Source organism: Equus asinus, chromosome 20 (assembly GCF_041296235.1).
Source record: "Equus asinus isolate D_3611 breed Donkey chromosome 20, EquAss-T2T_v2, whole genome shotgun sequence".
Classification (NCBI taxonomy): Eukaryota; Metazoa; Chordata; class Mammalia; order Perissodactyla; family Equidae; genus Equus; species Equus asinus.
In genome coordinates, this window is record NC_091809.1 from 23,745,255 (window position 1) to 23,805,242 (window position 59,988).

A 59,988-nucleotide genomic window follows, 5' to 3' on the forward strand; every position below is an offset into this window, starting at 1 on the left:
AGGATGAATTAGTCAAGCAAGTTATGCTCCCAGGACATTGGTGACGTCAATTAATAAAAGGCATGAACTGCAGGAGAAGCAACAGGTTTATTTGGAGCCCTGGGAATTGCCATGTTAGAAGCACAGATTTGAGTCGAAGCTCAAATTTCAGTAGAAACTGAAGCGGACAAAGGAGGCAGCAGCGGGTTATAAAGGCAAACCCACAAGCTTCCATCAGGCGTCTGGAACAATTAATGACCAGTGCTGGCAGGGAGCGAGTGGACACGCCAGTAGGTGAATGATCCTTAAGTTGTTCCTAAGCAGCGTGTTCATTTCTGGAAGAGAAATTGTTCCAGGATGTGGCTTGTGTGGTCAGGTGAAGTTCAAAGGTTCGGTCCCCACCTGCCTGTGCACCTGCATAAGCCTCGCTTAACGGCCTCCCAGCTCCATTTTTGAAGTCTTGACTTATCTCACTCCATTTAGGTATCCTCATCTATGTTTTTCCCTTTTGAGTGATATATTTTGGCAGAAAGTATCGTGCCTCTCCTCTTTGTTGTCGTATGTTTAGGAGTCTCCCTCTTTGCCCGGAAGGCTCATTCTTGGGAAGTCAGGTCTCATGTAGGGGGAAAGTGAGGTCTCTCATGGGAGTAACTTAATCAAAGGTCTAGACCACATTAGAGCAAGAAGTAGGCGGCCAGGTAATGAGGTTTAGGCATCATGTTCTAGTCTGCAGATGTCGATAATGGTCTTGTTCTCAATGTTCCTCACTGGATAGGTCTTTTGAATAGTCTCAAGTCTCTGAGCAACCATGACTTTGATGTTTTGGGAAGCCATGCAACAGTGAGAAGTAATCACCATGAACAGTTTAAAAATGACAGAAAGACAGGCCAACCCGGTGGCCATTGGTTAAGCTTGCACGCTCTGCTGTGTTGGCCCAGGGTTCGGATCCTGGGTGCGGAAATGGCACTGCTAGTCAGGTCACATTGTGGCGGTGTCCCACATGCTACAACTAGAAGAACCCACAACTAAGATATACAACTATGTACGGGGGCATTTGGGAGATAAAGAAGAAAAAAAAAAACGACAAAAAGAGAACAAATTAGGATTATAATAAAAGAATTTGTAGCCTAGACCCAAGGATAGCCCCCAGCCCAGAAGGAAGCCGCCTAAGAATGTCAGGAAAGTGGAAATCAACCAGCTTGGAGTAAAATCAGAGTGGCCCATCAGAGATTTAGCGAGTTGGACAAGCTTCAGTGTCTCTAATTCAATGGGTTGAGAATTATTCATGAAGGTGCAACGGGAGGTGTCGGCAGGAGCACAGACTCCTCCTTGGGCAGCAAGGAGAGAGTCCAGGGCTGTCCTCCTGTCCAGGACCGCTCAAGCTAGAGCACCTGAGGGCTCTGTGCTGCTCTTGTTGATTTGCCATAGAGGGTGCAGCTGCACTGACAGTTCTGGTAAGCTTCCTCATCATCAGGTCCAGTTGGAATGGAATATGCCAACTTCCAACCAAGAAAAGAGTCCCCTAAGGAAATAACGTCCAATATGTCCTGAATAAGCAGCAGGAAGGTCATAGTTTTGACTGAGACCACAAGTATTATCCTTGGATTCAGAGGGACCTTCATCAGGATGGTCCTCTGTGATGGAGAGGGCCCTTTGCTTTTGGGTTTTCTGGGTGGAATCAGTTTGTCGAGAGATCACTTTAAGTCTAGTCAAAGCAGTGGTTAATCGGCCTAGGAGACAGGTACCACCCATTTGCCAGCTCTGTAGCCAGGCATATGCCTATGGTTTTCTATCATATCCACATATCAAAATACATCCTGAAGGGGCAAAGAACACCAGGCAAGGGACAAATATTCAAGGATTCATCTGCAGGCAAAGAAGGTGGCACCAGTGTGAGCTAACGATCTGTCTTGTTTGTGCATATGGGAATAGAATCATTCTCTAAACTGTCTACAACATCATCAGTCCTCTGGAAGAAGGCCCTGCAGAGAGGAGTTGCCCGTCATCATTGATTAATCAGGAGTAACTATGGCCTCTCTGACGACATTTGTGGTAGAGCCACGTGTACGTATGTGGGACTTCGTGGATGGGCATGGGTGGAGCATTTTTAGAGGCATTTGAGCATTCCTTGAAAGAGTTAGAGAAAAGCAGGGACAATTTTCCGGCTTAAGGAAAAAAGTTGTACTGTGTAGGTGAAAGTAGAAGGCTGGGTTGTCCACACCCAAGCTCCAAACCGGTGAAACCCTGGGCTGCTGGAGCAGAGCACACGAACTTAGCCACCCAGCCTCGGGGCCAGCCCCCAGGAGACATTTTTAATTTAAGATTTCCAGTGCGGGGAGACATGCAGTCAGGTGAAGGTGCCTTTATGAGAAACATGAATCCAGGAGTCAATACCCTGTAGTTTCCTGCACAAGGAGTAGTTGACAGTACCTGGTATGGCCCTTTGCATCATGCTTGTAGGACATTCTTGTGAAGTTGTCTTACAGGAAACAGTCTCCTGGCTGAAGCCTGTGGTGATGTCCATCTTTGTCTCCCAGGAGCGCCCTGTGAAAGGATTGCTCTCCTAGTGCAATACTATCCTTAAGAGCATTCTGAGCTCCTTGCAGTAGGTCAGAATGGTTCCTGTAAGGTGGACAAACTCGTACAGCCCTTGATCTAATCTCATAGGTCATCCTGTAGTTATTTCAAATGGGGAAAGCTTATGCTTCCAAAAGCTGTAGATGTAAGGTTCCGTAATACCAAGGGCAAGGCTTTCAGCCACGGGAGATGAAAAGATTCTAGGAGTTTGGACCATTCAGTTTTTAGGATCCCATTAGTTCTTTCACTGAGACCAGAGGATTGAAGATGATAGGCACAATGAAAATGTTGTAGAACGGGTCAGATTTTACGTATGGATTGCAGGGTTTGACCTGTAAAATGAGGTCGTTGATTGCTGTGAGGCTCTGAGGGGACACCCCAGGTAGGTACAATATTTTCTAGGAGAATTTTACCCACAGTGTGACCTGGTGCCCTGCAGCATGGGAACGCTTCAGTCCAGTGGAAAACACGCAGACCATTCCTAAAGCATATTCACACCCTGGAGATGCTGATGGTCGGATGAAGTCCAACTGCCATGTTTGAAGGGCCCAGAAGGTCAAGGAAATGGCCCATGGCACTGTGGATGGGCTCTCCAGGGTTCTGTTTGGGACATATGTGGATCTTTGATAAACCCTTGAAGCCAATTTGTGTATTGGTTCCCTAATATTGTGTTCCCCAAAGCACCATCTTATCAGTATCCCAAGGGATTAAATCATGAACAAAGCTTAGAATAGATTCCTGGAGGTGATCAGAAAGGACAGGACGGCCACTAGGACCAGACCATATTTTTCTTCCCTAGAAACATGCAACCTCCTTCTGTCCATTTCCTCTTTTCTTGTCTAGTAGCCACATGAGGGCTTCCATGGATTCATCTTTTAAATATCTGACAAAATGAATGATAATTTTGGTTTTAGGGCAAATCCAAAGAGAAGTTTGAAATCTTGAAGAGGCACACTTTTTTGCAGCTGAATCAGCAAAATGATTACCTTTACTTTCCTCCACGTTTGCCTTAGAATGCCCAGGAAGCTTTGTTACTCCTGAAGACCTTTTTCTCCGAATGGCATCCACAAGATTGAACACAAAGGAGCTATTTTTTATCTATTGACCTGTAGACGTTAGGAATCCTCTTTTTTTCCAAAGCATGATGAAATCATGAGCTGCTCCAAAGGCACATCTGCTGTCCGCATAGATACTGGCAGTTTTCCCTTTGGCTGGATAACAGGCTCGGGCTAGGGCCATAAGTTCAGCCTGTTGCGCAGAGGAAGCTGTTGGTGAAGCACCACCTTCTACTGTTCTATTGAAGACACAGTTGCATATCCTACCTTATATTTGATATTTTCATCTTTTAGAGAAGACTCATCAGGAAAGCAAACTACATCAGCATTTTCAAGTGAGCGTTCTTATAAATCCAGCCTGGGGAAGAATAATTGGTTTGTCAAAGTCAGAAACTCATGAGATGTTTCATCAAAAGGCAAAGGGAGGAAAGTGGCAGGACTGAGGGAATGGCAATTAGTAAGAGTGACATTTGGTGAAGATAGAAGAAATAGCTCATAGGGGGTTAGTCTGCTGGCAGAGAGGCGCTGAGTATCATGAGTTACAAACGGCTTCCATTGAGTGGGGTACATAAATAGAGGAGGGTCGGTGACATTTAGGCACTGGTGCCATTAGTCCCATTCAAGGTAGAGTGCTTGAGTCACCTGGCTAGTAGCACACCTGGTGGCATTTGGGGTGCAGCCCCTCTAGGGTTGACTTCCCTCTAGGGCTGCACTGGGCCCCCATCCGGGGTTGCAGTCATGGGTGAGGGCTGTGTGGTTCCAACAGCTTTCCAGGGTTGCCTCTCTGGGGTGGAGGAGAAGCCCATGGCCCAGATGGCACAAAGGCACAGAGGAAGGCCAGCAGTGAGCAGCCACATTTTATACTTTAGTCTCTGCCCACGGCTGCCCTGTGTGAAGATTATGGGGCTGTTGCGAGTCAGGAGCTCATGGGTGGCCTCCTCCAAAGTCGGGTAGGGCCACATGTTGTGACCATATTGCCATGCTGTCATCTCCTAGTGTTGCTGCTGTTAACCGACCTGAGTGCCTCTTCTCCCTTTCAGAGACCCACATGGTTAATTCAGTGGGTCTGGATACAATTATTGCCACTTCCTGTGGGGAGGGATGGTTAGGAGAAATGAGCCTCCACTAAAGCCACTAAACACTGGACTTTCAGCTGGTATTCGCAGACCAAGTGGGGAAGTGTGGCTCAGCAGCAGCATAGTGGTTGTGTGTTCTTCTAATGGGCCAGGACTCTATGTGACCAGGGGGCCATAGCTAACCACCTGTCCCTGATTGAGTTGCCAATGAATATTGGAAGGCAAGATGACTGACATTTTTGGGCCAGCCCAGTGGCAGGGTGGTTAAGTGTGCATGCTCCGCTTCAATGGCCTGAGGTTCTCTGTTTCAGATCCTGGGCGTGAACCTACACACTGCTCATGAAGCCGTACTGTGGTGGCATCCCACATAAAATAGAGGAAGATGGGCACAGATGTTAGCTGAGGGCCATCTTCCTGACCAAAAATCAAAAAAAAGATGCTTGACATTTTCAATGTGTAAGGGGACTCAAAATGGTTTGGACATAATATTGTCCCATAAGATGAAGGCATCAGATTCCCCCATGATAATCCAATGCAGCAGGCTGGGGGAGCCCAGCTGGTGTGAGGAGAACGATGTCCATATGGCCTAGAGTTTAAAGTGGTGAGTGCCCCTGGCAGCACGGAAGCCCATTTAGGATTCCGTTTACCTCCTGGAAACTTAAGGAGCCAGGATTTTCCAAGACCTCGGTGGCGTTCAGTAATGCCAGAGGCCTGCGGCTGGCATGGGAGATGAAAGTTCCAGTGGATGCCCTGTTGGAGAGCCCAGTGTTGGGTTACATGGGCCATAAAATGAGATCTTTTATGTAAGTGGGGCATTAAAATCCCCTACTATTATCGCGTTGTTGTCAATCTCTCCCTTGAGGTCTGCTAATGGGTGCTGTATATATCTGAGTGTTACCGTGTGGGTGCACATAGATTATTAACTGTTATGTCTTCCTGATGGGTTAGCCCCTTTATCAGTATCTAATGTCCATCTCTGTTGTTACTGTTTTGGTTTGGAGTCTATTTGTCTGATGTCAGTATGGCCACACCCCCTTTCTTTTGGCTGCCATTTGCCTGGAGGCTCCTCTTCTGCCCCTTCACTTTGAGCCCGTGTTTGTCTTTAGAGCTGAGCTGAGTGTCCTGGAGGCAGCGGAGAGTTGGGTCATGTCTTTTACTCCACGTGGCCACTCTGGGCCTTTTGACTGGTGATGTCAATCCATTTACATTTAGGCTGATTATTGATCTGGGAGGACTTACCGGTGCCATTCTGCCTTTTGTTTTCTAATTGGTCTATATCTCCATTTTTTCTTTTCCCTTGTGTTTCTGTCCGCCATTTTACTTTGTGGTTTCCAATGATGTTTTTCTCAGTTTCCTCTTTTTTAATGCTTTGTTCCTCTGCTCTAAATTTTTGTTTTCTAGTTACCATGAGATTTGTATAAAACATGTCATAGACAAAATAGCCCTTTTTCTGCTGATAGTTTACCTTCATTTGCCTATACTGTTTCCATGCTTTTCCTGCTTCCCTTTTATGTTTTCTTGTCACAAATTATCCCAATTTGTGTTGTGAGTTCATTACAAAATTGAAGTAGCTATAGACATGTTTACTTATTTTTAAAATTTTAACCTTTTTGCCATAATTAAGTGTTTAACACCCTATTCTGAAATACCTGTGCAATTTTCTGGTTTGTCTGTCTATTTACCACCTTACTCAAAGTTTTGAGTGATTTTGCTTTTTCACTTCAGGTGGAAGAGCACCCTTCAACATTTCTTGTAAGGCAGGTCTAGAGGTGGTGGACTCCCGTAGGTTTTGTCTGTCTGGGAAAGTCTTTCTTTCTCCCTCATAACTGAAGGATAACTTGGCTGGACAGAGTATTCTTGGCTGGAAGTTTTTATCTTTCAATATTTTGAATATGTCATTGCACTCTCTCCTGGCCTGCAGAGTTTCTGCTGAGAAATCTTCTGATGGTCTAATTGGGATACCTTTGTAGGTTACTGGCTTTTTTCCCTGGCTGGCTTTTAAATTCTATATCACTGACTTCTGACAGTTTTAATAGAATGTGTCTTGGAGAAGGTCTTTTTGCATTGAGATAATTAGGGAGTCTCAGCCTTGTGGACTTGTATGTCTTCTTCATTCCACAGATTTGGGAAGTTCTCGGCTATTCATTTCTTAAATAAGCTCTCTGCTCCATTCTCCCCCTCTTCTCCTTCTGGAATTCCCCCCACCCTTATGTTGCCTTTTCTAATGGAGTCAGTTATCATAGAGTTTCTTCATTTTGAAAAAATCTTAGTTCTCTCTCCTGTCTCACATGAATCATTTCTAGATTTCTACCTTTGATTTTTTTTTTTTTTTTAGGAAGATTAGCCCAGAGCTAACATCTGGCACCAATCCTCCACTTTTTGCTGAGAAAGACTGGCCCTGAGTTAATATCCATGCCCATCTTCCTCTATTTTATATGTGGGACGCCTACCACAACATGGCTTGCCAAGTACTGCCATATCTGCACCCAGGATCCAAACTGGCGAACCCCAGGCTGCAGAGAAGCGGAACGTGCGAACTCAACCGCTGCGCCACTGGGCCAGCTGTCATTCTTTCTTTAGAGTTTCAATCTCTTTGGTAAAGTACTCCTCATCATTAATTATATTCCTCAGCTCATTGAACTGTCTCTCTGAGTTTTCTTGTAGCTCATTGAGTTTCCTCATGACGGCTATTGTGAATTCTCTATCAGATAGATCACAACCTTCTGGGAATTTCTTTAGTGTCTGGAGAATTGTCATTTTCTTTTCGTGACACCATGTTATGATTTGTCATGATTCTTTATGAGTTGTTCCTCTGCCAGCACATTTGAAGTGAACAGCTTTCTTATTGAGGGACAGCTTTGTTTACCTTGATTCTAACAGTTCAACAGACAGGTATTTAGAGGAGTGTCTTTGTTTTCCAAAAGGGGCCCTATAGCACAGGAAAAAAACATGAATTTGGGGGAGTTTCCTAAGACTAGAGGCACGAATGTTTTTGAATCTCAGACTAGTCCACACATTGGCAAATTCATCCCTAAAAGTTTCTGTGTTCCTAGAGGTGGCTGGCTCCAGTCACTTCTCCTCCCAGCAAGTTGTAATTCTCTATATTCACCTGTCTCTCATTTTGGAAGCATTGGTTGCCATGTCATCTCAAGTCACTGATGGATCTAGGAAGAGGTGCTGCTTTTCAGGTTCGTCAGTTTTTTCTTGTGAAGAGGAGAATGATCACTCTGACTCTTCATATCAGGACACAAATCATCCATTCACTTCTGTTGCTCTGTATTTTCCCTTGGGACACTACACCATTTTCACTTACTGATTCTATTGCTAAAGCCATGTGGGTGGTTTCAAAGTTTTTCTTTTCTCACCAGTGCATCTAAAAACATTATCATATAGGGATCTCTGCATTTGGATTTCTTATTCTCCTCTTGTAAGAATTGCCTACACTGACCTCCTGTGCATTATGAGAAAGACATTTTCCATGAGTTGCCTTCTGTTTCATCACTGCCATTTTGGGGGCAGGATTAATATGCTACCTTCAGACCAGACGTCAGGACTATGTTGCCACATGCATTAAGTTAATACAAAAGTTTATTACTCCAAAATACTTTGTACAGAGAGTAGGGCAAGGGGAAGCTTGTTCATGTGGCTTGTGCAAAGGACCACAGGCTGGCCATTTAACATGTGTAGGTTTAGAGGCTTCAGGATTTACAGGTCTGAGCCTCCCATCTGCAGGCACAAAAAGCAAAGGGGCACGTGTCAACCTTCATCACTTGTTCACCATTGTGATCCTACAGGGTGAGCAGGCGTCTACAGCTGATTGAGAGTCAAATGTCGAAAATGAGGTCAGTGTCTTTATTAGTGTTTACCCCTGAGGTTGGTTGAGTGATGCCACTATTCAAATAAATTTGATCTGAATATTAATTAAAAAGTTATGTGAAAAGTGCAAAATACTATGTTTGAGACAACAAAGCCTCGAAAAACCATTTGAATCGAGTCATCCAAATGTGTGGAGGGATCCAGAAACATGTAAGTAGGGTTCCTGTTCAAACATTTAAGTGATATTATTATTTTAATGTGTTGTCTCATTTGTTGTGTTATTGGTGACACCCTCCTACCCCCATACTACAGGCAGCCCTCTTAGAGGAAGCGAGCTCTCCCTGGATGGGTAATAAATACTTCAAAGCCAACTAGTCAGCAGCTACCACGGCTGCCAGGGGGTTTTCCTTCAGGGAAAACATCTCAAACACGAGCTGTCTCCTACACAAATTTTGAGTGTTTCGGACATTTCTTGATTGGCAGGAAGGATGTTTGATGAACGACTTCATGTGCTACCGGGTCACTACCAGTGACTCCCATGACAATGAACACGTGAGTGCAAATAGTAGGAAAACAGCACATCTGTATGTGATGAGCCACAGGGGTTTTGAAGGAGCTACCCCAAATGAACTATCGACACGCAGGGCACACAGACCACAGGCGATGTGAGGGGAAGACTTGGCAGTGGGATATGACAGTGGTGGCCAGGGAGCACTGTTACAATAAATCAGAGACCTGTAGGAGTGACCATTCTGGCAGGAATGTCCAGCAGGGAAAGGCCTCTATCTATCAGGTGCCAGTGAGCCTGACGATAACAACAAAGCAATGAGCCCCGAAGACTGGGATTGAGTCTAATCACTGCCTCCAACAGCAGGAAGGCCCACTGAGAAGAAAGCAAATTGGCCTGAGGCGGCCATGAGACCATCCTAGGAGGTGAGTAGCCTGCGGGAAAATGTCCACTGAACAACTTATTCGAGAGCCCAGTATTTCCTCTTTGCAGAATTGAGCTGATAATATCAATAAATTTAGAGCATCTTGGCCAGTGCTTGCATTTTGGCTTCAGCAGGCTAATGTACGATGGCATGAGTAATTTGTCCATATCAAGTTCTACCACGGTCTGAGCACAGCAAGGAGCCCCGGGGAAGGGGGGACAGGCCTACCAAGTCTACTTGCCATCAGCTGTACGGACCCCTTCCTCATCCTGGAAAGTATGTCCATTGATGATATCACCAGTGACTTGCTTTTTCACATCAGGTTCACTGGTCCATCACTGGGTTAACCATGGCAGAGGAGGGAAATCACTTGAATTTGGCCTAGATTCTTAAGTTAGAGGTCTGTAAGTGGTTTCACATTATGTGGGACCATAAAGTCAAGGTTAATGCCATCTGGTCTGAGGCGTTGATATTTGTCTCAGAAATTTAAGTCAATTTATCACCCTGAGCAATAAAAATCAGCCTCTGCAGGCTGAGGTTTCATATGGGCAGAGTAAGGAGTGGCCAGATTTGCAGTTGGATATCTGCGAGGCAAGATATTCCCAGAATTCCATAAGACATAGAGGGCAACCTTGGATAAGGAGTTGGTGCTATTGGTGGGACCAACAGCTAGATCATGGGTAATGGCCCAGGATCTGTAAAAATGTACAGACAGGTTGGTTTCTGGGCCAAGAAAGTCTGTACTGCTAACATGACTACTGTTTGCTCACTCTGAGGCTTCAGTCCATTCTCTGATCAAGGATGGCCTGTCTGATGTAGCGACAGAAGGCAGCATCTCTGCAGTGGACTCTGTCGGGTGGGGTGGTGCACACTGTCCATAAAGTTTATGAACACCCTGGTCACCCATGTGCTCCTAAGTGACTGTCCAAGTGGCCAGTGTGTCTAAAATGGAAATGATCTCCTCAGAATTGATTACATCAGAGAACGGAACACTCCTGACTGCTCATGGGATATTCCAGAGGAGCAATGTTTGGCTTCATGCTGTAAATACCCATCTCTTCAATAAGGCGGCTTTTCACTAGAAAGCCTGGGGGGTCCTGCATTCAGGACCCAAGGCAAAATGGGAAGCTGGCTTGGAGCATCATCCACTGAGGCCCTGGAAGGGACTCCATTTGCATAAAGACTCTGTCAGTTGCCAGCAGTGGCTTCTCTAATTGTGTGCAGCACCTTGTGAAAAGAATAGTTCTGGTACAAGAATGCCTTGGGTAATTTATGTCCACCATGAGGGTTTAGAGACTCTTGGAAGCTCAATGAGAGGTGGCTAAGGCATCTTTGAGAAGGACTGTGGGGAGGGGGACACTAATGGAATGTTATTTCAAACAGTCCAGAGCCTTTTGTTTCCCAATTCAACGTAAGTCAATTTCTAAGTGTCGTGTGAATAAGCAAGCAAGCAGATCTGAAAAATTTGAGAAGGCTGTGTCACTGTGGCTGCCAGAATGTGCTCATGGCATGGTTTCTACCACTGCTTCTGCCACCCTCTCAGCTCACAGGCCCCTCCTGTTGCCTCAGAGAAAATGTACAGAGTGCGACATGTGTGGATTTCTAAAGATTTTTCCAAGTGAGCTGGCACAGAGTAGGCTTGAGTGGGAAATGAAGAGCTGGAGATGGTCTACGGATGGCAGTGACATCTGATGATGCTGCACGTGAATAAGGGTGTCCCAGGCAGCTTCTGCTTGGGGTGCACTTTTATGTTTTAGACCATGGTATTTCCAAATCAATGAACCTGATTTACACCCAAAGACAGAGTCTGGGAGGCCTTTCGCGTCACTCCTGTTAGGAGTATGAGCTGAGGGCAGGTGCAACCCTAGGGCGTGTTTTCTCAATGAAGAGAGGGTTGCAAAACAGGCCTGTTGAGGACTGAGTCCTTGTTGTCAGTCCTGCAACCTTCCTAAGAAGGACCCCACAGTGGTGGAAAGATCTGAGCACATTAAAATGCAGATTCAGGAGACCGTGACATTCTTCTATCATGTGAAAGCAATTATACTATTCATTTTCTAGTAACTATACATAATACATATGTAAAGATACATAAAATACTTCAGGTGGTCTCATGAGTTTTCACAAATGTATGGGAATACTGCCACCAAAAGATGAAAAACAACCCATCACCTCAAAAGAACAATCCCGTGGTGTCCATTGGAATGAAACCCCTCCAATTCATAAGGTTACACTAAAAAAAGGGAAAACATTCCATTCCCCTTGCTGTTTTAAACCTTGAAGCTGTTACTGCTTCTCCCCAAGTTTCCACATCATGTGCTGCACATCTAAGCATATGGAAAGGAAACCTGTGATCAGCTACCTGGGCTCCACACTGCATGGCTTGTGAGGGACGCTGAAACGGTACCAGCAAGAGCACAGTCTCAGAGAAGGAAAGGCTTCAGAGTGGCACAGTGGACCTATTTACCCGGCTGGGTTTGCATTGTCTCACAATATCCCTAAACTCAAAGGCCTCAGCTGAGTCTAAAGGACATATTGAAAATGCTATGTAGGATACCAAGAAGAGAATTTATCTATTTAAATGAGGCACTTCATAGTAAACAGTGTCCAATACACCATAGGAAATACATCGGTGTTTTGACTGTAAGTAGGAAAGGCAAAGCTGTTCCAGAGGACCAGGAGCTGGCTGCATCCACTGCAAGGCCAAGTCTTACCCTGCTGAAGAGAAAAGTGTCCGACAGCTTGTTCATTAAAAGTACAGTTTCCAAGATGAAACTAACAGTATTTTGTGACCACAGAGGTAAAAAAGATAAAGGATAAAAGCCCAAATCCTAAAAATGACTCTTTTCCTTGTTCTTACTAAAATGACTGACTGCAACTTCTTAAAATTTAACTTTCCTTCACTCTATTGTTTTTGCCTTCGAGAAAACAATGATTCGGTTCACAAAGCAAAAAGTTTACAAAAGATAGAATTAAGTTTACCTCCTCACATCACTGAAGACAGAAAATAACGTGCCTCCTTGAATAGCAGTCCAACCCACAAACACAGGCCAGAATCTTGTAAGAAGTCCTTTGAGCACTGTTACCGCTACACCTCAAGGTCCTTTAGGTCTGTGGTCATTCTTACTAGAATTCCTGACACTCCTCTCTGACTGCAGGCGCAATCCTGCAGGTCAGTGGAAGAGGGCACTGAAAAAAGCCCTGATGGTTAACTTTTGGCTTAAAAATGAATGAGGAATTATTTTCATGACGATAACTGTGACTGTCAAAGAATAAGAAATAGTTTGCCTGGAGAAGAAATCACTGAATTGGTCTCCACAGGATAAAATTGACTTAAACCATACAATGATTAAATGAAGAACACTGTAAAGTATATCTGAAGATCCATGATCAAAAATGGATATTAATAGTCTGTAACAATGAAATCCACACTAATATTTATTAACATAGGATGGACTGGAACAGTTCATAAAATACATCAATGAAACAACTACAGAAGTGCTCATTTCCCAAACAGACGGACATAGTCTTATTGACGTACACTCAAGGGTTACTGAGAACACATCGACGGAATGCATTCAAACTACAAGTAACAGGAAATACACAGTCTTCCCAATGTGAGAAAGGTGACTGTTCTCACACGGAAGAACTGGGTGAAGGCAGCAGCTGCACCAGAAGCAAAGAAACAAACTCGCAGGTGCTTCTTTTTACATCGCATTGGAGATGCCACGGTCAAGCAGGAAAATGTGCTCACTAGCACTATCAACAGCAAAGCTGTTTCCTATACACATCAGACCATATTCAATTATCACCTACAGAAAAGGGGAATCAGACAACACTCCCACCACAAAGGTCTGAATTGGCTTCCTGGTGGACACAAGAGGCCTTACAGAAAGACCCTAACTCGAATGGATCTTTGATGTGAAACTGGTGGAAAATGCATCTCTACCAAAATGGAAATCAACTAGTTCTTGCTGGTTTTCAAGATACTCTTGACAAGAAGGGCAAAGAATCCAGAAAAAGGGATGGAAGGTGGTGTCCTTGAAGCTCCTATGGAACTGTCTCCCACCCTGTGTGATGGCTCGAAAATCTGCCTAAGGCCTTGTGTGCTTCTGCCTTCCAGATCTCATGCAAGTGAGGCCATTGGGGAATTCCAACAAGGAGCCAGCAATGGGACGGATTGTTAACGATCTAGCTCTTCAGATTACCCTCACTGACATGATGCACTACAGGGGTGATGTGTCCAGCTCTAGATTTTGTTGCCCTGCCACAGGCCTCTACTTAATTCAAAGTCTATTCACCCAATACCAGTCAGAAGGAAGGAGAAACTGCAAAGGCCCAAATAGGAAAACAAGAATTCACAGGAAGTACATTCTTGGATAAACTTGCCACACATAAATTCTTTTCCAACTGTTTAATAGTGCAGAACATAAAAACAGGCTCCTCCACCCACCACCCCCAAAAAGGAGCTTTCTCTGAAACATGTACAATATGTACAATGGATGAGGCACGTGCAGGAACTGTAATACAAGGCCAGTAAGAAAATCACGACAAATACAAACCGCCACTTTTCAATAGCCCCCTAACACAGAACAATTAAAACATTATTTAAAAAACTAAAGATAAAATATTATTAACTGACGTAACGGAAAAGCACGACCTATGAATCTTATTTACTATTTATGAAGGATGACTAGCAGAATCATCTCACCTCAATATTCATTTCTGAAGTAATTAATAGAAATCCACAGCCAATGTGGCACTTTAAGAAAGGCTTGATAGATACAATCTATTTATTTTATAACAACTCTTTCATGTTGAACGTTTTCCACAACCTTATATACAAATTAATTTCCATGAAGCTTTCTCACATGACTTACATTTACATTTCTTTTTGGTGGGAGTTTCACATAGAAGGATGTAGGCCAACTGAAGTCTTTCTCATGCTGTTTACATTCAAGACGTTTTTATCAAGTGAGTCCTTTCATGCCTTCAGGAAGAACTGGGATGACAAAAGTCTTTCCAAATTGTTTATGTCTACATGGTTTATCCTCTCCTGTGCATTTGTGCATATCCTCAAAAGCTTGTATGAGAAGTAAAGCCTGTCTCACGTTCCTGACATTCATGAGGCTTCCTCTCCACTGTGACTTCTTTCATGGACCCGAAGAGAACTGGAAGCAGTGAAGACTTTATTGCATATTTTACATTCAGAGGGCTTCTCTCCAGTGTGAGTTCTTTCATGTATTTGAAGAGAACTGGAAGAAGTGAATGCTTTACTGCATTTTTTACATTCATAGAGCTTTGCTCCTGTGTGATTTCTTTCATGTTTTGAAAGAGAAGCAGTATAACCAAAGGCTTTACCACATCTTTTACATTCAAAGGGCTTCTCTCCAATATGAATTCTTCCACGTATTTGAAAAGAACTGGAAGAACTGAATGCTTTACCACATTTCTTACATTCATAGGGTTTCCCTTCAGTATGAGTTCTTTTATGTATTGAAAGATGACTGGTAGCAGTGAACGCTTTACCACATTGTTCACATTCGTAGGGTTTCTCTCCACTGTGACTTCTTTCATGGACTCGAAGATAACTGGAACAAGTGAATGCTTTACTGCATTTTTCACATTTGTAGGGTTTCTCTCCAGTATGAATTCTTTCATGTATTTGAAGATAACTGGAAGAAGTGAATGCTTTAGGGCATTTTTCACATTTGTAGTGTTTCCCTCCAGTGTCAGTTCTTTCATGTGTTGAGAGACAATTGGTAGAAATGAAGGCTTTACCAGATATTTTACATTTAAAGGGCTTCTCTCCAGTGTGAGTTCCTTCAGGTATTCAAAGAGAACTGGAAGAAGTGAATGTTTTATCGCATTTCTTACATTTGTAGGGTTTCTCTCCAGTATGAATTCTTCCATGTCTTTGAGCAAAACTGGAATAAGTGAATGATTTACTGCACTTTTTACATTTGTAAGGTTTCCCTCCAGTGTGAGTTCTTCTGAGTGTTGAGAGACAAATGGTAGAAATGAAGGCTTTACCACAGATTTTACATTTAAAGGGCTTCTCTCCAGCGTGAGTTCTTACGTGGATTTGAAGATAAGTGGAGGAAGTGAACGCTTTACCGCATTTCTTACATTCATAGGGTTTCTCTCCAGTATGAATTCTTCCATGTATTTGAAGAGAACTGGAAGAAGCAAACGTGTTACCACATTTTTTACATTCATAGGGTTTCTCTCCAGTATGAGTTCTTGCATGTGTTTGAAGTAAAGTGAGGTAAGTGAAGGCTTTCCCACATTCCTTACATTTATGTGGCTTCTCTCCATATTTTTGATAGTCATATGTTTTATGTTCAGTGTGACGTGTAATGTGCGTTTTCAGCAATGAATGATGCGTGAAGGCTCTTCCACATGCACTGCATCCCCATGGTTTAGCTTCTGTAGTTTTCTTGGTCATTCTGAGATTTGGAAGAAGGCTGACGTTTCCTCCACACTGACTACCCTCTTCACTTTCCCAGAGTCTCCCTACCACATGCCTTCTGTACAAATGAGAAGCACATTGTTAGTCATTTCTCTATTAAGGATTTTACGTTTATTATGATTTATAGGGAATGTTCATGTTTTCTTCCTTCTGTGAATTCTCTGAAATGAAATATACTGAATTTTCTGCAAGAGGACTTCACCCTTGCTATTATCCAAACAGTGATATTCATTCACAGGGTTCACTAATACTATTTCTAAGTGAACTATTTTGCAAAAAGTGAACCTCTACATCACATTTCAGAAAGTATACTTGGTGAAAATTTCCTAAGAATACCTAAATTTGAAGCAAGCGTTGTTTTCTCTTTGTAAAAAAAAATTTCTTAACGTACAAGGAATCGTACATGACACAGAGATTTCTACTGTGTCACTCACTGTAGTTTTGTCTGCTGGTCTTTGCACTGATCTTTAACATCATGATCTTCCCATGTTATTACTGAAATGCAGACACAGAAAGTTTATTCCAAATATTAGAAATTATAGAAAAAGTTGTAGATTCTAAGTATTTGATAATCTATGGCCATGTCTACTGTATTTAGTGACCTGCTCTTTCCACCTTCTACATCTCACAACATTCTTTTTGTATTTTGTGAGGAAGATTAGCCCTCAGCTAACATCTGCCATCAATCTTCCTCTTTTTGCTGAGGAAGACTGGCCCTCAGGTGACATCTGAGCCCATCTCCCTCTACTTTGTAAGTGGGATGCCTACCTCAGCATGACTTGCCAAGCAGTGGCATGTTCACACCCGGGATCCGAACTGGCGAACCCCAGGCCACCAAAGCGGAAAGTGCGAACTTAACCACCTCACCATCAGGCCTGGGCCTTAGAACACTCTTCATGGGCAAGCAGCACTTGTTCTCTCATTGATGCAGTGAAGGAATGTCCTCACTCTTATCTACTGAGGCCAGGTGCCTGAAGGTTTCCCACATCACATCTCTGTAGAGTCTCTTCTGTGAAGGATCCAGTAAAGCCCACTCCTCTGGGGTGAAGTTCACAGCCACGTCCTCAATGGCCACTGAGTCCTGAAACACCACAAATGTGTATAGGGCAGGATGCATAAGGCTGATAGCACTGGGGATCTATACTCCAATTCTAGGAAGGTAACATGGGATTCTGTTATCTCCAAACATTTATTCTATGTTGTGATCATCACAAACTCGCTTTTTTTCTGTACACATGCTCATCAATTTAACAATATTATGAACACATGGAAATATTTACACAGTTTTACTGTGATGACATTACATCCTGTTTCTCTCTAATAACAAGTTCCAGAACGGGTTGGGAAATGACAGAAATGCTATACAAATGAAATAAATATTATCATTTGTGGACCAATGATCCCTCGTAAGAAAAGTTCTTTCATCATCTTCCATATTACCCACCGGTTACGGCACTCCATGAGGCAGAGGGTGAAATCTATGGGATGTTTCAGTGAATAAAAACACAGTGAACAACTGGAAGCTTTTTGGTCTGCTCCCATGAGCAAACTGAGAGTTTAGGAGTCCAGTGAAAATCACACTTTGACCAAGCTCAGCTGCCCACCCTGTCCTAAACTATGCCAGGCCATTACAGGTAATCAGACGCAGCTGGCTGAAAGGAAATATTCTTCTGGTGAAACACTGCTTTTAACTTGTGAAATATTGATCATGGACTCAGTTCTACCTTTGTCATGCTGTATGCTTTGACGGGGCTGGAATTACTATGAACTGAGAGCTCAGGCACAAGGAAGAAGCCATGAAAATTGGAGGAAGGGATGAGTCCATAGGTGGAGAACAGGGGAGTTTCAGGGAAGTGAAACTACCCTCTACGACACAGAGATGATGGGGACACGTCATTAGACATTAGCCAAAACCCACACAGTGTGTAACACACAGAGTCAATGCTAATGTGCACCGTGCACTGTAATGCGTCCATATGGGCTTGGAAATTGTAATAAGTGTACACAAGTAATACCAAATGTAAAAGAGTGCCACCTGTGTGGATGCAGAGACAAGGGTTATGTGGGAACTGTAAATTCTAATCAATTTTTCCGTAAACTTAAAACCTCTCTCTTTTTAGAACATGATGAAGACAGACTCATGACAATTCACCCCTTTTTTACTGAAACAAGACAGCTCTCATTCAACTGACTTCAACTTATTCTTTTTTCAAGATGGGCCCTGAGCTAACATCTGTTGCCAATCTGCTTTTGTTATTCTTCGTCTGCCAAAAGCCCCCAATACATGGTTGTATATTCTAGTCGTAGATCCTTCTAGTTGTGCCATGACTTCAACTGATCTCAGGAAGCCAGTCTGTGCTCTAGGAGCCTGAGACCAAAGGGGAGGGGAAACTTACATCGAATGCCTTGTTGGGGAGCACAGCACTGGATCCTCTGAGAAGCGCCATGGTCACTATCAGTAGTGGCAGAACCCCAAGGTGGATGACGAGCGTCCGGCTATTGTAGACCTATTAGTGTACAGACGAGTGTGAATCTGACTTCTATTTTGGGGATCTCTGAGTCAAGAGGTTTCCAGAGTTCTTTTCCCACAAAGGGGCAAGACAACTGGTTGCTTTATAGAGTTCAAGTGCCTGGGCTTAAGTTGGTTTGAACCAATCCCTTTGCTCTGACAAAGTCAGACTGGGGTGTTGTCACTATAACCCAGAGGGTCAGGGTCTTTGTTACAATAGACCCTCTGTTGCAGCGGCAGAGTGACTTAGGGGCTCTGGGGAGCCCTCTGGAATCTTGCTTCCTACTGCCTGCATTTTCCTGTCCCTTTTTTCTCTCTGAAATAATTGCTCTTGAAGGAGTGACCATCGGATGGGCTCAGCTCAGTGACAGGGTACAATCATCCTCATAACTGCACACTCCCCCTAATGTCAAGGCAACTCCAGCCTCAGTCTCACCTTCACTCTCAACACACACACAGAGGCCACCCAAGACACTGACAGAACATCACATTAAGGAGGGCCTGATTCCCAGACTCCTGCACTCAGAGGACAAGAATTTCCCAAACTGCCAACCTGGAGTCCTCTGCAGTTAGAACCCAGGTTTGGTGGGGTCAACAGTGCAACACAGGGCAGCACAGCACCCAGGAGGAGCTGCCCAGCAAGCAGCCCACAGTGCAGGAGCCTCCAGGCTTTCTCATCAGCCTGTCCAGGGAAGAAGGCTCAGGGGAAAGGGAGGGTGAGGCATAAGTGTTCAGTCATCAAACATCATCAGTACCAAACCCTCCCATTCATCACAAGAACAAACTTGAGGGACAAAAATAGGCATTCGCCCTGGCTTGTTTTTATATAAAGAAACACTAACAGCATGGTGAAGCAGTGATCAAAACTGGTCATGTAGGGAGGCTGGTGTCTGAGCAGAGGAGTGGGGCAGAACTGCAGGCAGGGAGTCTCCTTAAGTGTTTCCTCTCTTACGAATTTTTTAAACCTTCCCACGCACTATTTATTTAAAATGAGGGGAGACACAGGCTGGCCCAGTGCTACAGTGGTTAAGTCCACGTGCTCTGCTTCAGAGGCCTGGGCTTGACCAGTTTGGATCCTGGTCGAGGACCTACGCACCTTTTACCACGCCAGGCTGAGGCAGGCATCCCACATATAAAATAGAGGAAGATGAGCACAATCTTAGCCCAGGGCACATCTTCCTCAAAAACATAAAATAACATAAGGAGAGATTTATATACGTCATATTTTCCCACGTTTGACCACCATTTTTAAATGACTTTTAGTTTTAACATTTCTACATAGGAAACCATTCCAAGATTTAATCCTTTAAACACCAATGGACATAAAACTGTAAACCATAAAAATTTACCAATCTCTTTCTACCAAAAAAGACAAGGGGCACTTTGCTTTGTGCCTCCACTATATTTACCCCGAGAATATTTTTAGGAAGGAGTAGCATATTATAATACCTTAGGGATCTGCAATGAAGCCCTGAGTAAACTAGGAATTCCAAAGATTTACACAAGCTTGGACCTGATTCCTCAGATCAATGAAAATAGAAATTCAACTGCCTTTTCCCTACATCTATTGAAACAGAATTCAGGGCTGGCCCAGTGGCATAATGGTTAAGTTCACTTTGCTCTGCTTCAGTGCCCTGGGGTTCGCATGTTTGGATTGCAGGTGTGGACCTACCACTGCTCATCAAGCCATGCTGTGGCAGCATCCCACATAAAATGGAGGAAGATGGGCAGAGACGGTAGCTCAGGGAAAATCTTCCACTTTCACACACACACAAACAATAAGAAAATGAATGCAATTCATTTGCCTCAGGAATAGTACAGCCTTTTAAATGTCACAGTTCTCTAGGGACAAGGACACACAAAACTGACCTAAACATGGAAAATGCAGCTGAGAATTGAAATACACCCATCTCACATCTTGACGTTCTCTTGTCTAAATGGAAAAAAACTGTTGATTTCCACAATTTTCTTGTCTTGCTAACATAACACCTCTGAAATTACATTTTCAAACCCCAAGCGCAACTGGAAACTAGAATCAGAGGACTGCAATCTTCAACTGATAAAGGAATCCAAGGACAGAAACGGGAATATTCCAACCAGCTCATAGACGCAGCCTGCTGGCCTGCAGCCCAGAAGGAAACCTACACTCAGAAAGTGACCATATTCCCAGACTTGAGGTGTACACTCTGCCAGTTGAGACAGATCCCCTGGAGAGGGTCAGGCCCTGGAGAAGGAGAGTGGGGACCCCTGAGCGGTCACAGGAATGCACTCTGGGAGCCCCACACACGCTCCCTCTCCTCTGAGCATGGAGGCACTGCCTCCACCAGGTCCCACTCTCACATGTGAGGAAACTCTCCGCTGGGTTCAGTTTAAGCTTCTGACCCACATGAACTCCAAATTCATGAACCCTTTGTCCACAGGACGGAACACCTGATCTTCACAGCCTTTTTCACCCTCCACAGAGTACACTCTCAGTGCACCTAAGTGTTGATGCAAAACTCAAACGATGTCTAAAATATCTGGGCCTAAGGAACCACAACCACCACCTCAGAAAGGGTGTCACTGCCCACCCCATGAGCATGTGCACTGCCAGCTTTCCAGGGCTCTGCAGCTCGTCTCAGGAGAAAGGCTCCTTCCATGGGGGTGTGAGCAGTAGGAAACCTGCAGGGGGAGGCCCCCGGAAGGAAAAACAACTGGGCCTTCAAGGCCTTCCCTCTGCAGGCCCAAGGGGCCTTAGCTTGGGTCTTGGACTGGGGGCCTCTGCTCCCCACTGGAGATGCTCTGGAACCTCAGTGTTATTTTAAATCACACAAACCCAGTGTTGGAATAATCCAGCAAAATCACTTAAACGCAGTCCTTCCACAGAAAATAAGGGAGAATATTATATGGTATTTCTACCACTTCAACTAGAAAAGCACAAATGTCTATTCCTTTAAGAAAAAATGTGAATTACTACTGTTACTGAGCGAGGGCTCGCCACCTGATGCGCACAGAAGCTGAGACCATGGCACACCAGGCTTTGAAAGAAGAAACAGTTGACTGTACCATCTATTGACCAGGAGACAGGAGGACAGGCTGTCAACTCGGTCTCCCTCATCCAAAGCGTGGGCTGAGGCTTAAGGGAGCAGGGAGAGCCAGCTGGGATGCAAAGACCCGGCAGGGTGAGGTCTGACTGGCAGATCAAAACTTTCTCTCCCGCACAGGCTCCTGGCTGGCCGCCTCCTGTGACAAAGAGCTTTAACATCCTGCTCTTAAGATGGAGTTAGTGACGGGAGGTTAGCAGGAAAAGCACACTGAACAAGGGTCAAGTTGTCATGCAGATTTAACTCATTGCCTTCTCCATGGATACAGAGTTTCTAGAGATGCAGAGTCATCCTGCCCTTCCTGGCACACAGAGGGAGGCACCCTTACAAAGGGACGTTTCTCTTAGAATGTAAACTTCCCTTACAAAGGGGTAACTTCTACTAGCTTTTCAGAGCTTTGCCTGTGTCTGCTGCTTTTTGATAATCATCAGCTCAAAATAGCCCTTATACCAAAGACGCACGATTTGGCATGACAACTCTGTTCCTGGGCCGGTGGTGACATTATTTCCATGACAAGAAATCACACTTGAACACTTGCGGTTTGCATGTCTCAGCCCTGGAATCTCCTTTGGAAGCATCCAAAAGTAAGGAACGCACCTCAGAAACTAACGAGAGAAACTCAAGGGAAGGGAGAGTGAAACAAGTATTCTTAACAAATGGAATATAATAAAGCAACATTATATTTTTTCTGAAATTCACCTCTTTGTTGCCTGTCTGGAACTCCTTTATACTGTCTTTCAAGCTCTACTGACTAGATATATTTACCCTTCTTGAAAAACGAACACTTAAATCAGTGAATAATGTTTTCTCGTTCACAAACCTTGGGGTGTGTGACAATACCAATGGGACAGATCACCCAGCACATGTTTCCAAGGGGAACCCCCACCCAAAGGACTTGCCATAGGATGTCTGGGCCCGGATGATCCCCGGGAGAGGCACCAGGATTTCCTGCAGTGTAGTTCCTAGTGCTTATTCTCTGCTTTCCTCTCATGTAAAATATCCACAGACAAATATGATCTTGAAAATAGAGCCCTCCAGGGCTCTGGGAGATAATGATAAACATTTAAAATATTGAGTCTGTTTGAAACGCGCCATGGAGGACAAAGTGTTGATGAGGATCCTGTGAAGGAAAGAGGGGAAGTGGCTTTGGGAGTGCTGGGAGGCATCTGAAAATGTACGGATTTACTGTCAGTCCCAGGAAGAGGCAGCCTGTGACTGTAGATTGAGACGGTGCTCCCCAAACATTTGGAAAACTCAGGAGAAAACGGGTCCCCTCCGAGGAGAAATGAGGCCCTGGGGACCCCACAGACCGCAGCCCCTCCGCGCACGGACCCCGGAGACCGAGGCCCGACTGTCCTGCGGGCCCCGCACCGTCTGGGACACGCGGGGCTGCGGCCGCACAGCGGCCCAGAGACGCTCCGGCCCAAGTCGCCGCGCGCAGGGACCACAGGGCGCCCGGGGCCCGGCTGCCGGCCCCGCCCCCACGCTGAGGCCGGAGGGGCCTGAGGGCAGAGAGGTTCCGCCGGGGACTCGGGGCCGCAGACCCCGGGGGGGCCCGCAGACCCCGGGGAGCCCGCGGGAGGCCGGGCCCGCCCCGCCGCTTCCCACCAGCGCCTCCTCCCGCATTTGTCAATTTGCCCAAGCTTTTGGCAGAACCCACTTTTGGTATCAGTGATTTTCTCTGTGGTTATTCTATTCCTCATTTCATTGATTTCAGCTCCATCTTTCTTCTCTCATTTTCTCCTTGCTATGGGTTTGGTACCTCATGTTTTAGAGTCTGTTTAGGTGAAAGGTTAGGTTATGGATTCGAGATCTCTCCTTGCCAGTATAGGCACTGATAGCTATAAATTGTGTTCTCTGTTGTGTTTGAGATGCAGCCCTTTCAGCATGACATCATGTTCCTCAATACCTCTAGTGACATTTTCTGTTTTCAGGTCCATTTGGCAGATATTTTTATTAGCTCTCCAGCTGTCTTGTCGGGGCTGGTTACAGATGTATCTTTCCCAAACTTCTATATTCAATCTATTGGTATCTTTCAATCTAAAGTGTGTTTCTGACACATAGCACATGTTTAGATGACAGTTTGTTAAATCTGAGGTGAGAATCTCTTCCTCCTGTAGGATAATGTAATCCATTCACATGTAGTACTGTTGACATGGTTACAATTACATCCACCATTTTACTTTTAGTTTTCTACAATTCTCACGTTGTTTTAGTTTCTCTACTCCTCCTTTATAGCTTTTCTATTCCATTAAGTGAATATTTCCTAAAGTAGCATTTTAATTTGTAAATGTTTTTCACTGTATTTTTGAAGTTTTTTGGGGGTACCACTATTTAACATCTACTTAATTTACAAGAATGAGCTTCACATTTAAACAACCTTGATTCCACTGATTCATGGAAATGTTACTCATATATAGCTCTATGACCTTTTCCCATTTTGTGGTATTGTTATGCAGATTACATCTATTAATAATAGAACCCAATAATATATCCCTTACCATCTGTAGTAACCTTGTTAGCTCAATACAGCTTTGCATCCAGTCTTTTCTGCATTTAATGGTAAACATTATGCATATATTACATTTCTGCGTATTATACTCCCAACAGCACTTCACATACATAGTATCTTATACAATTCCTTTGATATCAATTAAGAATGGAGAAAATTGGCAGATTCTTTTCAGACTTACATCCTTCCTTACACTGGTGTCTTAGTTTCTCTATATTGATAGGAATTGCCACCCGGCATCACTTGCTTTCAGCCTAAAGACCTCCTTCACTCATTCTTGCATGGCAGTTGGCTATCAATACATTCTCAGTTTTGTTTATCTGGAAATGTCTTTATTTCAATTTCCTTTTTTACCAGGTAGTTTTATTTTTTTAATGTTTTTTTCTTCTCCTCAAAGCCCCCCAGTACATAGTTGTGTTTTAATTGGGGGTCTTTCTAGTTGTGGGACACTGCCTCAGCATGGCTTGATGAGCAGTGCCATGTCGGCACCCAGGAGCTGAACCAGTGAAACCCCGGGCCACCAAAGCAGAGTGTGTGACCTCAACCACTCAGCCACAGGGCCAGCCCCTTTCCAAGGTAGTTTTGCTGATTATAGGATTCTTGGTTGACAGGTTTGTTCTTTGGGCACTTTGAATATGCTATGCCTTTGCCTTCTGACCTCACTTTTTCTGCTGAGACACCAGCTGTTAATTTTACTGGGGCTTCCTTGTCTGAATTGGATCATTTTTTCAACGGCTGTTTTCTCACGGCGTCTGGTTTCTAATTTCCTGTATCTGTGCATTTACTTTAATTGTGTTGCAAATCAGACATTCTAAGTAATATATGGTAGTAACTCCAGGTACTGATCCCTCTCCTTCTGGGAGTTTTTACTATAATTGACTTATTTATTTGTTTCTGACTAGCTGGATTTCAGTCTATGTCACTCATACAGGGTGGAATCTCTGATACAGCTCCTAGAATGGGACATGGCTTTGAGAAAGCCTGCTCTCCTGGGACAGTGATATTGGGAGGGCCATCTTTCTCTTTCATGAACCACAGCCAGTGGGTAAACTTCAATAATTACTGGCTGCTTGTTCTACTGTTTTCACCAATGTCCTGGGGCATAATCTGCTCAATCAATAAATTCAATAAAATTCTGGCTTCTTTACAGAAATATTTTCTGAAGTCACTAGGTGGTATTGTTCTGAGCCTTGGAAGCCTCCTCTCAGCAGTTTAATTCCCTGGGGTTTTTTCTTTTTTGAGAAAATCGTTGGCCTAGACTCAAAATTGTGTCTTGAACAATGATACCAGTCTACTGCTAATTGCCTTTCCTCACTTTCTTGATAGTGTCCTTTGCCTTGAACTTCTCATGATCTTGGGCCAACCACATCAACTGTTTGGAACGTGATTGAGAACGTTGTGTTCTGTGGCTCACCTCACCTGCGTGTTCAGGAAACAACTCTATGACAGGACCCTGGAGCTCCTTTGAGGACAATGGGAAGCCTCTCTCTGAGTGACAATCCCATTTTAGGAACAGAGGGCTCAGTGCAGTAAAGAGACAGCAGCCAGAGGTGCTCTCAATTGTGTCTACTGGTCCCTCACAAATGACTTATGTCACACTCACCTCATGAGATGGAAGAAGAGCAATCAGCACACAAGTATTGCCAGCTCACCACTCCAAGGGCATCAGCTCAGTTCCATGTGTAGGGACTGAAACAATGGTGTCCCTACTTTTCAAGCACACTTCCCCAGCACTTATTTACCCTCTCAGCAAGATAGCCCTGTGAGTGGGGGCTGAGTTGACGGGGGGCCATGTCTTCTAGACTGCAGGGGTCTGGAGCAGAGTCTCCACCAATGTGAGCTGGAGGAGATAGGAAGGCAGTGCTCTTTGTCTCAACACCACAGACTCTCATGTTTCTTTCAAAACTTCAAAGATTTTCCTGAATAAATGTTCATTTCATCTTTGCTTTCAGGACCATTTCCAGTGCCTTTAAATGTTTATTAAAGTAATTTTCACCAGTCTTACTGGGGAGTAGGTCAGCAGAGCTCCTCTCACAGTTATGCCACCCTAATACATTAGAGTGAAGCCCATTCCTCTCAGTACTCACCAGTGTGAAATAGGATGGAAGCAGCTCCAATATCACTTGTCATTGTATATGGGAACAGGACAGAAAATTTATTTTTTATGGTTTGCAAAACTGTATTGAATACTTCATAAAAACTGACGTTTAGAGAATTACATTAAAAAAATGTTTTCCCTTTTAAAATGAACCATGCATTCAACTTATAAAGTGTTAAAAGTAAAATACAGTGTTAGTCAGAGCTCACCAGGGAAACAGAACCAATATGATGTGAACAAGTAAGTGTGTGTCTGTTTATACATATATATCACTTGTTCTTTTCTTGTTTTAAGAAAGTGACTCATGCAAATACGTGGGGCTGGCCCCATGACCAAGTGGTTAAGTTCACGCACTCTGTACAGAGGCCCAGGGTTTCACTGGTTCAGATCCTGGGCATGGACATGGCACCACTCATCAGGCCACGTTGAGGCGGCATCCCACGTGTCATAACTAGAGGGACCCACAACTAAAATCTACAACTATGTACTGGGGGGATTTGGGGAGAAAAAGCAGAAAGAAAAAAAAAAAGAAAGAAAAGAGATTGGCAACAGTTGTTAGCTCAGGTGCCAATCTTAAAAAAAAAAAAAAGTGACTCATGCGAACATAAAGACTTCGTTAAATCAAAAATCTGTAGTCTAGATGAGTAAGCTGGGAACCCAGGAGAACTGTAGTTCCAGTACAAATGCAGCTTACTTACAGAATTCCTCCCTGTTCTCAGAAGGGCAGTCTGTGCTCTATTAGGAATTAGAATTGATTGGATGAGGCGCATCCCCATGGGGGCCGATTCACTCAAACTCCACCCATTGAAATGTAATCTCTTGAAAGAAATCCCCGCAGAGATGCATCCAGTGGAATGTTTGAACCAGTATCTGGGCACTGTGGTGGAGCTGAGTTGACACAGAGCTAGTGGCTTGTACTTTTCCTATATTCTAGTGTCTGCCTGGCTTTGATAATCAGGGAGATGCTGGCCTCTAAAATGAGTTTCGAAGTATTTTCCCCACTTCCAGTTTTGGAAGAGTTTAACAAGGATTGGTGCGAATTCTCTGAACGTGGTGGTGTTTGGTAGTGGCATTGGGATTGGCAATGATTAACTATTTCGAGGTAGTTTACATGTTTCTAGGAATTTATCCATTGTTTCTAAGTTATCTGTTTCCATACAAACGTACATAATAGTCCTTTTTTATCCTTCTTATTCTTGAGGCGCCATTGTAATATGTCCTCCTTCATTTCTGATTTTATGTACCTGAATCTTCTCTCTTCATTGCTAGGGTTTGTTATTTTTATTTTTTTTAATTGAAACTGTTTGGGCTTTAATACTTCTTATTCCCTACCTTTAGCTAATTTTGGTTTTACCTTCTTGTTCCTTAAGGTATAAATGTACGTTGTTAACTTGCTATCTTTTTCTTCATACAGGTGTTTTTCACTACTAACTTCCCTTTACTACTCCCTATGCCTCATCCTACAAGTTTTCTTAAATTGTATTTTCACATTTGTTTGTCTCAAGATATTTTGAAAATTTCATTTATCTTGCTTCAGCAACACTTATATTAAATTCCCCTTCGATTTTGTCTTTGACTCAATGGTTTGTCCAAGAATGTTACTTAATTTCCACGTTTTTGAATTTTCACGATAAGATCTGAGATAAACAGGCCTTTAGTGTGAGGTTTCATGATTTCTTAAATACAAGTCAGACTATGTTTCGTGGTGGCTGCAGCTGGAGGGGTCAGGGGCTTCATGGTCTGCAGTGTCCTTGCACTTATCTCCCTGGTCTGTTGGGTTTCCCTAGAAACTCATTCTTAAGTAGAATCTGTGTCTTGCAGCTCTGTTTTCATCCAGTGTTTGTATCCTGGGGCCCTACCGATATGGTGTCAGGGATTTCAAAGGGAAATTGTCCTCTCATGTGATGATGAAACCTGCAATGTTTGGTGGTAAAGAATCCCTGGACCGTGAACTTTACAACAGGATCTGAGCACTTATATTTCCTCTGCTTTTGGCAGAGAGGAACCTGAGGTGACTGCAGGTGTCTATTTGAACTTTATACACTGAGTTAAGACGTGGGTACATTAGTTTTATCTGACGGATGGTCTACTTTACAGACAGCAATATGCTTTTCATGTATATCAAAATGTTTTTCCTCATTTCCTGGATGAAGCAGGAGGCAATTTTTTCTGATCTTCACTATGAAGACCACATTGGGCTGCTGAAGGAAACATTCATGAATGTGGGGGGCCCCTAAGACTGGCCCCTCCCTAGAGTTTTTAACTCTCAAGATAATCCATACTGTGGGGCTGGCCCCGTGGCCGAGTGGTTAAGTTCGCGCGCTCCGCTGCAGGCGGCCCAGTGTTTCGTCGGTTCGAATCCTGGGCGCGGACATGGCACTGCTCGTCAGACCACGCTGAGGCAGCGTCCCACATGCCACAACTAGAGGAACCCACAACGAAGAATACACAACTATGTACCGGGGGGCTTTGGGGAGAAAAAGGAAAAAATAAAATCTTTAAAAAAAAAAAAAAAAAAAAAGATAATCCATACTGTGTGTCTAGCAATTCATCTCTTGTTATGTTGATGTATTCCTAGAAAGCTGCTTGCTCCAGTCACTCCGCCTCCTGGTACATGGGAATTATCTGTATTCACCTTCTCTCATTTAGGGGGCATTGTTGCCATGTAAACTCAAATCTCTCATGGATCGAAGAAGAGGTGTTCCCTTTAAGAGTGTTTAGTATTTTTCTTCTGAAGATGAGAGCGATCACTCAGACATCTTTACACATCAGAACAGAAACCATTCACACACATCTGTCGCTCTGTATTTTGCACAGATCAATTGAACAGAATTGAAAGCCCAGAAATAAAACCACCCATCTATGGACAGCTACTCTTTGAGAAAGGACCTGAGGGCCTACAATGGAGAAAAGAAATTCTCTTCAACAAATGGTGCTGGAAAACTGGACAGCCACATATAAAAGAATGAAAATTGACCATGCGTTTTCACCATTCACAAAAATAAAATCAAAATGGATCAAAGACCTAAGGCTGAGACCTGAAACCATAAGGCGTCTAGAAGAAAATGTAGGCAGTACACTCTTTGACATCAGTATTAAAAGGATCTTTTCGGACACCATTTCTTCTCAGAGAAGGGAAACAACAGAAAGAATGAACAAATGGGACTGCATCAGACTAAAGAGCTTCTTCAAGGCTAGGAAAACAGGATTGAAACAAAAAACAACCCACTAACTGGGAAGAAGTATTTGCAAGTCATTTCCTATAAAGAACTCACACAACTCAACAACAAAAAATCAAACAACCCGATCCAAAAATGGGCAGGGGACATGAACAGACATTTCTCCAAAGCAGATATACGGATGGCCAATAGACACATGAAAAGATGCTCATCATCACTATCATGAGGGAAATGCAAATCAAAACTACACTAAGATATCACCTTACACCTGTTAGAATGGCAAGAATAAACAAAACAAAAAGTGACAAATGTTGGAGAGGTTCTGGAGAAAAAGGAACCCTCATACATTGCTGGTGGGAATGCAAACTGGTGCAGCCACTAGGGAAAACAGTATGGAAGTTTCTCAAAAAATTAAAAATAGAACTACCATATGTCCCAGCCATCCCACTACTGGGTATCTATCCAAGAATTTGAAATCACCAATTCCAAAAGTCCCAGGCACCCCAATGATCATTGCAGCGTTATTCACAACAGCCAAGACGTGGAAGCAACCTAAGTGCCCATCAACAGATGACTGGATAGAGAAGATAGGGTGTATATATACAATGGAATACTACTCAGCCATAAAAAAAGGATAAAATCATCCCATTCACAACAACATGCATGGATCTTGAGGGAATTATGTTAAGTGAAATAAGCCAGATAGAGAAGGACAATCTCTGTATGACTCCACTCATAGGTGGAAGTTAAACATACAGACAAAGAGAACTGATTGGTGCTTACCAGGGGAAAGGGGGTTTGGGGGGAGGGCACAAAGGGTGAAGTGGTGCACGTACGGCATGACTGACAACACTTTACAACTGAAATTTAACAAGGTTGTAATAATCTTAATAAAAAGTTAAAATAAAATGTACAATATAGACAATGAATTAGGCATATCCAGGAGCTGTAAACACAAGGCCAGTAAGAAAATCACCACATACAAACTGTCATTTTTTCAATACCCCCGTAACACAGAACAATTAAAACATTATAAAAAAACTAAAAATACAAAATTATTAACTGATTTAAGGGAAAAGCACTACCTATGAATCTTATTTACCATTTATGAAGGCTGACTAGCATAATCATCTCACCTCAATATTCATTTCTGAAGTAATTAATACAAATCCACAGTCCAATGCTGCACTTTAAGAAACAGGCTTGATAAATACAATATGTTTACTACTTTTATAACAACTCTTCATGTTGAAAGTTTATTTCCATGAAGCTTTCTCATATGACTTACATTTACATTTCTTGCTGGTGGGAGTTTCACAGAGAAGGATGTAGGCCAACTGAAGGCTTTCTCATGCTGTTCACATTCAAGATGTTTTTATCAAGTGAGTCCTTTCATGCCTTCAAGAAGAACTGAGATAACAAAAGTGTTTCCCAAATTGTTTATATCTACCTGGTTTCTCCTCTAGTGTGCATTTGTGCATAGCCTCAAAAGGTTGCATGAGAAGTAAAGCCTGTCTCACTTTCCTGACATTCATGAGGCTTTCTCTCCACTGTGACTTCTTTCATGGACTCGAAGAGAACTGGAAGCAGTGAAGACTTTACTGCATATTTTACATTCATAGGGTTTTTCTCCAGTGTGAGTTCTTTCATGTACTCGAAGAGAACTGGAAGAATTGAATGCTTTAGGGCAGTTTTTACATTCATAAGGTTTCTCTCCAGTGTGAGTTCTTTCATGCTCTCGAAGACAACAGGAAACACTGAATGCTTTACTGCATTTTTTACATTCATAAGGTTTCTCTCCAGTGTGGGTTCTTTCGTGAACTCGAAGAGAACAGGAAGAAGTGAATGCTTTACCACATTTTTTACATTCATAGGGTTTCTCTCCTGTATGAGTTCTTTCATGTTTTGAAAGAAGACCGGAAAAAGTGAATGCTTTACTGCATTTTTTACATTCAAAGGGTTTCTCTCCAGTGTGAATTCTTTCATGTTTTTTAAGATGACCGGAAGAAGTGAACGCTTTACGGCACTTTTTACATTCATAGGGTCTCTCTCCGGTATGAATCCTTCCATGTATTTGAAGGTAACTGGAGGAAGTGAATGCTTTACCACATTTTTCACATTCATAGGGTTTCTCTCCAGTGTGACTTCTTGCATGTACTGAGAGACAATTGGTAGAAATGAAGGCTTTACCACATATGTTACACTTAAAGGGCTTCTCTCCAGTGTGAATTCTTTCATGGATTCGAAGATAACTGGAAGAAGTGAATGCTTTACCGCACTGCTTACATTCGTAGGGTTTCTCTCCTGTATGAGTTCTTCCATGTCTTGAAAGAATACCAGAAGAAGTGAATGCTTTACTGCATTTTTTACATACAAAGGGTTTCTCTCCAGTGTGATTCCTTTCATGTTTTTTAAGTTGACTGGAAGAAGTGAATGCTTTACTGCATTGTTTACATTCATAGGGTTTCTCTCCAGTATGAGTTCTTTCATGTGTTTGAAGTAAAGTGAGATAAGTGAAGGCGTTCCCACATTCCTTACATTTATATGGCTTCTCTCCATATTTTTGATACTCACGTGTTTTATGTTCAGTGTGACATCTAATGTGCATTTTCAGCAATGAATGATGTGTGAAGGCTCTTCCACATGCACTGCATCCCCATGGTTTAGCTCCTGTAGTTTTCTTGTTCAGACTGAGATTTGCAAGAAGGCTGACGTTTTCTCCACATTGACTACCCTCTTCGCTTTCACAGAGTCTCCCTACCACATGCTTTCTGTACAAACAAGAAGCACATTGTTAATGATTTCTCTATTAATGGTTTTATATTTCTTATGTTTATTATGATTTACAGGAAATGTTTGTTTTCTTCCTTCTGTGAATTCTCTGAAATAAATATACTGAATTTTCTGCTATTATCCAAACAGCAATATTCATAGATACGATTCATTATTACTATTAATAAGTGAAATATATTGCAAAAAGTGAACCACTGCATCACATTTCAGAAAGTGTACTTGACGAAAATCTTTGAAGAATACCTAAATGTGAAGCAAGGGCTATTTCTTTTGTTTGCTCTTTTTAAAAAGACTGTCTTGACATACAAGGATTCTCACATGAGACAGAGCTTTCTACTGTGTCACTCACCGGAGTTTTCTCCCCAGGTCTTTGTGCTGATCTTCAATATCATGATCTTCCCATGTTATTCCTGAAATGCAGACAAAGAACGTTTATTCCAATTATTAGAAACTATGGAAAAAATTTAGATTGTAAGTATGTGATAATCTATGACCATTTCTACTTTATTTACTAACAACCTCACCTTTCCACATTCTAATCCTTAGAACACTGTTGTTTTTTTTCTTTTTGGGGAAGATTAGCCCTGAGCTAACTGCTGCTGCCAATCCTCCTCTTTTTGCTGGGGGAGACTGGCCCTGAGCTAATATCCGTGCCCATCTTCCTCTACTTTATATGTGGGACGCCTGCCACAGCATGGCTTGACAAGCGGTGCCATGTCTGCACCCAACATCTGAACCAGTGAGCCCTGGGCCACTAAAGCAGAATGTGTGAATGTAACCGCCATGCCAACAGGCCAGCCCCTTAGAACACTCTTGATGTTCAGGCAGCAGTTGTTCTCACATTGATGCAATGAAGAAATGTACTCATTCTTACCTACTGAGGCCAGGATCCTGAAGGTTTCCCACATCACATCTCTGTAGAGTTTCTTCTGTGAAGGATCCAGTAAAGCCCACTCCTCTGGGGTGAAGTTCACAGCCACATCCTCAGTGGTCACTGAGTCCTGAAACACCACAAATGCGTGTCGAGTAGCATACATGAGCCTGACAGCACTGGGGATCTATACACCAATTCTAGGAAGGTTACCTGGGATTCTATTATCTCCAAATATTTATTCTATGTGTGATCATCACAAACTCGCTTTCTTCTGTACACAGTCTCATCAATTTAACAATATTATGAACACATGGAAATATTTACACAGTTTTACTGTGATGACATTACATCCGACTTCTCTCTAATAACAAGTTCCAGAACAAGTTGGGAAATGGCAGAGGCAGAGAGTGAAATCTACGGGATGTTTCAGTGAATAAAAACATAGTGAACAACTGCAAGCTTTTTGTTCTGGTCCCATCACCAAAGTGAGAGTCCAGGAGGCCTAAGAAATCACACTTTGACCAAGCCCAGCTGCCCACACTGTCCTAAACTACTCCAGGCCATTACAGGTAATCAGATGCAGCTGGCTGAATGGAACTCCTCTTGTGGTGAAACGCTGCTTTTAACTTGTGTAGTATCTATCATAGACTCGGTTCTACCTTTCTCACTCTGGATGATTTGATGGAATTATTATGAACTGAGAGCTCAGGCACAAGGAAGAAGCCATGAAAACTTAGACCAGAAGATCCCTACACTCATTGGCCTCAAAGCTACTTGCCACCATTTTTAGAACACACTCTCAGATAATAATATGCCATAAGAGCTCTTTCTAGTCAAATGTCAATGGTGTGCCCTGAGCTTTGCTCCCCTTGAGGGGTAGGTTAAGAGCTGCAGATTGGGGCTGGCCCCGTGGCTTAGTGGTTAAGTTCGCCCACTCCACTTTGGACACTGCACCACTCATTAGGTGATGCTGAGGCAGCGGCCCACATAGCAAAACCAGAGGTACTCACAACTACAATATACGACTATGTACTGGGGGGCGTGGGGGAAAAAAGAAGAAGATTGTCAACAATTGTTAGAGCTGGTGCCAATCTTTAAAAACAACAACAAAAAAGAGCTGCAGATGGCAAGCGAGCTCCTTGAAGTCCACAATGGTTTGATGTTAAATTTGCCCATGATTATAAAATACATGAAGGATTTGACAGTGGTTTCCTCCAAAAGAACATAAAATTTCCTTTCTTCAACGTCAAGAGGAAGTGTTTCCTGACCACCCACTCTGGATGATGCCCTGCTGACTTATGATCCTGTGCCAAAGGAGCTTAGAAGGTGTCATTCTTGATCTCACAAGAAGAAAATGAACAAACTTGAGTCGAACAACCCTTCTTAGATCCAGGAGAGCCTTGAGGTCACAGGACAAATGAAGTCTCCAAACTTGGGAAAGACAAAAGAAGAGATGGCATTTTGCAATATGCCCCACATGTTCTGTTCTTAATACGGCCTGTACTAAAAAAACAAATCTATTTCCCCAAAGTCTAATGCAAGGGCAAAAATAACAAGAAAGACAGAACCCAATTTCCATGAAGCCGAGGACAGCCTCTATAAGAGAAGGTTTAAAATCCAGATAACGGGAAAACCTGAAGGAAAAGAAAAGCAGAGCGAGACAGAGGAAAACGTGAAGTAATAATGACCAAAATACCATAAAATTAATGATAGCCAGAACACTGTCCATCCAGGACACTCACGGAACACTAAACACGATAAAGTACAAAGTGCACACCCGAGGGTATCACCCTGAAACTAGAGACACATCACAGACAGAGAATGTACTGAAAAATCCCAGGGAAGAAACACAACTTCGACAGAAAGAAACAAAGATTGGAGTTAAATCAGACTTCTTCTCAAAAACCATGCAACAAGAACAGAGGAGACTGAAAGATTTAAAGTGTTGAAAATAAAACCCACTTTCCCAGAATTCAGTCAAGCAAAATTATCCTTCAGTACCAGGAAGAAATAAGGACTTTCTGAGACAAAATTTGAGGAAATTCGTACCGAGTACACATACTTTGAAGGAAACTGTTCAAAAGTTTACAAGAAAGAATGTAAATGATAAAGGTAGGGGATTAGAAGAAGAAAAAATGAGGGCAAGTATCTTTTATGTTTCTTATAATTAATACAACAGATGACACTTTGTTTAAACACAGGGAAAGGAAACTTGGGGACAGCGTGTTAAGAGGTACTTGTACGCAGTCAAGTGGCACACTGTTACTTGGCAGAAGGATGGCTTAGTTGTAAATGTAGGCTAAAAATTTAAGGGAAACCACTAAAATGTGTTTTTTAAAAAGTGTGTAACAGATATGCTAAGAGAGGAGAAAAAAAGAATTAAATTGCTCAATTTTAGCCAGAGAAGGTGGCAAAAAGACAAAAACAAGGGTAAAAATGGAGAAAGTAAAAATTTTCGTAAATATTAATCCAACTGAATCAATAAAAACTTTAATCATCAACAGTCTCATTACAGCTGAAAGACACAGTAATAGATTTCAAAAAATACCATCATAGGGGCAGCCCTGAGGCTAAGTGGTTAAGTTCGTGCACTCCGCTTTGGTGGTCCAGGGCTCGGATCCTGGGCGCAGACATGGCACCACTCATCAGGCCATGTTGAGGCAGCATCTCCCATGCCACAACTAGAAGATATAACTATATACTGTGGGGATTTGGGGAGAAAAAGCAAAAAAGAAAAAAAGACCGGCAAGGGTTGTTAGCTCAGGTGGCAATCTAGAAAGGAAAAAAAAAAATAAAGACTGGCAACAGATGTTAGCTCAGGCGCCAATCTTTAAAAAAAAAACAAAAATAGATCATTATATGTTGTCTACAAGAAACCCACTCTAAGTATAAAGTCAGAGATAGATGAAGGGTAAAGGGATGGAGAAAAACAGACCATGCCAACACGAATCGAAAGGAAGCGGCCAGAGGAACAGGCATCATAGACAATGCAGATTTCAAACTGAGGAAGATGCAGAGATAGAGGGGCAGCAGGTACGGATAAAGGGGCCTATTCTCTGAGAAGGCACAGCAACGCTGCATGTGTACCTGCCTAACAACAGAGGGGCAACACACCTCAGGGAGGAACTGATGGAATGCAGGAGAGATACACAGATCCAGTACCACAGCTGTAGAAATCAACACCCCCCCATCAGGAATTAGAAATTTCAGTAGGCAGGAAGTGAGGAAGGACAGAGGTGTGATGAACAGCACTGCAAAACTGCTGGGTTTCACTGTAATCTGCGGAATACTCACAGAACAGCAGAATATACATTCTTCTCAGGTTCACATGGAACATTCACCAAAACAAACCACACCCTGGGACATAAAGCACACCTTAACAAATTTGAAAGAACAGAAATCATACAAAATAGGCTCTCACACCACATAGGCATTCCTCTAGGAGGCAATACCAGCAATAGTTGGAAAACCCCTTCATATGTGGTGATTCAAAAATACACTTCAAATAATACAGAATATCAAACTAGAAGTCTCAAGAAAAATGAAAAATTATTTTGAACTAAAAGAATGAAAACACAACATAGCAAAGATTCTTGGATGTAGCGAAAGGAGTATATGGGGGAAATTCATGCCATGAAACAAATACACTGGAAAGATCAAAGATCTCTAATCACTAATTCAAGCATGTACCTTAGCAAAGAATAAAAAGAGGAAGTTAAACCCACAGCAAAAATAATAAAAATCAGAAAGGAAATGAATGTCATTGTGGGAAATCAATGGACAAAACGAAAAGAAAAAAGCTGTTTGTTTCACAAGACCAATAAAATTGAGAAATATGCACTTAAGATACCAAAGAGAAGAGGGAAGACAGAAATTACTAATATCAGAAAGGAAAGGAGGAGAAATGAATATAAAAATGAGATTTGAGAAAATGCAACATCCATTTATGATAAACTAGTAATAGAGGGAAACTTCCACTTCTTGAGAAAGAACATCTTCACAAATCCTGTAGCTGAATTCATGGTGCTTGTTCCATATGATATGACTGTCTCTACGCAACAACTGGAAGAACTCACAATGACAGAAACGACTCCTGGGATTAATGAGAGCACAGCAAGCTTGCAAGATGTGTGAGTCAACTGCTTTCCTTCCAGAACCACACGAATAGAGTCAACTGATGTTTGACAAAGAAGAAAAGGAGATTCAAATGAAAAAGAAAGTATTTTAAAAAACAGTGGTAGAAATGATGGATACCCACGTGCAAATACACACGCACAAAACACAGACATAGGCCTTACACGTTTTAGGAAAATTAAGTCAAAACACATCACACATCTGAATGTAAAATGCCAAAGGAATAAACTCCTACAAGAGAACACTGAAGAAAATCTGGATGACCTTGTGTTTGTTGATGAATTTTCACATTGAAAACCAAAAGGCATGGTCCACAAAAGATAACATCAGAAATTTTACTTAATTAAAATGAAAAATTCCTCCTCTGAGAAAGATGGTGTAAAGAGAAGATCAACGCAATTCAGAGTAAGAGAAAATCTCTGTAAAACACTGTTGGATAAATGACAGGTATCTGAAATATGCAAAGAATTCTTAAACCTTAATAGAGGAAAAACATGCAATTAAAAATGGGTGAAAGATCTGCAGACAGCTCACTGAAGAAGAGATCTAGATGGGAAATAAGCAAACTGACACATGATCCCCATCAAATGTCATTAGGAAATTGCAAAGAAAACAACAATGGGGATCACTAAACACTTATTAAATGGGTAAAAGTCAAAATGTTCAGAACAGCAAATATCGGTGAAGATGGAAAGCGAAGGGAATCCTAGTTCATCGTGGGTGGAAACGGGATTGGGAACACCCACACTGGAAGACAGGAACCTCCTTTCAGAATAAGATACACTGTCACTACATAGAGTAAGAGCCAGCAATCATGCTCCGTGTTATTTTCCCAAATGAGCTGAAAAACCTTATGTTTGCACAAAACCTACATAAGAATGTGTTCCTTTTGTTTCTTTGGTATTTTTTTGAGGAAGATTAGCCCTGAGCTAACTACTGCCAATCCTCCTCTTTTTGTTCAGGGTGACAGAGCCTGAGCTAACATCCGTGCCCATCTTCCTGTACTTTATATGTGGGACGCCTGCCACAGCATGGCTTGTTAAGCGGTGCCTTGTCAACACCCAGGATCTGAACTGGCAAACGCCGGCCTGCTGAGCAGCAGAACATACACACTTAATCGCTGTGCCACCGGGCCAGCCCATAAGAATGTTTATAAGCACTTTATTCATAATTGGCAAGAGTTAGAATTTTGAACAAGGTGTCCTTCAAGTATCGAACAGTCAACAACAAAACACCATCCAATGATAAAAAGAAATGAGGTATCAAGCCATGGAAACACATGGAGGGACCTTAAAACTTATTCCTAAGTGAAGAAGCCAATGTGACAAAGGGTCTGTAGTGTATGATTCCAAGCACATGACATTCTGGAAATGAGAAAAGTATCAGACATTAGAAACCTCTTTACTTGTGAAGGATTTGGAGGTTGCAGGGACGGATGAGTCAACAGGTGGAGCACAGGGGAGTTTCAGGGAAGCAAAACTAGACACCATGATACAGAAATGATGGGGACACGTCATTACACATTTGCCAAACCCCACACAGTGTATAACAGACAGGGTCAATGCTAGTGTGCACCATGCACTGTAATGCATCCATATGGACTTGGAAATTCTAAGAAGTGTGCCACAGTGATACCAAATGTGAAAGAGTGCCACCTGTGTGGATGCAGACAGAAGGGTTATGTGGAAACTGAAAATTCTAATCAATTTTTCCATAAACTTAAAACCTCTGTCTTTTTAGAAAATGATGAAGACAGACTCATGACAATTCACCCCTTTTTTACTGAAACAAGACAGCTCTCATTCAACTGACTTCAACATATTCTTTTTTCAAGATGGGCCGTGAGCTAACATCTGTTGCCAATCTGCTTTTCTTCTTCTCCCCAAAGACCCCAATACATGGTTGTATATTCTAGTCGTAGGTCCTTCTAGTCGTGCCATGACTTCAACTGATCTCAGGAAGCCAGGCTGTGCTCTAGGAGCCTGAGACCCACGGGGGGGGTGAAACTTCCATCGGATGCCATGTTGGGGAGCACAGCACTGGATCCTCTGAGAAGTGCCATGGTCACTATCAGGAGTGTAAGAAGCCCAAGGTGGATGACGAGTGTCCTGCTATTGTAGACCTATTAGTGTACAGACAAGTGTGAATCTGACTTCTATTTTGGGGATCTCTGAGTCAAGAGATTTCCAGAATTCTTTTCCCACAAAGGGGCAAGACAACCGGTTGCTTTATAGAGTTTCAGGTGCCTGGGCCTAAGTTGGGTTGAATTAATCTCTTCACTGGGCCAAACTCAGACTGTGGTGTGGTCCACTATAACCCAGAGGGTCGGGATCTTTGTTGCAACAGGTACAGGACTGGGAGAAGCAGCCGAGTGACTTAGGGGCCCTGGGGAGCCCTCTGGAATCCTGCTTCCTACAGGCTGCACCTTCCTGTCCCTTCTTTCTCTCTGAAATAATTGCTCTTGAAGGATTGACCATCGGATGACCTCAGCTCGGTGACAGTGTACAATCATCCTCATAAGCGCAGACTCCCCCTAATGTCAAGGTGACTCCAGCTTGGTGGGTCAACAGTGCAACCGAGGCCAGCACAGTGCCCAGGAGGAGCTGCCCAGCAAGCAGCAGCCCACAATGCAGGAGCCTCCAGGCTTTCTCATCAGCCTGTCCAGGGAAGAAGGCCCAGGGGAAAGGGAGGGCGAGGCTTAAGTGTTCAGTCGTCAAACATCATCAGCATCAAACCCTCCCATTCATTACAAGAACAAACTTGGGGGACAAAAATAGGCATTCGCACTGGTAGTTTTTATATAAAGAAACGCTAACAGCATGGTGAGGCAGTGAGCAAAACTGGTCATGTAGGGAGGCTGGAGTCCAGGCAGGAGTGGGGCAGGATTGCAGGCAGGGAGTCGCCTTCAGGCAGTTTCCTCTCTTACAAATTTTTTAAACCTTCCCACGCAGTATTTATTTAAAATAAGGGGAGACACGGGCTGGCCCAGTGGTACAGTGGTTAAGGGCACGTGCTCTGCTTCAGAGGCCTGGGACTCACCAGTTTGGATCCTGGTCGTGGACCTACACACCTCTTACCACGCCAGGCTGAGGCAGGCATCCCACACATAAAATAGAGGAAGATGAGCACAGATCTCAGCTCAGGGCGCATCTTCCTCAAAAACATAAAATAACATAAGGAGAGATTTATATATGCCATATTTTCCCATGTTTGATCACCATTTTTAAATAACTTTTAGTTTTAACATTTCTGCATAGGAAACCATTCCAAGATTTAATCCTTTAAACACTAATGGACACACAACTATAAACCATAAAAAATTTACCAATCTCTTTCTACCAAAAAAGACAAGGGGCATTTTGGTTTCTGCCTCCAGTATATTTACCCTGGCAATGCTTTTAGGAAGGAGTAGCATATCACAATACCTTAGGGGTTTGCAATGAAGCCCTGAGTAAACTAGGAATTCCAAAGATTTACACAAGCTTCGATCTGATTCCTCAGATCAATGAAAACAGAAATTCAACTGCCTCTTCCCTACACCTATTAAAACAGAATTCAGGGGCTGGCCCGGTGGCATAGTAGTTAACTTCACTTTGCTCTGCTTCAGTGCCCTGGGGTTCGCATGTTTGGATCCCAGGTGTGGACCTACCACTGCTCGTCAAGCCATGCTGTGGCAGCATCCCACATAAAATGGAGGAAGATGGGCACACACAGTAGATAGTGACAATCTTCCTCTCACACACACACACACACACACACAAACAATAAGAAAATAAATGCAATTCATTTGCCTCAGGAATAGTTCAGCCTTTTAAATGTCACAGTTCTCTAGGGACAAGGACACACAAAACTGACCTAAACATGGAAAATGCAGCTGAGAATTGAAATACACCCATCTCACATCTTGACGTTCTCTTGTCTAAATGGAAAAAAAACTGTTTTCACAATTTTCTTGCCTTGCTCACATCATATCTCTGAAATAACATTTTCAAAACCCCAAGTGCAAATGGAAATTAGAATCAGAGGATTGTAATCTTCAACTGATCAAGGAACCCGAGGACAGAAACAGGAATATTCCACTCAGCTCATAGAAGCAGCCTGCTGGCCTGCAGTTCAGAAGGAAACCCACACTCAGAAAGGGACCATATTCCCAGACTTGAGGTGTAGACTCTCTGAGTGGACACAGATCCCTTGGAGAGGGTCAGGCCCTGGTGAAGGAGGGTGGAGACCCTTGAGCAGCCACAGGAATGGACTCTGGGAGCCCCACACACCCTCCCTCTCCTATGAGCACGGACGCACTGCCTTCCCCAGGCTCCCACTCTCACAAGTGAGGAAACTCTCAGCCGGATTCAGTCTAAGCTTCAGACCCACATGAACTCCAAATTCATGAACTCTTTGTCCACAGGATGGAACACCTGATCTTCAAAGACTTCCTCACTGTGCACAGATTACACTCTCAGTGCACCTAAGTGCCAAAGCAAAACTCAAACGATGTCTAAAATGTCCAGACACAACCACAACCTCAGAAAGGGTGTCACTGCCCACCCCATGGGCACATTCACCCCCAGTTTTCCAAGGCTCTGCAGCTCCTCTCAGGATAAAGGCTCCTTCCATGGGGGTGTGAGCAGGAGGACACCTGCAGGGGGAGGCTCCCCAGGAAGAACAACTGGGCCTTCAAGACCTTCCCTCTGCAGGCTCAAGGGGGCCTTAGCTTGGGTCTTGGACTGGGGGACTCTGCTCCCCACTGGAGATGCTCTGGAACATCATTGTTATTTTAAATCACACAAACCCAGTGTTGGAATAATCCAGCAAAATCACTTAAACGCAGTCCTTCCACAGAAAATAAGGGAAAATATTATACGGTATTTCTACCACTTCAACTAGAAAAGCACAAATGTATATTCTTTTAAGAAAAAATGTGAGTTGCTACTGTTACTGAGTGAGGGCTCACCACCTGATGCACACAGAAGCTGAGACCACGGCACACCAGGCTTTGAAAGATGAAACAGTTGACTGTGCCATCGATTGGCAAGGAGACAGGAGGACAGGCTCTCAACTCCGTCTCCCTCATCCAGAGCATGGGCTGAGGCTTAAGGGAGCAGGGAGGGCCGGCTGGGATGAAAAGACCTGGCAAGGTGAGGTCTGACTGGCAGATCAAAACTTTCTCTCCCGCACAGGCTCCTGGCTGGCCACCTCCTGTGACAAAGAGCTCTAACGTCCTGCTGTTAAGATGGGGTTAGTGACGGGAGGTCAGCAGGAAAAGCACAGTGAACAAGGGGCAAGTTGTCCTGCAGATTTAACTCCTTGCCTTCTCCATGGATACAGAGTTTCTAGAGATGCAGAGTCATCCTGCCCTTCCTGGCACACAGAGGGAGGCACCCTTACAAAGGGACGTTTCTCTTAGAATGTAAATTGACCTTACAAAAGGGTAACTTCTACTAGGTTTTCAGAGCTTTGCCTGTGGCTGCTGTTTTTTAATAATCATCAGCTCAAAATAGCCCTTATACCAAAGACGCATCATTTGGGATGACAAGTCTGTTCCTAGGCCGGTGGTGACATTATTTCCATGACAAGAAATCATACTTGAACACTTGTGGTTTGCGTGTCTCAGCCCTGGAATCTCCTTTGGAAGCACCCAAAAGTAAGGAACACACCTCAGAAACTAATGACAGACATTCAAGGGAAGAGAGAGTGAAATAAGTATTCTTAACAAATGGAACGTAACAAAGGAATGTTACCTTTTTTCTGAAATTCACCTCTTTGTTGCCTGTCTGGAACTATTTTTTAGTGTCTTTCAAGCTCTACTGACTAGATACATTTACCCTTCTTGCAAAACGGACACTTAAATCAGTGAATAATTTTTTCTCGTTCACAAACCTGGGCGGGGTGTGGCAATGCCAATGGAACTGACCACTCAGGACATTTTTCCAAGGGGAACCCCCACCCAAAGTGATGTGGATTAAGGCTGCCCCAGCTAGAGAAGCCCAAGGTGACCTGGCCTACATGCCAAACTATATGACCCAGTGGACTTTTTTTATGGTATGAATTAGGACTGCCCCAGGGAGAGAAGCCCTGGTCATCCTCACCTACATACCAATCTATATGGCCAGATTCGTATCTAAAGTTATATGACCGCACAATAACCAAACCCCATCTGCACTGAAATCATTTAATTACTTTTTACATCATCTTTTCTTTTTCCAGTAAAAATAAGTCACGTATCCATGCCTTATAAAATTAGCCCTAACCCTCAACTCAGGGCAGCAGCAGGAGCTCTGACTGCCCACGGGTCCTGTCCCCATGCAGCAGCAGCAGCAGCTCCTCACTGCCCATGGGTCCTGTCCCCATGCCTACAGCTCTTCACTGCCCATGGGTCCTGTCCCCATGCTATTCCGTACTGTTCTCTAAATAAAAGAGCACCACTGCCAGACCCTGAAAGTCCAAGAAATCTTTCTTTTGACTCCTCGGCTCACCGACCCCGCAACAAAAGGATTTGCCATAGGATGTCTGGGCCTAGATGATCCCGGGGAGAGGCACCAGGATTTCCTACAGTGTAGTTCCCAGTGCTTATTCTCTGCTTTCCTCTCATGTAAAATAGCCACAGACAAACATAATCTTGAAAATAGAGCCATCCAGGGCTCTGGGGCATAATGATAAGCATTTAAAATATCGAGTCTGTTTGAAATGCGCCATGGAGGACAAAGTGTTGATAAGGATCCGTGAATGAAAGAGGGGAAATGGCTTTGGGAGTGCGGGGAGGCATCTGAAAATGTACGGATTTACTGTCATGCCCAGGAAGAGCAGCCTGTTGGGAAAGGACTGTGGATTGAGGCGCTGCTCCCCAAACATTTGGAAAACTCAGGAGAAAACGGGTCCCCTCCGAGGAGAAATGAGGCCCTGGGGACCCCCACAGACCGCAGCCCCTCCGCGCACGGACCCCGGAGACCGAGGCCCGACTGTCCTGCGGGCCACGCACCGTCTGGGACATGCGGGGCTGCGGGCGCACAGCGGCCCAGAGATGCTCCGGCCCAAGTCGCCGCGTGCAGGGACCACAGGACGCCCGGGGCCCGGCTGCCCGCCCCGCCCCCACGCTGGGGCCGGAGGGGCCCTAGGGCCGAGCGGCGCCGCCGCGGACTCGGGGCCGCAGACCCCGGAGGGGACCGCGGGAGGCCGGGCCCGCCCCCCGCTTCTCACCAGCCTCTCCTCCCGCGTCCTCACCCCGGGGCCGCACACTCACCATTTCCAGGGCTCCTGGATCCCCCGAGTCCTTCCTAGGACACTGCGGTCGCTACAGGCCACAACTCGACAGAACATGCGGCAGGGCCAAGTAAAGGGTTTAATGGCGGGGAGACGCGGTCCCCAGCGCCGCCGGAGCAGCAGCTACTTCCGGGGGTTGGGGAACTTCGCCCCACCCACCTACCCCGGCGCCTCGTCTGATTGGACAATTCAAAAGACTCACCCTCGTCTGTCTGAGTGACAGCCCCTGAGTTTAGGTGTCTGAGCAGAATGCCAGACAGAATTCGTTGTCTGCAGGGCCGTTCGCATTGAAAGGTAGTGCTGGGAGGGGACTTCTGGGACTGTGATCCTTGTTTATAAAAACACACAGTTGAAGGTCACCTCACCATATGCAATTGATGCGGGAATGGAGAACGGAAGAGTAGAAAGAAAGTTTTCTTGGACTCTCAAGGTCTGGCAGTAGTGCACTTTTATTTAGAGAATAGTGTGGAATAGCATGGGGACAGGACCCATGGGCAGTCAGAGCTGCTGCTGCCATGTGTTCAGGGCTAGGGCTAAATTTATAAGGCATGGGTACATGCTTTATTTTTACTAGACAGAGAAAAGATGATGTAAAAAGTCATTAAATGGTTTCAGTGCAGATGGGGTCTGGTTATTGTGCGGTCGTATAACTTTAGATAGGAATCTGGTCATATAGACCAGCATGTAGGCCAGGATGCCCTGGGTTCTCTCCCTGGGGCAGCCTTAATCCACACCATAAAATCCATCGCATCATATAAATCAGCATGTAGGCCAGGACACCTTGGGCTTTTCCACCTGGGGCAGCCTTGATCCACATCATAAATCCCCCCCCTGAACCCACTTGGCCCCAAAATCTCTTGGGGATATGGATGATGGTAAATCTTCTGTAACTACTTCTGGCTGTACAAGGTCATAGAGCTGTCCCTAAATGGGGCCATAGGTACAGGCAGGAAGTTCAGAGGACCGGAAGGCTGCACCCGTGGAGTCCAAGGCTGACAAGGTACACGGATCCTCTGGAGACGAGAGAGTCATTTGACGAGAGGTGGTCCAGGAAGTGAAACTTTGTTGACATGCGGAGGACAAACAACGAAATAGACAGCAAATTATAATAAGAAATACAAGCAATATGACTAACGCAATGAATGAGGCTTTGATAGTAGTCCAGAGACCTGGTCCTGACCAGGAGTTCAAACAATCATTTAGAGATAGGGTAGGGTCAGACATGGATTTAATTTGGTGGCTCATATCTGATAGGAAGCCAGAGATATTTTGATGGTAGTCAGGAATATAGACACAACATTCAGTTTTTATAATGGCACAAGTGCCCCCCTGTGCTGCTGTCAAGACATCCAGTGCCATTCGGTTTTGGAGGACTGCCTTACGCATTTGGGATACTTCTAAATTGAGCAGCAAAAGGCTATGTTGTGTACCATTTCATGCCTTCATAGTAAATTTGTTTAGAGCTTCTATGTGCCAGATGACACTTTCAATTCCTAATTGGGGAAGGAAAATTGAGGCAAGGTGATCATACCAGTGGAAGACAGATCGTGTCCAGCGCTGTTGCAGGTTGGGTAGGTTAGCAGGAGGAGATATAGTAAATGTAGCTCTACCTTGCATCCAGACGAAGCCTAGGGTGCATGGTCCAATCCATCCAGGTAGCAGCCAAGGCCATAAGTTGGAGTCACATAGCCACTGAGTGCCATTAAGAGCTAACCAACGTATGCTGGGCCGCCTATCCCAGGCAGTCCCAAACCAATCAGTATTTTTTTAAGGCTATGATATGAGAACACATATAACAGGAAATTTTCCCCATAGGTCGGGTGTTATTGGGCCACGTATCACAGGTGTGATTGGTTTGTTCCCAACATAGAGTGGCCTTTTGACTGAGTTGACCACTACTAGGAGTGAGCCAAATATATTAATCCCAAATTTGATATAGTCCGTCCTGTGTGTATCAATAGGTGCTGGGGTCCAGCCTCGGCAGAGTCCAGGTTCCCGCGGGAGAGACGGCGTCGTCGAAAGTGCAAGTGCAAGACGTGACTCGATGCAGTTGCAAACAAGTACAATTTATTTCGGGGACGGGGCATACATATATAGTGAGAAATTATGTGAGGTGGTCTGACTATTGTCGTCATAAGATCAATAGGTGGGGGGTAGTGCATAACTAAAGATAATTATTTTCCTACATGCGAGGGCTGTTATCCAAAGACCATATGTGCAGCAAGCATAGGTATCAATTGTGAGGGAAGAGGTTTATATAGTTTCAAGGTCTTCAAAGAAGCTAGGAGGACAGCGAGTATATAATTAACGGAACACAGACTCCCTCATCCTTAGGGGTAGTTCACTACTTTTAGAGATATGGTTCTGCCTGTTTCCACAAGGTTTCCAGAGCAGAGAGGAAGACACTAATCAATGATAGGCTTTGAAGTAAGGAGTTCAGAAAGGAGGACGAAGGATTCTGCCTAAAGAATTACGTTCCCTGGAGAAGTGCCTTGCACGATTCTCCTTCCATTGCCAGACCTTGTCACAATGCAATGGTAACTAGAGTGGGGGAATGCTTCCCACAGATAGGTTGGGGACTTTGCCTTTGGAACTTGTTATTTATGATCCACCTGTGACAAGGCAAATCTAGTTAGTATTTGGGCAGTACTATTGAAGGAAAAGGTTTGATTGTGGCCAGGGAACTCCCAGGTATCAGAGATGGATGGCCACAAGGAGACATTATGATTAGTAACAGATGAATCTTGTAGAAGAAAAGAGCTAGAATCTAATATCCATGAATGTGTACTATAGCTTCTACTGAAACATTATTTTTTCTCTCTAAAACCACCCTCATTTTTACAAAAGATAGCCAAATTAAGATTAACTGGTTTGCAAAATAAATGTAGTTTCAACACAACTTCGTCCAATTATTTACATAAGTGCAACAAGGATAGCAACTAATTATACAGGCTCTTTGAAACCTGCTTTGCTGGATTTTTTTTTTTTATGAGGAATCTCAGATTGAACTGTAAAGGCCTCTTGACACCAGAAAAGCCAAGCCAAGGACTTGCCATCAGATTTTGCCTGCAATACCTACAGGTTTGGATGGACTCCTCTCTTCTCGAGGTCCCCCAAAATATTCTGAGGTTCCTTGCACCTGCCAGATGAGCAATCTTCCTTACTTACCAGGCAAGATTGCCAGAATCTCTGTAAACAAGGTACCAGGCCCATATTTCCAAGTGGCTTTATTTCCAGAGAGTCCAATCTTTGTTCCTGAAGAGCTCTCTTGTCATATCTGAGCCTGTATGTTTCTCTCAAATATGACATTCCAGTCAAAGCTTTGGTAAGATAACCAATGTGTCCTGTTATAAGGAGACCAAATTCTTAGTGAACTTATGCAAATAACTATATTTCCACGAAATACCCGTACTCACAAAGAGTTTCCAAATTCTGGAGGGATTGGGTAGGGAGAAAAAGCTAAATGTTTCAGTTTTGCTCATAAAGGTATAATTTCACTAATCACCTATCATTTAGGGATAGGGTAGGGTCCGATCACAGAAGTAGCCAAGTTTCTTTCTCATTTGCCCTTTTGAGTCTTTTGTCATTTGCAGATAGTTGCTGTTTTACTCTGATGCTTTTTGTTTTTGCAAATATGTTTCATCTTCAGAGAAATTCCTGGAAAGGATTCTGACACAAGATTCTAAACTACAGGTTTCTGATAAACTTTCAGATTGTAAAACTGAACTGGGTAAGAAATTATAGAATTCTAATGGAGAAACTGAGCTCATAGATCTGCTAACAGAAGATTAAGCTCTAGAATTGATTAGACAGGACTGTGTGAACTGATGAGGATGATTATAATTTCTTTTATGACTTCTGTTTGAAATATTGTTGAGTTTGATGTGTTGTTTTGTTTTCTCAGATTTAAGGAAATCTTTTTCTCTGTTCTCTTATGGTAACCAAGACACAACAATTTAGTGAAATTATACCTTTATGAGCAAAACTGAAACATTTAGCTTTTTCTCCCTACCCAATCCCTCCAGAATTTGGAAACTCTTTGTGAGTACGGGTATTTCGTGGAAATATAGTTATTTGCATAAGTTCACTAAGAATTTGGTCTCCTTATAACAGGACACATTGGTTATCTTACCAAAGCTTTGACTGGAATGTCATATTTGAGAGAAACATACAGGCTCAGATATGACAAGAGAGCTCTTCAGGAACAAAGATTGGACTCTCTGGAAATAAAGCCACTTGGAAATATGGGCCTGGTACCTTGTTTACAGAGATTCTGGCAATCTTGCCTGGTAAGTAAGGAAGATTGCTCATCTGGCAGGTGCAAGGAACCTCAGAATATTTTGGGGGACCTCGAGAAGAGAGGAGTCCATCCAAACCTGTAGGTATTGCAGGCAAAATCTGATGGCAAGTCCTTGGCTTGGCTTTTCTGGTGTCAAGAGGCCTTTACAGTTCAATCTGAGATTCCTCATAAAAAAAAAAAATCCAGCAAAGCAGGTTTCAAAGAGCCTGTATAATTAGTTGCTATCCTTGTTGCACTTATGTAAATAATTGGACGAAGTTGTGTTGAAACTACATTTATTTTGCAAACCAGTTAATCTTAATTTGGCTATCTTTTGTAAAAATGAGGGTGGTTTTAGAGAGAAAAAATAATGTTTCAGTAGAAGCTATAGTACACATTCATGGATATTAGATTCTAGCTCTTTTCTTCTACAAGATTCATCTGTTACTAATCATAATGTCTCCTTGTGGCCATCCATCTCTGATACCTGGGAGTTCCCTGGCCACAATCAAACCTTTTCCTTCAATAGTACTGCCCAAATACTAACTAGATTTGCCTTGTCACAGGTGGATCATAAATAACAAGTTCCAAAGGCAAAGTCCCCAACCTATCTGTGGGAAGCATTCCCCCACTCTAGTTACCATTGCATTGTGACAAGGTCTGGCAATGGAAGGAGAATCGTGCAAGGCACTTCTCCAGGGAACGTAATTCTTTAGGCAGAATCCTTCGTCCTCCTTTCTGAACTCCTTACTTCAAAGCCTATCATTGATTAGTGTCTTCCTCTCTGCTCTGGAAACCTTGTGGAAACAGGCAGAACCATATCTCTAAAAGTAGTGAACTACCCCTAAGGATGAGGGAGTCTGTGTTCCGTTAATTATATACTCGCTGTCCTCCTAGCTTCTTTGAAGACCTTGAAACTATATAAACCTCTTCCCTCACAATTGATACCTATGCTTGCTGCACATATGGTCTTTGGATAACAGCCCTCGCATGTAGGAAAATAATTATCTTTAGTTATGCACTACCCCCCACCTATTGATCTTATGACGACAATAGTCAGACCACCTCACATAATTTCTCACTATATATGTATGCCCCGTCCCCGAAATAAATTGTACTTGTTTGCAACTGCATCGAGTCACGTCTTGCACTTGCACTTTCGACGACGCCGTCTCTCCCGCGGGAACCTGGACTCTGCCGAGGCTGGACCCCAGCACCTATTGATACACACAGGACGGACTATATCAAATTTGGGATTAATATATTTGGCTCACTCCTAGTAGTGGTCAACTCAGTCAAAAGGCCACTCTATGTTGGGAACAAACCAATCACACCTGTGATACGTGGCCCAATAACACCCGACCTATGGGGAAAATTTCCTGTTATATGTGTTCTCATATCATAGCCTTAAAAAAATACTGATTGGTTTGGGACTGCCTGGGATAGGCGGCCCAGCATACGTTGGTTAGCTCTTAATGGCACTCAGTGGCTATGTGACTCCAACTTATGGCCTTGGCTGCTACCTGGATGGATTGGACCATGCACCCTAGGCTTCGTCTGGATGCAAGGTAGAGCTACATTTACTATATCTCCTCCTGCTAACCTACCCAACCTGCAACAGCGCTGGACACGATCTGTCTTCCACTGGTATGATCACCTTGCCTCAATTTTCCTTCCCCAATTAGGAATTGAAAGTGTCATCTGGCACATAGAAGCTCTAAACAAATTTACTATGAAGGCATGAAATGGTACACAACATAGCCTTTTGCTGCTCAATTTAGAAGTATCCCAAATGCGTAAGGCAGTCCTCCAAAACCGAATGGCACTGGATGTCTTGACAGCAGCACAGGGGGGCACTTGTGCCATTATAAAAACTGAATGTTGTGTCTATATTCCTGACTACCATCAAAATATCTCTGGCTTCCTATCAGATATGAGCCACCAAATTAAATCCATGTCTGACCCTACCCTATCTCTAAATGATTGTTTGAACTCCTGGTCAGGACCAGGTCTCTGGACTACTATCAAAGCCTCATTCATTGCGTTAGTCATATTGCTTGTATTTCTTATTATAATTTGCTGTCTATTTCGTTGTTTGTCCTCCGCATGTCAACAAAGTTTCACTTCCTGGACCACCTCTCGTCAAATGACTCTCGTCTCCAGAGGATCCGTGTACCTTGTCAGCCTTGGACTCCACGGGTGCAGCCTTCCGGTCCTCTGAACTTCCTGCCTGTACCTATGGCCCCATTTAGGGACAGCTCTACGACCTTGTACAGCCAGAAGTAGTTACAGAAGATTTACCATCATCCATATCCCCAAGAGATTTTGGGGCCAAGTGGGTTCTGGGGGGGATTTATGATGTGGATCAAGGCTGCCCCAGGTGGAAAAGCCCAAGGTGTCCTGGCCTACATGCTGATTTATATGACGCGATGGATTTTATGGTGTGGATTAAGGCTGCCCCAGGGAGAGAACCCAGGGCATCCTGGCCTACATGCTGGTCTATATGACCAGATTCCTATCTAAAGTTATACGACCGCACAATAACCAGACCCCATCTGCACTGAAACCATTTAATGACTTTTTACATCATCTTTTCTCTGTCTAGTAAAAATAAAGCATGTACCCATGCCTTATAAATTTAGCCCTAGCCCTGAACACATGGCAGCAGCAGCTCTGACTGCCCATGGATCCTGTCCCCATGCTATTCCACACTATTCTCTAAATAAAAGTGCACTACTGCCAGACCTTGAGAGTCCAAGAAATCTTTCTTTCAACTCTTCGGCTCACCGTCCCCACATGACAATGATCAGTCTCTCTCCATTTTGATGTTTGTTGACAACTGGAGTCTGACAGTTTTTGCCAAATAGGTACACAGACAGATACGGTGACCAGGGAACTAGGCAAAGAAAGGGGTACAGAGGATCCGATAAAAACTAACATTGTCTGTTGAGTGTGTGCACATGGAAAGTTACAGGAAGAGCCTAACCCCCAGAGGTTCCCACAAGCAGGCTGGCCGAAGCCAGTTCTGTTCGCCTCGGTCTGCTCTGAAGTGAACTTTCCCCATTATCAACTCATTAATATTTTCAATTCTCCTCCTCTGGGAGGGACCAGGGAGCCATTTCTGGATCATACTATGTATGTAGTCGCATGTGTCCCTTCTACCAATGAGACTTAAAGGAACGCGATGGTTAGGCAATAAACCCTGCTCCCGTGCCTCTTCCTCAACTGAATATTCATGAACTGTACTATGATCTCAATAAAACGACCCCTCAAATCCTTGTTTGGGGAGACACTGCTTTGGGAGAGATCCCTGGTGTTCTCCATTGCTTCTGCAAGAAATAAAACTTTCTTCACCTACTTCTGCTTTGCTTGTGTTTTCAGCTCTGCTCTGACCAAGAGGTGAACCCATTGAGTTCAGTTACAGTACCAAGGATGCAGTAGGTGGGCATCCTTCCAATGCTTCAGTCAGATTCAGAATAAGCACATTTTGAGAAAAAACAAACCATCATTTTAGAAGAAAACTGACTTCTGGGTGTTCAGAATAGTTACACTTAGAAAATGTTTCTAACATTAAAATATTTGTATCTTATAAAAAATGTAAGCAGAGACTCTTTCTTGCCAATGGTTAAATGACCCTCTGTGGCCATGACCCACCTGCTCCTTGTGGTTACACTATTTAATCCAAAAATAATGAGACATCGGAAAACTGGGTTTCATCGAAATGATCATTCCATTGTGATACTAGAGACTAACGTTCATTCCAGCAGTGTTGGGGACATGTGGACAGGCATACTTTCCATTTAGTCTGCACAGATACCATCTCTGCTCATTTCCTCTTCCAATTCCCTGAGGAAGTGCTCACCTTTGATGTCATCTGAGACAAACAGGCCTCTCAAGTCAACCCAAAGTGTAACCATAACTCCAGCACACCCAGGGACAGAGAAGCATTCCTGGAAGAATGCTGAGGGGCCAGGCCTAAGAACCACAGTGATCTCAATGAAGAGAGAAAAGAAGGGCCCAGTTTGCCACCAGAGCTCATCATACAAGGGGGAACACAGCTGGGCAGTAGCATCATTGATCAGTCACCTGTCCAATGTAGTAAGAGAAGTTCTGTGGATATTCAGCATCAAGCATTGAGAGATGCAGAAGATATTTCCATTTCATTTTCTGTTATTCTTCTTCCCTTTAGGAACTATCTGGAAAATGATAGTCTAGAAGGAGGTTTCCAGGAAATCACTCTTCCTAACTCAGGAATGCCTCTGTTGTTTGTTTTAACTCCCAACTCCTCATCTCCACCTCAAACAAAGGAAACACCATCCTAAGAATGTGCGTCCACCTGGGAAGATGCGTGAGTCTGGCTCCGCTCTCACACTGTCAGAAACATGGTGCCGGGGAAGCTACATTTCATCACTGCCCTCCCCACCCTACTTTCATCACACTGTGGGAAGTGCACCGCTCCAGTAGTGGCCCCATGTGTGCAGAAACTCAGGATGTGCTTCCCCCACTCATGAATCGATAAACTCTTCTGCTTCTCACCGGTAACATTAAGGACAGCCTGGTTCTGTATTGAGGTCACCTCATGGTGCTCTCAAAGGTCCTTTACTCACTGTGCTCAGCATGACAGATGTGATATCTGAAGGTTGTGTTTGGTATTTGCAGGTTCTTCCTGTTAGTCTCCATCGTGGCAAACATGAGGGCCAAAAAGTACTTAGAGTGCTGGTGCATCCACCTGCACTGAGGGAAGCCCATGAGGACACAAGGATACCCCACAAGGTGGTCTTCTAAGCAAAGAGCTCCACTGAAGAAGCACAGGGGTTATTTGTAGGTATGGAGAGAGATATTTTACCCATGACCTTGAAAAATGGCCTCAGTGGAATGAGCTACCCAAGATTCCAGAAGTGCTCTGTTGGAGGAGGTCACTGAGAGGATGTGACCACTTGTTGACACTCCAGATGGACTCGGTAAGTCAGAGGCTTCTTACTCACTCCCCTGTCCTTGGAATATACACGCCTCGCAATGTTCCTGAGACATTTCAATGATGCAGCCTGGAGAGAAGAATGTGCTGTTGAGACCATCTGGACGGTAGACGTTACTGAGCCCCGTCAAAGCCTCTATAGAAACTTTTACGATTCTGGTGGGCAGGTGCAGACATCTACTCATTTTGCTTCACTGAACACAAGCTCATATATATGTTCCCTTGCTTATTCAAACGGCCATCTGCCAATCTGGAGTGAGCTGCTTGTCTCTTTGCTCTCTCTTTGCCCCGCATGCATGGGAGCCAGTTTCAGATGTCACCTGGAGAACTCCTGACATTACCATCCAACATGATCTTAGCTCTGAATGACAATGAGAGCGCAACTGATTCTCCTTGTTCTGGGAATGATGAAGTACCTTTAAACAGCACGACCTCATAGATAGATGTTGGCACTTTGAAAACTCTTTTTTCTTCATGGTCTAGCTGAAATATCGGCATGGTGTTGGAGGTAGCAGTGGGAAGAATGATTAACCAAATTGTTCTATCTGGTGAGGAAGGCCTGAATTACCAAAAACTAATTGTCACAGCATTTATATAGTGAAGATTTCAAAGTATGGGAAAGTAAGTATCCATGGAGGAAATCAAAATAGTCATCACAAGACTCTGCTCAATGCATCAGTTCTCCGTAATCTTACGGGCCAGTTGCAAACTTACATGTCAAGGAGCCAGTGGGTCATCGGCAGTGTAAAATGTTAATTCCATGGAGAGAAGTTCTGCTTTCTAAGTCGTTGTCAAGATGATGACAATGACAGTGAGAATACTAACAGGAGTGCTGACACTAATAATAAGGCACGTTGGGGAGGCTTACTGAGTGTGAGGCACGGCACTCAGCACCTTAGGGGGACTGGCTCATTGCTTTTCATCTGCACAGACTTCTAACAGGAAAGCACTAGCATGATCCTGTTTGATAAGAGAGGAAACCGAGACTTAGGGGAGCTGAGTGATGGCTGTGACTTTACACAGGCAGTCAGGAGGGGGCTCGATTCATCACCAGGCTGCCTGACTCAGACCAAGCTTTGCCACCAAGCAACTTCATCTCTTTGTATGAAATTAGGACAAATGTTTCCTTCACTAGGATTGATTCCTCTGTGTGAATCACAAAGAACTCTGTTCTTCCCCGCAGGCCTTATTCAGATCCCCACCATGAAACAGATTCCCCTTGCCCTTGCTTGAAATCTCAAGAGGGTGCCACAGCATTTTTAGCCACCTTTTCATGCTAAAATCCCGTGGTCACTCTCAGGCACAATGACAACCAGGCCAGCCTAGGACTCATAGAAGATGTTTGGGAGCAGAGCATGAAGAGGAACTGCTGTGTGAGAGGCAGCCCATCAAAAAGAGGAACGAATCCAAACAAGAACCAAAGATGTTTCTTCTCACTCCAAGTGTTTATCATCGATTTCCTCTATAACTTCACATCAGAAAACACAGTGATCTATCTGATGAATAACATGCAAGAAGCAAGTACTGTTACTGGAGATGAGAGCACTGTTTATTTGACAAGATAAAATTACTACAACTGATGATGGAGTCCATTTGCTGAACATTGTGTAAATACACACATAATATATAACAACACAGAGGATTTAATTAAAATCACATGTCCTGCAACATATATATGAAATGTGGAGGTTTAGGGCCAACGCCATGTGTGAGAGCTATATGCACAAAAGCCTATGTCCTGGTGAGGTGACAGACGCATCCCCTCCATGGAAACATAATCAACTTTGGTGCATGGAGGACTCCTCAAGTCAAAGATGCAGCTCCCTCTACACACACCAACATTTTAAAACAGTTTCACTCAAATTTGCATCAGGATCTATTTTTCTGTCTCAAAATACAGTAATCCTAAAGTATATCTCTGAAAATAACTCCAAATGGTATTCTGGAAAATATTGCTAAAAAGAAGGAAGAAGAACAAGTTTCACCAGATGCACCAATTCCACAAATTAATGACTTATCATAATTTAATGGTCTGTTGCCACCATAAGAACCGACCTGTTGTTTGTCAGAAGGGTGATTTTGCCTCTCAGGGAACATTTGGCTGCATCTGGAGGCATTTCAGGCTGTCATGACTGTGGCAGGTGGGGAGCACTGCTACAGACATCTAGGGGCCCTGCGATTCACAGAACAGTCCCCTCGACAGAGTACTCTCTTGTCAACATCGAAGTAGTGTCAACATTGAGAAACTGTGGACTGGACAGATGAGCCCCTGATGCTCTACCAACAGACAAAAGGATGGAACAAAAGAGACCATGAATCCCGGCAGTCTAGAACTCTCCTGTCTCCTTTACGCAGAACAATTCTATATGGGGTAAAGAGTTAAACAGTAAGAATACAAAATGAAAACACTGAAAGTAAACATGAGAAAGTATTTCTGTATACTTAAGCAGTGGAAGTCATGATATTCCAAGAAAAATGTAGATGATATTTGAATAGATTTGAAAAGCTAAAAAATGTAAACGTATCATTGCTAATAATAAAAGATATAGAGGGGGGCCGGTCCCGTGGCCGAGTGGTTGAGTTCGCGCCCTCTGCTTTGGCAGCTCAGGGTTTCGCCAGTTCGAATCCTGGGTGCAGACACGGCATCACTCATCGAGCTATGCTGAGGCGGCATACCACACGCCACAACTAGAAGGACCCACAACTAAAAGATACACAACTAAGTACCGGGGGCTTTCGGGAGAAAAAGGAAAAACAAAATCTTTTAAAAAAATAATTGTTAAAAAAAAATCTTTAAAAAAATATATATAGAAACACCACCTGGGAAAATGTTTTCAATAATAATATAGAGAGAAAGATCATATTATTAGCAGTTGAAATAGGTCTTAACAATCAAAAACAAAATATAAATATTGCAATAAAGATGTTCAAAGACCAGTCATAAACCTTATAAAATTATAAATTATTAAATGCTTAATAAAGTTATAGATAAGCTCATTAGGCCCAAGATACAAAATGTAAATAGTTGTACTTATTTATGTGCAAAATACATACGTGGATTTCCTAACCCTTTTAGTGAGGCCTGTTCTGGTGGGAAAGGCCAACTGCGTGCTTCTTGGTCTGTTCCCCAACAAAGACAGTAGCCCAGAAGTAACACCTTATCTGTGGAGGAATGGAAGAGACAAGGTCTATCCTCAAAAACCTGAGATACATGGGGGCATTTTTTACCCCCTTATTCTTTAATTTGCATGTTTGCTGTTACAAAACTCTGGAGAGTGAGTTTAGACTGTCATGAAGTTAAAGAGCTTGGGCTGGTAATTGTACCTGTTTTCTAAGTTTGGAATCACTACTGGGCCATGTGAACGAGGTCTGTGGCATCTGGTGTGCAACTCCTTACACAATAGAATACGCATGCTTCTCAACCACACATGGACCTTTCTCTAGCATAGACTAAACTTCACCATTAAAAAACTTCATAAATTTTAAATGCTAGGAAATTTCTATTTTAAAATACAAACTAAGATCTCTGACAACAATGGAATGAAAATAGAAATCAATATCTTGGGAAAATTTGGGGAAAAGAATAAATCCGAGCCAATTAAACAAGACACTCCTAAATAACCAATGGGTCAAAGAAGTCAAGAAGGGAATTAGAAAATATTTTTAATGAATGAAAAAAAGGACACAATATAACAAATTTTTAGGGCTACTTTGAAAACACTATGTAGATAGAAATTATACCCACAAATGCCTAAACTAACAAAGAAAAAAGATCCCAAATCAATGACCAAACCTTTTACCTAACTCAAATTCAAAAGGATGAGAAACCAAACTAAATGTATTGAGAAAAGGAAATAAAACATAGAGCAGAAATTAAGCAAATAGAGAATAGAAAACCCATAAAGAAAATCAATAAAACCAAATGTGAGTTTTATGACAAGACCAACAAGATTGACAATAGAAAACTAGCAGACAATAGCTGGACTGACCTAGGGAAAAGGAGAGCAGACTCAGATCCCCAGAAGCAGAATGAAGGAGGGGATATCACTACTGAGATTGCAGAAATCAAAAGCATTAGAAAGGAATTAAGAATTGCATGCAAATTAGATTACTTAGATGAAATGCACAAATTCCTAGAAAAACACAAGCTACCAAAAGTGACTCAAAAAGGAAATCTGATTAGAATTAGAACAAGTGGTTGAATAAGTAAGCAAAAAACTACCCGTAAAGACAAGCCCAGGCCCAGAGATTTTCACAGCAGAATCCTCCAAAACATCCAATCAAGGCTTAACAGGGACTCTTCACAAAGTCTCCCCCAAAACAGAATCAACACAACACTTCCAACTCATTTTGGGGCCAGTGTTACCGTGATACCAAAATCAGACAAAAGTATCCCAAAAAACTACAGACCTATTTCCTTTGTGAATATGGATCCAGAAAAACCTCAACTAATCCTAGTACCTAATCCAGCAACAACTTAAAAGGTTTATACACCATGAACAAGTGGGATTCATTCCGGGGATGCAGGGTCGGGTTAACTGGTCAAAATCCATTAACGTAACACGTCACATTAATAGAAAAGCAGAAATGGCCTGATCAGCTCAATACACTCAGAGGAAATACTTGACAATATTAGACATCGTTTCACAAGAGCAACACTCAGGAAACCAGAATTTGAAGGAAATTTCCTGAGCCTGATGATGAGCAAGTATGGGACACCCACAGCTAATGTTATATTTAAAGGGGAAAGGCTGATTATTTTCTCCGAAAAATGAGGAACAAAGCAAGAATGTCTGCCCTTCCTCTTCTAGTTGACAATGTACTGGCACTTTTAGCCAGAACAGTTTTGCAAGAAAAGGAAATAAAAACCACCCAGGCTCGGTAGGAATATGTAAAACTATTTTCACTTGCATGTGTCTTATCTTGCAAATAGAAAACTCTAAGTAACCCACAAAAAAAATCTATTGGAACCGATAATTGAGTACAGCAAATTTGTATGAAACAAGATCAGTGTATGAAAATAAATTGTATTTTATACACTGCAATGAACAACTGACAATGAAATTAACAGAAGAAATCTACGTATAGTAGCATTAAGAGAAATAAAATAGGAATAAATTTAAGAAATTAAGTAGTAAACAAATTCTCTGAAAACTGTAAAACATCAATAGAAAATAATAAAGCTCTACAAGTGTGAAATTACAAACGTTGGTGAGGATGTGAAGGGAAACCTGTGTACTATTGGGGGAATGTAAAGTGGTGCAGCCACTATGGAAAACAGGATGGAGGTTCCTCAAAAAACTAGAATAGACCGACCATATGATTCATATGATCCTCCACAGCACGGCTACTGACAGACGAGGGGTGCGCTTCCACACCCAGGAACGGAACCCAGGTCGCCAAAGCAGATTGTGCCAAACTTTAAGCACTAGGCCATCAGGGCTGGCCCACCACAGTCAATTTTTGATATTTTTCTCACCTCAAAAAGAAACTCTTCTGCCCTTTAGCAGTCAATCCCAATCTTCTCTTCCTTCCACAATTCCCAGCCCTAGACAACCGTTCATCTATGTTCTGTCTCTATAGATCTCCCTATTTCCTAGGAATGGAATAATTCAATGTGTGTACTGACAGTGACTTTGGCACTGGCTTCAGTAACTTAGCATAAGGTTTTCAAGGTACATCCGTGTTGGACCCTGTATAAATACGTCATTCATTATCATGGCCAAATAATATTCCAGGAGATGGATAAAACTTGTTTATCCACGGATCCATTCCTGGATATTTGGACTGTTTCCACCTTTTGGCTACTAGAAATAACATTACCATAAAACTCATGTACAAGTTTTGTTCCAACATGTGTTTTCATTTTCCTTGGGCACATAATTAGGAAAGGAATGGCTGCATCGTATGGTGATTCTAAGGTTTAATTTTTTAAGGAACTCTCAAGCTGTTTTCCAGAATGGCCGCACCATTTCATATTTGAACCACCCATCTATGAGGGTTGAAATTTCACTGTGTATCTTGACGAGATCTGATATTGTCTGATTTTTTGATTCTAGCCATCCTAGTGATTGTGAAGCGGTATCTCACTGAGGTCTTGATTTGCATTTCCTTGATGACTAATGATGTCCAATAGTTTTTCATATGCTCTTGGCCATTTGTCTATCTCTCTTGGAAAAATATGTATGCACAACTTTGTCATTTTTACATTGAGTTATTTGACTTTTTATTATTAGGTTATAACAGATGCTTATATATTTTTAATACAAGTATGCAAATGTCACAAGGTATGGATACTGGCTGGGGAATTCAAATGCTCTAAAATGGGATCAACAGCATAAATGCTTACAAGTCACCACCCCTGTCCAAATGGTCACCAATATCCTGACCT

At 43.2% G+C, this 59,988-nt stretch overlaps 2 protein-coding genes across 2 annotated transcripts; both read right to left on the reverse strand.

The window, feature by feature from the left end:
* Nucleotides 1–12,864: 12,864 nt before the first annotated feature.
* On the reverse strand, nucleotides 12,865–27,214 carry LOC139041295 (zinc finger protein 709-like). Its single transcript, XM_070492094.1, is given in 2 exon segments — nucleotides 12,865–15,962; nucleotides 16,673–27,214. Coding segments are annotated over 2 exon segments (1,416 nt in total). The 5' UTR covers nucleotides 16,681–27,214; the 3' UTR covers nucleotides 12,865–14,554.
* Nucleotides 27,215–27,401: 187 nt separating this feature from the next.
* LOC106839977 (zinc finger protein 709-like) lies at nucleotides 27,402–44,499 on the reverse strand. Its single transcript, XM_044751819.2, has 4 exons — nucleotides 44,324–44,499; nucleotides 32,953–33,079; nucleotides 32,428–32,488; nucleotides 27,402–32,056 (listed from the first exon to the last, which is right to left on the reverse strand). Exons 1-4 carry the CDS (start codon nucleotides 44,324–44,326, stop codon nucleotides 30,817–30,819), a joined length of 1,431 nt encoding a protein of 476 aa, XP_044607754.2. The 5' UTR covers nucleotides 44,327–44,499; the 3' UTR covers nucleotides 27,402–30,816.
* Between the last annotated feature and the right edge of the window lie 15,489 nt (nucleotides 44,500–59,988).

What these genes read in the sequence shown, in the direction of transcription:
- LOC106839977 (XM_044751819.2), bottom strand. An exon ending in CAGGATCCTGGCCTCAGTAG is followed by an intron (nt 32,489 to 32,952) that starts GTAAGAATGAGT and finishes TCTGCATTTCAG; the next exon opens with GAATAACATGGGAAGATCAT. An exon ending in GACCTGGGGAGAAAACTCCG is followed by an intron (nt 32,057 to 32,427) that starts GTGAGTGACACA and finishes TTGTTTGTACAG; the next exon opens with AAAGCATGTGGTAGGGAGAC.